The sequence below is a fragment of the Aplidium turbinatum genome, chromosome 2 (assembly GCF_918807975.1).
Source record: "Aplidium turbinatum chromosome 2, kaAplTurb1.1, whole genome shotgun sequence".
NCBI lineage: Eukaryota > Metazoa > Chordata > Ascidiacea > Aplousobranchia > Polyclinidae > Aplidium > Aplidium turbinatum.
The window spans coordinates 33,464,311-33,536,399 of record NC_137473.1 but is presented as its reverse complement, the minus strand read 5'-3'; the positions used below and the strand labels follow the sequence as shown (position 1 = coordinate 33,536,399).

The 72,089-nt window shown below is 37.4% G+C and overlaps 2 protein-coding genes across 4 annotated transcripts; one reads left to right on the top strand and one right to left on the bottom strand.

Moving 5' to 3' along the window:
* The first annotated feature begins 9,711 nt into the window (after positions 1 to 9,711).
* On the top strand, positions 9,712 to 31,533 carry LOC145788517 (gamma-aminobutyric acid receptor subunit rho-2-like). Its single transcript, XM_082600279.1, has 12 exons — positions 9,712 to 9,820; positions 10,115 to 10,179; positions 12,325 to 12,448; positions 13,267 to 13,369; positions 14,280 to 14,362; positions 14,740 to 14,904; positions 17,247 to 17,399; positions 24,307 to 24,368; positions 25,080 to 25,196; positions 25,657 to 25,712; positions 27,085 to 27,229; positions 31,141 to 31,533. Exons 1-12 carry the CDS (start codon positions 9,712 to 9,714, stop codon positions 31,531 to 31,533), a joined length of 1,575 nt encoding a protein of 524 aa, XP_082456405.1.
* Positions 31,534 to 40,207: 8,674 nt separating this feature from the next.
* Positions 40,208 to 65,844, bottom strand: LOC145764922 (uncharacterized). Of its 3 annotated transcripts, none has more exons than XM_082576623.1 (14): positions 65,669 to 65,844; positions 55,171 to 55,289; positions 51,845 to 52,078; positions 51,224 to 51,424; positions 50,107 to 50,537; positions 49,269 to 49,533; positions 48,688 to 49,177; positions 45,639 to 45,757; positions 45,288 to 45,370; positions 44,475 to 44,714; positions 43,993 to 44,146; positions 43,276 to 43,473; positions 41,931 to 42,039; positions 40,208 to 41,706 (listed from the first exon to the last, which is right to left on the bottom strand). In XM_082576623.1, the coding sequence occupies exons 1-14, from the start codon at positions 65,744 to 65,746 to the stop codon at positions 41,560 to 41,562; spliced, it is 2,868 nt and encodes a 955-aa protein (XP_082432749.1). In that variant the 5' UTR covers positions 65,747 to 65,844; the 3' UTR covers positions 40,208 to 41,559. The 3 variants fall into 3 exon arrangements, with proteins under 3 accessions (XP_082432749.1, XP_082432750.1, XP_082432751.1); XM_082576624.1 differs by having other exon boundaries at positions 49,269 to 49,530; XM_082576625.1 differs by lacking the exons at positions 55,171 to 55,289; positions 65,669 to 65,844 and adding an exon at positions 52,568 to 52,685.
* Positions 65,845 to 72,089: the final 6,245 nt, after the last annotated feature.

Sequence of the window (72,089 nt, the reverse complement as noted above, 5' to 3'; positions counted from 1 at the left end):
TGATCAAGCATAATGTTGTATTTTAGACAAAATAGCACAAAAAAATGCTTTATAGAACACTTAGTCACATGTGATGTGGCAATAGAAACTGCTGCAAATGTTTTGCTTTCTATCAGTGGCGTAGCCAAGGGGGGGGTTTTGGGGGTTACAACCCCCCCTTTGGCACGCGTGTGACGTCACGATATTGAGAATGATGCTTTCAGTCTAAAAAAAAATTGCCTAATTTTAAACAAAATTGCATCAAAAGAGCGAGTTTTGCCAATACCAAACATTCAAACATTTCAGCCAGGAATTAGCAACAAGAAAACATAGAGACTTAGCTTTATTTCCGAAAAATGCCGAAGAAAACATGATCTTATCCTTTTGCTATGCCACCTGACAGCACCATTTTACAGGAATATTCATACCCACATTTTTGTTGAAAATGCTTTCAGAATGCACCAAATTCAATGTAATTTTTCAAAATTTTCTGGGGGAGGCCCCCCAGGCCCCCCGCCGCTAGGTCGTCAAACCCCCCCCCCCCCCCTTTACAAAATTCCTGGCTACGCTACTGCTTTCTATGTTGGTCTAAGCTTCAAAACTTCAAGCCAAGTAAAATTTTACATTCGTTTTTGTTTTTTTTTGACTGACTTTTTTGCAGTTAAGGCTAAAAACTGTTTTGTTTTTTTTAACTTTATTTTTCACTTTTTCGCACCAGTTAATTTTTTTTTTCAGCTAAATCGTGTAAGTTGAAGGAAATCGTGCCGCGGTTGTTCAACGCTAATAAATGGATGTTTTTAATCTTTTGTAAGGATATGCAGGATAATGCAAAAATGTGACCAGTCTTGCCCTCACTACAATACTTTAGCTCATTTCTATCCCAAAAAATAAACATGTTCCACTAAGAATAGAAAAATTTTGAGTGAAATTCATGGGCTCCGTTAGAGGGGGGGCCGCGGGGGTGATTACCCCCCCACCAATCGGAGTGGGGGGGTAACTAATGCAAAATTACCTCCCCGCTAATGTAGAGATAAAAATTTAATTTTTAATGTATTTTTTACTTTTGTGTTTTATTTTCATGTTTTTATTTTGTTGCACAAGTTTTGAGGTTTTTGCTTGGATACTCCGATTCGTAAGACAACGCCAAGTCATTTATGACCAATTTATCACAATGCGCTATGTGTGACGTCATAGTTTCTCACCGCTACAAACTGTTTAATTTCGCTTTTACCACTCACGAACGAAACCCACTACAGTTGCAGTGTTTTAATGTCTTTATATTTTCGGTTGTTGTAAAAGTTAACGCATATTAGCCTTTATTTTGTTTTTATCTGAATTGAATGTATAGGCCTATAGACCCTAGATGCTGAAACTTTTCCTTTCACTGCGGATGTTATAGCACAGGTTATCGTGTTGTATTCATGCAATTGTAAATTAAGTTATAGAAAGCTTTGACCTTAACGCTTTTGATCTTTTAAATGTAACCATTTAGCGTCTGAAGTGCAAAATTTGGAGGACTTGAGCCAAGGAAGAATACAGAGAGGGACTTTTGCGTACGTCCCCTCTTCTAGTCAAATTGTCTAAAAACCTCAAAAAATGTGGCAAATGTTAAAGAGCTTTTGCTCGTGATTTCAGATTCGTTGAAATAATTTTTCGATTTTACATCATGCTAAAAGGCAAAAATTTTGCGCCTTCGGCGCGAAACATGCCGCCTAGACGCTGTATAAGAAACCGAAGCTTTCAGTAATGCGAAGGAGGGTCGGGGTGGCGACCTCCCAGAAGTATATGTGATGCGATATAATCCAATAAGCCCCCTGTCGATGTCAAAATATCGTTCCCGCCCTGCTTAAATTACCCCCCCACTCTCAGGAAGTGTCCGGAGCCCCTGGTGAAATTACAGTGAAATCAAATCACAAACACCAAATGTTGAATCACGTCTGTTAAAAAAAATCAATTTCTCTTCAGCGTCTTCGTTTGGTTTTGTTACAACTACATTGTCGAACTATCAGTTCATCTGCGATTGCAATTTGCTTGCAGTGCTATAAAATATAAATAACCACCTACGAAAAAGCAATCATAGTAATGCAAGTGCAATAACGAGGTGTAAGATTTAGGTAATGGATATCGAGAGAGCAATACATCCGCTTGTATAATAATCTCTTGTTCCATTACTGTAATTTATGTAATGCTGTTTTGCCTTCTGTCCGGTTTAGTACACCACTGGCTTTTCTTTCAGTTCAGGAATCTTTAACAGCCTGTATTATATCAATGTCATCGCGCCGCACGCAGCTCGCTTTTTGCAAGAAAAAACAGGAGTTCTCTTTTCTAACAGCAAAGCATAGGCTACATTTGCATTTCTTTTGGCAGAGGTTTGGAGTGGTGTTCACCCAGGCGGTAGCATCTTGGTGTACTCTAAACTGAAGATTAGTGCTAACCCTGAGACCGGGATCAATGTCAAATAGATTTAAAATTACATAAAAGTCATTAAGAATTTTGCTAGTCATAACAAAGACGTTGGTCACAATAGAAAATATAGTAGTAGGTTAGATTTTTCTGCAAGTTGTTACAAATTTTGAATTATCTTGAAAGGAAACACGATTGTTTATGACAAAAATCTTCAAAACATTTTTAATTATGATGACTGATGAGGTAACGGCGACGTAACAACGTGAAGTAGCGTGGGTGAAAAAGCAGGCTGCCGTGCAGAGTAGCCCAGCAACATCAACCACCCCAGCGGTCCCCCTACCTTTTTTCTCTGGTGGACCGGTTTTAAAGGAAAATAGCCTCGCGGATTGGCGATAGGAAAAACGAAATATGACTATTAAGCTATTTTCGGTCTATTTTTCATGCCGGTTTTAAGCATAGCCTGTAAAATAAAATAGACAATGTAAAGTCAAGGTCGGAAAAAGAAACTAGTTTAGCAGGGGGTCTCGGAGGATTGCTCTCCTAAAAATTTGGCAAAAAATATAACATTGTTTTGATCACTTTTTGTGCACTATTACGCCTCATAATGATTTTTTAATCGACGCACACCTTGTATTTGATTAATATCATCAAATAAAAACCAGATTTCTTCAGCTGCTTTGATTAAGAAGTTTTGATTTAAAATTAAAGTTACTTTTAAAGATATTTTATTTCACGACTACAAACCGATTTCAATAATTCATTTATTGAAGGTTTTTAGGTTTGCATAGTATTGTGTGAGCTTAGAGTACAATTTCGAGAATCCATATGAGGTTCCCCCACCTTTCGTTTATAGCTCATACAAAGCACATTTCACCTCATACTTGAAGTAGGTCACTTTAATTGTTAGGTAGTTGATGAGCAAGGTGTTTACTTTGGAATATTTTATTAGTAGGCCTATCTTGGTTTTGAGGGGCCTTTAAAAATAAAACTTGAAAACTTAAACTCAATGCTGAAACCATGCGTTCGCAATGCTAACCGATAGATTAATATCAAGAGATTGAGCGAGAGAAACTAGCGAGGAAATTGTGCAAAATGTAGACACTTTTAACTGTTTTTGTTTCGATTTCGGAGGGAGCTACGTAACCAAGTGCCCTCTCCGTGGATACGCTACTGCTAGATAAGTTATACAACAGGCTGTAGATAATATTCTTTTGTACATATTTAGTGCAATTGTTTTCACTGCAATCAATTTATTTATGGCTAAGGATATAGCCTACTTTCAATCACTTTGCACGCTTGACGGCCACTTTGGATGTGTACCTTTGCGACACCGCAGCAACCTTTTTGCGACCAGGTGCCGGGTTGCGACCCAGTGGTTAGGAACCCCTGAACTACACCGCTACAAAACTGTTTTCAAACTTTAGTTTAGGTTTTGAATAATTTATTCAATCCACCAGAGCGTACACTTCTATAAAACCACGCGGTCGTCTTATTTTTCAGTGTGCCACAAAGAAAGACATCACCTTCAAGCCATGAAATTGCAACTGGCGTGTGTACAAGCTGGCGGATTACCAATAGCATGTCAGAATACTGGATTGGACGGGATGACTTCTGTTAAGATTCGCTATAAATTTTTATGCTGAGCTTGCAATCGAATGTTCACAGAAAGCTATAGCTTGTAATAAAATCTGAAAAAGCGTTACTTAAATTATTCAGCTTTCTCTTTGTGACGCTTTTGAAATTGTTAATATTTGTTACAAATGACCGTCGGGAAAGGCAAGCTACTTTCTAGTCGGCATTTGCTTTTCAACCTTTTAAAAGAATATCAAAAAATTATTTCTTTGCCAAGTCTATTGAAGATCGACATATACATCAAACGCGACCCAGTTAGCATATCTTTCGATTTCTAGTATTTTCTGGAATGCAGCTAGACGTTAAAACGATGTAAAAACGGCATTTTTATTTTGCTGAGGAGTGACCTCTTTGCAACCTCTGCAACCCAAAAATAAAGCGCAGTCGATAAACTGTGCGACAAATGTATATTCTGATGTCTATTCGGCATGAAAGCTGATCAGTAACTTTTATCAAAGCAAAATCTAGTTTTACTGTTATTACAAAACGCCAACATCGTTGCTTTATCGGATAAAAGTTAAACAAGAATATCGATTTGAAAAATGCACAAGCAATAAAATATTAACAACCCAAGCAAGGTCTTTGCTGCATTGACGTGGGTGACTCATACCGGTGTCTGAGCTTGCCTAATGTATACGCATCAAATGGGGAAAAAATTCAAATTGTATTTATTTTTCTGTCAGTCTCTTCTGCTGCAGCAAGTGCGCAGCAAATTGCTCAATCCGATTTAGCATTGGATGGAATAAAATTATTCAAAAAACTATACAATAAACTAACAAAACAACATAACATAATAGATTCGAATTTTTTCTGCAAAACTCTCAGCCCTCGTCAAAAAATAATCTAATATATCTAAATAAAAACAACTAACTGTGAATAATATTGACTGAGAAATAATTACATAATGTAACGAGCTAAGTAGCCTACTGTAATTGTAAGCATATTGTAATTATTATGCAGCCATTTTTATTCACAGTTATTTGTTTATATTCACTGCGGTAACCAGGAAACTTGAGAGGCGAATTTGGGCCCTGTACCAATGACTTTCCCGAGCCCCAAAAACAACACTCCTTTAAAAAGGCATTATGGCAAACGTTAATACAACGTTTTCTTTCACTACCTGGGCCTTTTTGAAAGACTTCGGATCCTCAAAATTATCCCGAGCCAGAGTCCAAAAGTACCCTTGGACCCCCAGTCAACACTATTGTATGTAACTATGTACGCTTGAAATTAATGTCCATGACCACTTTTGCCAAAAAAGTAAGTTTAATTTGCTTTAAATTTTAAAAAAGCGTCACAATAAAATTCATGTGGTGCTAGTCTTGCATAGTCAGGATGCGATAATTTCTGTGGTAACTCTAAAGAGCTCAGCATAACCGCTCAAGACTCATAAAATACTTCGATGTCAGAAATAAAAACCGCGCTGTGATGGCGATTTCCTTGGTACAAACATGTAGTTGAGTCATTGGAGAGAGGCACAAAACCTCACCAGATGGCTTTCTGTATGACAGCACATTTAGCCCAGTCTATCCGTCTTCAGCCAACCACGTTCGTCACGTCTTTATTGATGCTTTTCTGCCTGAAACTTTACAATAAACAGACATAACTCAGCAACAACACTACATTTAACATTATAAAAACAAAAAACAAAAAGCGAACGTTTTCGGCTAGTCATATAGCCCTTTTCAAGCCTATAAGAAAATACATTATTAAAAGAAATGCTAAAGAATCATATAGTATCACAGCAAAAATATGGTCAAAGCTAAACATTTGAGAAACTGCCTCGCTCACACAAAATGATAACTGAAAATTACACAGCACAACGGGTCAAGTATTGTGTAATTTTCAGTTATCATTTTGTGTGAGCGAGGCAGTTTCTCAAATGTTTAGCTTTGACCATATTTTTGCTGTGATACTATATGATTCTTTAGCATTTCTTTTAATAATGTATTTTCTTATAGGCTTGAAAAGGGCTATATGACTAGCCGAAAACGTTCGCTTTTTGTTTTTTGTTTTTATAATGTTAAATGTAGTGTTGTTGCTGAGTTATGTCTGTTTATGGTTTAAAAGAGTTACCTCTCTACCCAAATTGAACTTTACAATATTCCACAAAATACGCGGCCCTGAAAGATTATAGGGCTGTATACTATAAACCTAACGCCTTATTTGCATATCAGTAAGATTATACTAGTGCGAATTGTAGGCTACGTGTAGAATTACCATAGTATTTCGTTTTTACGCATGTTTTATAGAGATGTAATTATCAGTTTTTTTTTATAATTGGTATTTCATTTACCACCATTTAATACCAGTTTTATTTAACCTTTGAAAAAATGTCTTTTCCAATAAAGTAAGTAAAAAGATTGATTTGTGTAATAACATATTTTGTTGTTAACTTATGTTTGGAAAATTGCCTTTCCACCATTTCAGCAAGAATTCAAAATTTAGGCGCTTGAACAATGCGACGTTGTCCTGGTCACAATCAGGCTGTGTGCTTGAGCAAACGTGCATTTTATAACAACGTGTTAGACTGCTAGTGTGAAGCACAGTTTAGCCTACAAGTAACAGTTCTTCAACTATAAGGACAATTTAACTCGACATCCCCCAGGAGCAAACTCCCCTTGGCAAAGTGAAAAACGCTGAATCGACTCCGAACTGGTGTTGCCGTACTAAATCTGCAATAGTAAAGTGGGGCTACAACACGGCAGAAAAAGAAAAATTCGACATCTTAATTAGAACCATTTGGTTATCGTGGGTCTTTATCGAAGTTCATTACCTTATCGCATATACCATACGTTTTTAATTGGTTTTCCCCCTGGTATAGAAAGACAAGGGCATTTTCTATGCGTTTTGATTGATATTGATCTGGCCATTCTTCCGACCTTCAGTATTTTTATAAACTAGTTCATTTTCAAATGTTGCAATTTCTTGTTGGACGCGATTCTATTCAACGTTACAAGAACCTAAAAAAGAAATCACATTGCTCTATCTAAATGCAAACTTGCATTCACTCACAGAATTTTTAATGAACATCTAAATCTCTGAAGTGTTCTTAGAGAAAACTTAAATTGGTTTTGATTTTAGATTGATCTTCCCTGTCGTGCTGTTTGTTGTGGTGCTTGCGTCATCCACACCTGTGCGACACAATCGAAATATGACGTCACGCCAACTCGTGAAACGAAACCAGAAAAGCGAAAAATCAAACAAAATTTTCCAAATTCCAGGTTAATAATGCCTGAATTGTTGATCAAAGATGCAAATATTTTTTTAATAATTTCAAGTAGCCTATAACATAATATCAAGCATTGTCTGAAAAGACTTTTAACAGCATTTTTGGCAGTTATTGGGATCTTCAAACAGTTCTTCCTTCCAAAATAGAAAACAAAAGACAGGCTGTCAGCTTTGTTATGACAATGGTGATTTTATTTGCTTGAATTTCTTTCTGCTTGGCTGTATGCTTGGTAGTAAACAATATTTTCATCTTTCTGACAATATTTGTTTCATACATAACATTAACACTAATGGGCTGCTACTGAAATGCCTTGCTTATACTGTATGTGTAGTAAACAGTGTTAAAAATTAAAAAAAAAACTTGTCGTTGATTAAGTTGCTTTAAACCAGTGGTTCCCAACCTTTTTGTTGCCACGGACCCCTTTAGACATTTGTTTAATTCTGCGGACCCCTACTTAAATTTTGCCTGAAACACAATTAACATACTATTGACTATTGTAATTGGTCACAGCGGTAAACCATAATCTCTTCGTGGGAAAATTTTAACATAAAGTTCCCGAATCCGTTCGTCTGTATATAATGACCGAAGAAACACACACTTGAACTTCTTTTCAAACAGTGTATTTCTGTAAAATTAGCCCGCGGCTATCGAAATGGGGTGCAACGCGATACACCTCTAAAACTGTCACTACGATACAGATTACTTGGATAAAAGACGGAGAATTTGTCCAGCTAGCAAGCACCAAATAAACCAGTTAAATGTGCGACCGACTTCCAACAAACAACTTCGAGAATGAATCAGAAAAATTTGTGATAACTCAAAGGCACGAGAGCAGTAGCGCGACGCAACATTTCATGTTTAAACCGGTTTCAACAGGTTTGACACAGGTCTTACGGACGATGGTGCAATTTTGGTTCATGTTTTAGGAATTTCCATGACGTAATATTCAGTAGACCCGAACGGTTTCTACATGACGTTTGACCAGGCGAACAACCGTCTGGAACAGTAATAATTATGCTACTCAACGGCTGTACTGTGTCATATTGCATTGCCGCTATGAATCCTACGGCAAATATCAGGTTAAACATTTGCTCAAATAAGAAAAATAGTGAATTGTTCAAGAAATGTCAGCAGTATTTGAGTATTAAGGTGGCCCAAAGTGCCATGCTGAAACTTTTTCAACGTAAGCAAATTTAATGAGAGGGCTGTTGTTGCCTTTCCTGAACTAAACGACTGAACTGTGGTTGAGTTTTTGACAATGCAACACGCATGTCATCTTCAACGTCCAGGCGATTTCGATGTTTAGTTTTTATTATAACAAGAGATGAGAATCCTGCCTCGCTAAGGTAGCCTAAGTGGTTATGACGGAATGGCCCGTTTCGGCTAGTCCGATTCGGTTAGTTCCTTATTCGGGTACAGTCTTTCTGGGCTAGTTCCTTATTCGGCAAATTTTTGAAAATCCAACCTTAATCCTTCTGTAATCCAACAAAATTCTTCCGTAAACACTGAAGCCGAATCGGACTAGCCGAATCGGACCAGCCGAGTCGGACTAGCCGAATAGTAGCAGACCCTGGTTATGAAACCAAGATAACTTTTTTTTCTTACGCAAGTGTGCACAAAATTTTTCTCTCATAGTGATCAAAAGAATAAGTTACATTCTCTTTGAGTTTCATCCATCAAGATAAGATCTTCTAACATTGGAAAGTTAGCGTAATTACCAGCTTCCAATCTGCGTTTTCAAACCGGCAACTTGGCTAAAAACGCTTTCAGTTTTTCAGCTGCATCAATTATTTTCACACCTGGTCCATGAGTGCCACGATTAACATTGTTAAAATGACCGAAAATATCGGCTAAGTAGGCCATGCCGTATAGAAAACTTTTACTCTCAAGCAATTTTGAATGAGGACTTCCTTTTGCTTTCAAAAGAGTTGATACCTCATTTTTTAGCTGCTGCAATCGTTTTAAAACTTCTCCTCTGGATATCCAACGTACCTCAAAATGATACATACAAAAGTACTTCGTAATCTGACCCTACTTCGACAGAACGATTTAAAAGTACGGTGTACTTGACACATTTGCATTTAAACAGAGAAATGAAAGTAAAAAGATCGCTTTTCGTTTTTTTTTTTCCAAAATTCATCAAGGTAATCACGGACCCCCAAATGCTTCCTCACTGACCCCCAAGGGGTCCGCGAACCCCAGGTTGGGAACCACTGCAGTTTAAACAATAGTAGGCTATACTTGAAGTACCAAAACCCCTCTTTTTAGTTTCGTTTCTTGTTGAAATTTGAACAATTTCTCATTTGTTGAGAGATCAAACCGTAATAATATTTCAGAGTGTAAAAGCCACAGTAAATTAGCCACAGAGTTTTACTTTTATTTGGGCTTACTTTCGAACAAATATTTCAAAACGTAACGATGTCGGTAAATTTCTTGATTCTGGTTCAGATCCCCTGGTTGAAATGAATTGGGCAGGCAGAGTAAAGGTTCAAACAAACTCTGTCACAAGACAACTGGAAAGAATACTTCAAGAACATCCGTTTGATTTAAGCATAAGACCAAGTGGCACAGGTATACTGAAAAAAAAGTGACGACAAAATACGTCATAGGTTTGTGGAGGTTTGGTTGAAACGTTCCGTACAATGAAGAACACTTTTTATAAATAATTGTTATAAAGCAATTTATATTATGATCATTTTATTTTTATCGTTGCTTTAATTAGTTGATAAATCGCTTTTTAGATTGTCGCCTCTATGAATATAAAATGCCACTATACGACAATTTATTACTAAATCAACAGCTAATTTATTTTAATACCGATATTTTTGATCGAATTACCAGCAACACGACTGTTGAATATTTCAGAGCCGACTAAAGTTGGAATGTTTCTTCTAATTGAAAGCATCACTGATATCTCTGAAAAAAATATGGTAAATTCATGGAATAGTGTGCGCAATCTATGCAAAAATATACACTTTAATATTTTACATATGAGTGCAACGTTTGCTAAGTAACTTCATGCAAAGAAACAGACTTCAAAGTTTGCACGATCATAGCACATTTACTACCGGTATTTTCATTCAAATTACCAAGAGTAATAAAACTGATTGCTTAGTCTACATTTACAGTATAGGTCTACCATAACTATTACCTCACCTCTGCATTGCGCTTTACCACTTCTTTAAAAGAAATATTTAAAGCATAGATTTTGCGTGTGTGTTTTTTTCAGGATTAAGTTTATTTCTTGCCCTCACGGTAAAGGTCGAGTTCAAGAACACTGTTAATTAACATTCTGCTGACCGGAAAACAGATATCTTTTGGTCTCAAGACACATAAATACCAATCACAATTTCATAAGTAAAGGATAGAATGGTCTAATCAGTTCTTTGATGCTGTTACCGGCAAGATTGAGAAAGTTGTCATCCTTTGTTTGTGCGTGGTTGAGTAGGAAAATTCGATTCCAGTGCTGGTACAATTGGGGGAAAACCCGCACTGTTATTTGAGTCAGAGGATCAACAACAGAGATGAAGAAACAGAAAGTGGTGGCATTAAGTTATTGCTTTGTGATTTTTCAATCATCATCCATTCACATAGCTACCTTGGAGTCAAACGGTATGAGTGTCTTAACTTTAACCAACAAAGAAGCATATCGGAGGAGCAAAGCAAATTATTTTACCTTAGACCAGATCAGTGAGATATTTGGCACGTTCCATGGAAGCTGCAACTTCAATACGATAATAGGTTTTATTCCAAAGACTGCGTCATCGTTTTCTTGTACATGATCTTGATGTTAAAATTTCATGGAAGTGATTTTTCAGAGATGTGTGTGATTTCAAACATACCTTAATTTAAAGTCTCAGAAATTGTGCTGCGATGTTGCAAATACAAGGTGTAGATAAACATAAGCATGTAGAATCATAACTGGCACACTCCGTCCAACACCAATCTCCGACCTCTATAACTTAGCAACTATAGCTCCACCTCATATCCGAAGAGAAGCCGCTACAAAAAAGCAAAAAGTATAACAAATATTCGACCAACGCCACCCTCTCTATACGAACACAAACGTATTCCAACAAGACTCAAGTCACGCAAGAGCTTCATCAAAGTCGGCCCATTGGAACACACAAGTGCGGCAGCTGCACGATTAAAAATGTGGACCTCTGAGCTCGATAAGACACAAAATCCTGCCATCCCAAGTCCTTCCGAAAGTCTTCAACAAACTCCCACCCTTGAGAGAAGAGAGTGGTGCTGCCTAAATAGAGCCCGCTGCGGAGTCGGGAGAAATAAAAGCAACCTTTTCCGATGGAAGATGACTCCTTACCCAACGTGTGATTGCTACCTAGACAATCAGATGATGAAGCACATCCTCACCAACTGCCCCCTTAACCCTTCATGTGATGACAACGACCTCAAAAACATCACAAACAATGCTCTTACCTGGCTCCGACACTGGCGTGACAAGTTGTGAATGAATGAAGCTATAGAGAATTGACGCAAATAGTCTTAAAGATATAAAATATTTCTGTGAATAGTTTAGTTTCTTTTGAAGTTGTCCTTTAAACCAAAAAAACTTCTTTTGGTTTACACCAAAACGTTTTATGAACTTGGACCTTGAAACAAGTTTTCGATAAACTTCGAGGTTTCTCATTTCTCGTCTATAACCGAACTGCAATCTAGCCTGTATCACTAACAAAACCTCTTAATCAGCAATTTTGCTTCATTTTGTGTAGCATAGGCCAAAATTTCCGGTCGGGAGAGTTAACTTCATACACAATAAAAGATCAATGCAAGTAAAATTTACATCTAGAAAAACTAAAAAAAGACACTAGACTAGAGCTAATTCAGAAAAAAATATGTGCATTTTTGGATACAGGCTGACAACTCAGATTAACTGTTAAAAAGATTCCAATGTTGAATATTTTAGAACCTAATTGAAAATAAGTTTTCTTAAAGTGCTTTCCACTTATTAGGCTGACGTATTGCTTATATTGCAAGTCAAAGCATAATATGATAAAATCATCAAACTCTTAAGAGACAGAAGTTTAGGCTAAAGCTTATACATTATTTTTCAGGATCTGACCATCACTTTGACAATGCACCAAACATGGCAAGACTCAAGGTTGGCATTCAATCCAAAATCCAGCAATGAAAGTGTTGTTCTTCCAAGCCGGCTCATTTCTAAACTTTGGGTGCCAGGTTACAACTATCGTGAAAATTCAATTTTTTTAACTCACTGAATTTGCCATGTGTGAAACGCAAGACCCAGACTCGAATCAGTCTATATTATTCCAATCTTTGGAGGCTACCCCGCAATATGGAGAATTGCATCCCAAAAACCCATAGTGTACCAGTTGCATTCAAACTATTTCATGTGTTAGTTGGTTCTGTTTTTATGCATGCAATTGATTACTGAGGCTGGTATAAAAATAACTCTGCATTTTGTTAAACCAAGTGAATACAGTGGCCCAATGCAATGCTCTGTAATCGGTATGTCACAGGAAACTTATAGCTTGAAAAGAAAGCTTCATGGCACATCATCAAATTCGACTTTATTCAAGATGTTGTCTATAAGTTCGCTTTCTTAGTGAAATAGGTTATGCCAAAATAAGTAATGGAATATACTAAGAAAACTGTGTATCCTACATGTGAAGAGAAAGTTAATAAACTATTGGCCCATTTAGTAGCCCAATAGGCTTCTCATTGCAAAATTAAGCAATGTCAAAAGATAGGCTATCGGTAAAATTCCCGGTTGAAAAAAATGTTTACTTAAAGGTTTTACTGCTCAAGAACCGAATAAAATGGTGTCACTTCACTGTTGATGATGACTGTAACTGTATCATCCTTAAGCCACCTGGTTATTCTCTAGTAGTCTTCCAGTGCAGACCGGGAACATCGTTAGTCTAGGATGGTAAAAGGATAGACCTTCAACCCCAGACGCTCACACGACGAAGAAGACTGCTAATGAAAACTGAGTTTCAAAAATTATGATATAAGTACTTATTTCCCCTTTTCAGACATCTACATTGTTGGCTCAAAGAAATCTTTTGTTCATAGGACAACTGCTGAGAATCTGATCATGCGACTTTTCAGCAACGGAGATATTTATTACATTGCAAAGTAAGCTGAAGGAACCATACTTACTGTAGACTATTATATAACCTACAACTGGTGGGTTACTTAGTAGACTAGAAGCGATTTTAAGCTTGTTACCAACATTCAACTTCTGACATAATTTATTTAAAAGAACACCTCTCATCTCTGTCTAAGGTAATAGCCTATCGGAAATGTGGGGGAGCAGTTGCTCGAGACAAGGATTCAAAAACGCAACTGGTCACTCTACTCTTATTTGTGGTCTAGGGCCTCTAGGCTTTGTAAAAGTTTAATGAGAAGCAGTGTTCAATTTTTGAATGCAGAAATTTCTGACTCTCTAGGACGATCTGATAAGAGCCTATATGCCTAATCGTGTAAAAAATGAAAAAGTCATTACTTTTAAAAACTAAAAACAATTTTATCTAGTAGTTTGTATTAATTATTTGATGTCTACATAATGTGGAGGCCTACCCGTTTGCGGTTATTTCAGGTAACTTTAAGTTAAAAGATTACTCACCACCAGCAGAGGCACAAGCAAGATTTTGTAACAGGAAGTTCATTCGATTCACTTTGATTTTTTTTTTGATTAAGAGTAACTACTTCAAGGTAAACTACTGAAATATTTTTAAAACAATTTGAAAGATGAAGCTGTGGCCCAATCCTCCCTACGTACGCCACTTTTCACCAGCATTGGAAAAGCTAGCTTTCAAATTTTATGTGATGCCCTTATGGGAAAAAGGCATGACGACGATGGACGGCAAGCTATACTAGGCCTATAAGGCAGAATGGAGCTCAGTAGGCTAATATAGCCTACTGTTTTAGGTATGGTAGCCTACTCGTAGAAATGTTATTCTTAAGAATGCAGTTTTCTGTTGGTCAGTATTTGCATTTTTAAAAACGCCTTTGAAGCATTATCGATTTGCTTTTTGTATTTCAGATTAACTACAACAATAGCTTGCCAAATGGACCTCAAGACATTCCCTTTGGATATTGAAAATTGTTTTTTAATGTTTCAAAGCAGTGAGTAGGCTGCAGTTGTTGCAGTGACACTGTGAAAGCAATGAGAGTTAATTTTAACTTTTACTGCCTTGTCAAACAGCATTAATGTTTTCTCTGTCCATTGGCTAAAAAGAATGTGACACACTGAAAGAAAATCGATTCTTTAATGCTTGGTCATTTCACACTTTATAAGGCAAAGACTTCGTTAGTGTTGACGCCATACATTTCTCTAGCCTACAAATCTGTTGAGACAATTATGCTGTTATAGGCAATGGAGGAGTCACCTTTTAATAACACTGTTTTCGCAATGCCATTGCAGGTAGCAAATATGTGTTTAAGCGTAAGCTGCAACCCAATGCCTGAATATGTGGAAGTAACTGATGCTGTTGAATTTCCAGTGGGCTACAACAACAACGAGCTAATCCTGGAATGGGTTGGAGGAGAACACAAGAATGATCTGTTTATGAACCCTGCCATGGTAGACAACATGCCAAAATTTACTCTTCAACATTATTCCTTTCATTGCACTAATGTAACTGTTTCTGATATCCCGAGATTCAAAGGTAAAATAAGACTGGTGTTAACATTGGCATGATGCCTTTCCTACTGTTGGTTTCATGCTATCATTGCCTTGTAATGTGTCTGTCGTCAGTAGTGAACACTAGACAAATAGAAAAACATTTTGGCCTCTACATGTCATATACAGGCACGCCATGCCCATGCCCTGGGAAAGATGGAGAACTTCGTCATGTCCAGAGCTCTAGACCAAAGCATCCACAGAAGATGTTTGTGTGGCATGATGAAGTAAAGTCTCTGAAGCTAGCACAGCCACGAATTTAGTTGTAATTTATTTGGAAAAGTTGTATTTTGTTTTTAGATAGCCTACTAGAATGTCAGACATTTCTTTTGAAGGTGTTCGATGGTCGAGTGTAGCAAGAATTGATAGCTTACTCTTTGGCAGCCCAAAACATTGTTAAAACACAATAGCCAGCACCTGCCCAGCCTTTGTTTTTATGTGTAAAATTAAAGGATGTCCTTTTTCAATTTCTACTTATTTTGAATATAAAGAATAAAGTGTAAAAACTAAATAAAGTTATAAAAGAGTGTTTTCGAAAAAGAGATCAAAATTTAGCAAAGCTTTAAACACATTAACGTGATAAAATCAATTTGCTTATAAATTAGACTTTTGCATGGGAAGATATTCCGACTAGTAAACAATAGCCCAGTAGCACACCCAGAAAAAAATAAGGGGGGGCTAATTCAGAAATGTCGGCCGAGTGATTTGCGACAATAGTGACAGTGACAATAGGCCAATGCCCATCCCTTTGATTAATATTTAAAGGCACTCACAGCCCACAACCCACCGGTTGCCGATACATCAGGATTCGTTCTCTCAATCAGATTAGAAGTTGGCCTAGTGAACCCCATGCTACTAGCACCATCAGCATCCTCATTCCTACGTCCACTCTCTCGCAATCTTCTATAGATTTCGACTTTTTCGTCATGTATGACAAAATAGAATCAACTTTCCGTTTGTCAACATAAATAAGTGCGAAAACAACAACTAGCACGAAAATAGTTTGAAACAAAACACTAATTTTGTAACAAGTAAATTTGATTTGGACGTTTTTCCTACTTACAAAATATTCAAATTTAGTTCGTATTTTCAACTAAAGTCCCGACGCCTTCGCCTCTCTGCTCAAATGTCGTCTTCAGTTTTACATGTCCGTGTGATTCGGCATTGACGTAGCCTATACGTTACATCGGTACGTATCTCCACCAGACATTTACCACGAGAGTACAGGAGCATCTGAACTTTAGAGAGTTAAAGAAAAGTGCCATCAAAGACTATATCATGGAGTGCTCTTTTTGCTCTGATCGAAAATTCTCTATTCTCTACAGACTCATTTAAAATTTTACTCAAAGGCAAATCCCAATTTAACACCAAAATTTAGGAAGTACTGTTAATCCAACGTTACAACCCAAATTTAAACAAACAATTATTAGCTGGAGGGGCGTCCATTCTCTTCAACATTTACTTGATGTATCACGTTCCCTGTGGTGCAAACTTTTTTATAGTTATTTATGTAGTTGCCTTTTCCTAATGTAATTTTACCTTCAAGAAGTTGAAATTTATTGCATTTTTATAAATATTTTCAGATACCTGATGAGGGCTTATGTTAAACCGAAAGCGTTCGACTGTTAAAATTACTTCTAAGTATGTAAAATATGATGTTATTATGATCAACCCTGTTGTACTGTTGTGTCTTATTTATATCTAACCTGTAAGCAAAATGTATAAATGGGGAACATACAAAAATTTCATTTTGGTGGGGGTTTGGGGGCTTGAGCCCTCTTAGCCCCATGCTAGGTGCGCTACAGCAATAGCCGATTATTTAACCAATAACTCATTGTGATTTTAGTAGTTCTTAAACTCAGTTCTTTCACTGAACAGGAATGACAAACGTATCTGATTAAGTCTTTTTTAACTGTCACGTTACAAGGTAAGCCAAATTGTCAACCTAATAATAATCACTTGTGTGACCGAATTAATGAACCAAAAATCATTTTGAATGCTTTTAAGCCAAACATTTTTTTTTATTCCAACACCTACACGCTTTGAACAAAGCGTTTAGGCTTCAATAGAATGTCTTTGTCATGTGTTCTTTTAACAATTTTCATCGTTTACCACATAATCTGTCCTGTTGGAATAATTTTGCTGAGTGGGTAGGGTAGGCTACATCGATTTGCAGACGCTTGCATAGACGTCTGTTGAAGGCTCAACGAGGTGGTCATGTTCTGTCGTGATAAGTGAACACGTAGTGAAGATTCACATATACACCACCTAAATCTTCCGTATCAATCTTTACAAACACAAAACCGACCGTTTTGTTTTTCAACATAGGTACAAAATCGCGTTTAGAAGTCCGGATGGAGCTAAGTCGATACTTTCTTTCGTTCTTCTTCCAGTCTTACTTTCCAGCAGCGATCATCGTCATACTTGCAGGGCTTGGTACTTGGATCGATGCACAATCTGTCCCCGCCAGGGTTGCTATGGGTGAGCTCATATGGGACTAAAGCCGTAACATCTAGTTGGATGTTAAGAAGTTAATTGAAGTTGGTTGATTGTGAAAATCTTGACCTTCGGACTAAGAAAGGCTTTTTGGAGTATAAAATAACCGGTCACTGAGATTGATAAAGTAAAATTCCTCTTTTATTAAAGTGTTATTTTTTGTGTGAATTATTCAATCTACTAGACATGTGGATTGTGGAGGGCGATCAAACATTCCAATCTGTCCAAATTGCGAAAAAAGCAGGCAAACTGTTGATCATATTATTTTAGATTGTCCATGAACTGTCAAACGAAACTTCTGCTAATCCATTGGACTAGATGTCGCTAAATGAAAAAACGTTTGTAAAATGCCTTGCTCAAGCGCATACATCGAGAATGGAAGCATTGTTGCTGCTTGAGCTTGCTGTTTCATCGTATAGGCTACATTTGGTACGATCACTTAACCAGTTAAGCCATCCGGACGTTTTTGTTTTGAAACAACAAAAAAAATAATAATTTTTTTGTATTCAAAATATTTTTGTATTAAAAAAGTTTTTATTAGAATTATTATTATGTTCGCCAATTGAGCACTCTGCTAGCAGACACCGTGATGTTGCATTGCGCATAGCTCACCGCTCCGGCAGTTTGAGCACTCTGGCAAGGTAGGTGAAAGAATGCAAATGGAAAAATCACCACGCTGAATTACATAGTAATAAGGCGTTTAAGTCCAGTGCACGTTTACTGCTGTGATGAGACCTCAAAAAGATCGAAACAGTGACGTCATCAACGATAAATACTATCACTACTACATAAAGTGCTCAATGCCAAGCAAAAATGCCAAGCAGAGCAAATTACATCAAATATAGTTATTACTTTCTAAAACCTCTACAGCCTGTTTCACCCTAAAAGGAAGATCATCAGAAGGTCCTTGATCATCAGAAGGTCCTTGATCAAATAGAATTTCCAATTCAAATAGAAAGATTCTATTTGAATAAGAACCTTCTGATGATCAAGGACCTTCTGATGATCCTACTTTTAGGGTGAAACAGACTGTAGAGGTCTAAGAAAGTAATAACTATATTTAATGTATATTTTAATACAAACTTTCGATGTTATGAGGAATACGAAAACAAAGATACTTTTCGGGTAAAGTGAAAAATAGATTAGCAGTTGTTCCCAGTGTTTCACTTTATGTCGCAACAATTGCCTGTGAAGCCGGTCCGGCATGAATCAATAAACATACAAAATCCTGGAGCAAACTTGGTAACGTGGCCTACTTGGTTAAAAATTGGCCTGACTATTAAAAACAAGTTAAGTATTCTTGACAGGGTTTCTTTTTCAAGAGCAAAAAATGCACCAATCGTTATGAGAGTGCAATAGAAAATAACACATCAGTGGCTGTCATTTTTTTAAATCTTGGCCCTCTTTAAAGATTTTCCAAAACTTCCATGATTGCAGCTGTTGGTGCTCTTTACCACTTTTATGTAATCTGTCGCAACACATTCATCTTACTACGTCAATTTTTTTCAAAATATTCCGAATTAGTAACTTTTTGATCGAAACTTCTACGTTAAACTATAGCCTACTTTGAAGTCAGAGATGTAACTTTGGAGTTTGGAGGAGTTTTCTTCCACTCCGAGCTCCATTGGTGGTCCGCTCAGGTAGCCGCACTGATAGATTGGTCCAATGGTTTTCATCAGGAGTTGTACGGCACGTACAAATGGGGTCTCGATTTCAGTCGCTGGTGTTTCTCACTCACAGACTCGTAGAGACTTGGCAGTGGACACTGCGACTTGGCACTTGAGTAATTTCATGGCAGTGGACGCTGCGACTTGAAACAGGTGCACAGTATTCTGCTGGAGCGTGAAATAGCGCAATGGTGGTAATGCGCAGGGTGTCAACTCCGACTCCCCAATCCTGAGCCGACCAGACGCCTTAGCAAACATGTATGTGTTGCGATATTTTTGCATAGTGACTCCAACTGTTGATGGTAACTGAGCGATTTGTCCAGGACTACCTCTAGATATTTAGGATTTGGGCAGACCGACAAGGTTTTTCTTTAGGTTAGCCTTTGTCTTGTTGTTGCAGAAAACTATAGTTTGATGCTCACGATAACTTTGACAAGTAGCCTTCTGAACTTTATTATTATTATTATTATTTATTTGCATCAGCCACAAAGTCTATAGCCCATAGAATTCAAATTTTTAACATCACACAACATATTAGACTAACACATTGTAGGCTACATCATGACACCATGCAGGCTACATCAAACAATATACAAAATACTGTGTTTCTCGGCAGTCGAGTGTAGCAAGAAATCAGCGATGGCTAGTGTGGAGGCTTTACCGGTATTGTTAGCGAAACACAATGCTCGCTGTTGTATAGTGAGCAGTCAGGTAGTGCTGACGCCATGAAGATCGCTCCTTCTCACTATATACAAAATACTGTTCTATTGAATATAAAATGTAGAAGTGAAATAGTAATCAGAAGACATAACATATCGTAAAAGTGTATCAATAAATCTTTTGCTTTATAATTTATTCCTCGTAGTCGTACCTGTAACTCTTGCATAATTTCCTTTTGTTTACTTCAGCTATTGTGGAACGCATGACCTTGCCAAAGAAGCGTTTAATAAATAAAGAAATGAAATATGTATGGATATGGGTATTTTTTCGTTTATTTTTTAATTTTTCGAGTAGGAGAGTTAGCTTGCTTTAACAAAAACATTCATTTTTTCAAGTTTTCAAATTCTTAGACCAAAAGCATTGTCAAGCTATATATTGTTTTAATGCAATTTTGCTATTGTAAATGATGAAAGCGTGCAAGACAAGTTAAATCACAATGATAGTTTATCGATCAGTTTGGCTGAAACAGAAATCAATAGTTCATGCAAAATTAATCAGACGAAATTTCAGAAACGTTTATGTCAGATTTTGCCATGAAAAATCCTTTATAAAGCATTAAATTTCACAGCCAGTAACACAACATGTAACGATAAATTTTTACGGTTTTTGTTCTGCCTAATGTTTATTATCATACCGTACTGTAGGCTACACATGTAGAGAAAGGACAAAATACATCCCTTAAGCTTAATGTAGCGAATTTCTCGATTGCTTTTCGCGTGACATTGACATTGTCCTAATGTCCTTTGAAAGCATAGCATTTTATTTCTGTGTCTAACATAATGGATTAGTGTTGCTAAAGCCTAAACCAGAGGTTCTCAACCTGTGGTTTGTTCGCAATCCTCTAGGCTAGGGTTCGCAATCCTCTAGACTAGGGTATCATGAGAACATTTTCAGGGCTACTTGATATGGAGCACGAATTACGCACAGCACAGCCTACATATTAAAATGAGGTAATAGCCCATACAGCTGTTATAAAGTGCTGGCTATATTCATGATTTTGCTATATAAAGTCATTGGACTTTTATTTCATATGTTAATACATTTTGTGTTATCATTTTCATCTAGTTAGTTGCTAGGCCTACCGTATATCAGTGGTTTTCAACCTTTTTTCTGCACGGGGCTAAATACAAAACCTAAATTTCGTAAAGGGCTGCAGTGGAAGAAGTGTAATTTAATGTGAAAGTTGATGTTGGATTTGACTTTTAATAAGTTTTCCAAAACGGGTAGGCTAATAATGAAAGATGCAGTACTCAAAAGATAATTAAAATGAATAAATGATATGGTTCGTCAATTGGTTGTGATATTTGGATTTAATACCAAATATTTTGATGAAAAGTGCTTTACTCATGTAGCCTAAGTTTTATTGAACCACAGGTGCATTTTTCAGTGCATTGGCTATCGAGTTAGAATATTTTTTCTCTGGACTGGCACTCGACTCAAAAAGCGAAGTAGATGACCACATTCGAATAGGCCTAGGCCTACTTGTGTCAGCTTTACATCTAACTGTAATATGTAGCAGCTACAACTGAAAATCATTGGGGGTGCTGGGCTGTGTCCATAGTTGTAGCAAATATTTATTCAGAGGCAGGAAAGAATTGATACCGTTAATGCGACTTTCAAATTCATCAATCATGTCGCTAATAAGCCTAGCGTACTTTCCAATTATCTGTGTACTTGGTGCTCTGGCTTAACCACATAGCCGTACGAGCCAGGGGGGCAGGGGGGGGCAGCTGCCCCCCCTGTTGTTTTAAAACGTCGCGAATTCGGGCGAAATCTTGAAATTATTAGGGCAAAATTGCTATATAAAAAGCTACAAAATTGCATGAATTAAGAAAAACTATAAATTAGTATCTTTTACCTTTCAAACTAAGTACAGTCTCTTATTTGCACAAGAAATGTGCCGCAAATTTTTCATTTGGCACACCCGTATTGATGTAGCCTATTGTATTACATGGTGATCAAACTGTACTACGAAATGCATTTAACCAACTGCATCATGCCAATTTGGGCAGCCACCAAAATATGTCTCCTATACTTTTGTGAAACTGCCCAAATCAAAACGCAAAATTTGCTATATAGCTAATTTTATTAATTTTCACAAATGCATCGTGTTGATTTGGGCAGCTAAAAACATGAAATTATTTGATGAAACTGATTAGTCTGTTTATGCAACTGCCCAAATTAGCATGAGGCAGTTTCCCCAAAATGAACAAATTCATTAATTTTTCCCATTTACATAACTGTAGGGTAGGCCTATCGTTTAGATTTGGGCAACAAAAAATATGAAATTATCTGATCATTATAGTATATTTATAAAACTGCCCAAATTGGCATGATGCAGTTGCCTCGGCATCAAAATTTACAAAGTCTTTATTTTTTTTCATAATATCCATAAATGCATCATCTTGATTTGGGCAACTACAAAATATGAATTTATATAAATCTGGTGAATAGCCTACTTTTATAAAACAATTCGGGTGGGGAGGTCACAGTACTTTTTCAACCATAAACGGACATAGCTAAGCAACACCACAACATTTAACAAAAACATGTTAAAACTGTTAAAAGAATGTTAAGGTGTTGCTTAGCTTTGTTTATTTACTTTTATAAAAGGTTCTGCTACTATTCAGCGAGTTCCCTATTCGGCGAAAGCCTTTTTCGGCAAGTTGCCTGTTCGGCGATTTTTTGAAAATCCAACGACGCCTTCTGCAAATCCGATGATTGAATATTATTCAATATTCAGACATTGAATCAATGTAAATACGTACTGTTAGGCTAATTGGGTTCTTTGAATACTACGTCACCGTCTGTATACAAACTTAGAATACTGTATATTAGTTATTTTTGTCATCAAATTACCTAGCCTAACTGTATTTTTAGAAGTAGTGCTGCCAGACCTTTTTATTTTTGTACTAAAATTCGTATCATCAAAACTACTTTAATTGATTGAACAAAGTTTATTAGAACAGAAGTAGTATGTCTGTGTTTTATTACATTTAATTATAATTTCTCTATTATGTACTTTTTTCTGAATCCGCATGGTCACCCTGAGCCGGTTTTCTAAAATGTATATTTTTCTGAGTCTTTTATGACATATATAACAACTGAATATTTAAGTGGTGTTGTTTATTATTTGTGGTGTGTAAAACAATATTTGTTACTCTTACTTACCATGCCAAAGTGCAGAAGCATCGAGCAATGCACAAGCAAGGTATCTTCAAAGATGAATTCAGTTGTTCTATCTTGATTAGCCTACTTTGGTAAGAAATTCTAGCTAGCTGGTGATCAGTGGCTTAGCCAGGGGGGGGGGGGGGTGGATATTGCAAAGAGCGAGTTTTGCCATTACCAAACATTCAAATATCTCAGCCAAGAATTAGCCACAAGAAAACATAGAGACTTGTAGCTTTATTTCCGAAAACATGATCTTATCCTTTTGCTATGCCACCGGACAGCACCATTTTACAGGAATATTCATACCCACATTTTGGTGAAAATACTCTCAGAATGCACCAAATTCAAATTAATTTTTTAAATTTTCTGGGGGAGGCCCCCCAGACCCCCCACTGCTGGGTGTCGCCGTAAGCGCAACACGCCGTCAAACCCCTCCTCTTCAAAATTACTGGCTACGCCACTGCTGGTGATCTTGTTATGTTAGTTTTTCGCTGTTATCACGCACCGCATACATTATATTTGGGCAATTTGTATAAAAGCGTGCACATTTGGGCAAATTTACGCTCTGCCCCCCCAAAATGGTTTGCTCTCGTAGGCTACGGCTATGTTAACCATAACATGGCTTGACCAAACAACTGCAGTGAACACGAGCACGTCTCTACAGTCACTGCCATAAAATGCTTAAACTTGAATGGTAAAGGGCTGCGGTTGAGAATCACTTTGTTTTTTGTAAGACTGTTAGCTTACTGGGGGTTCGGGCAGAGTGTTTAATAAGTTGAGGCATAGGCTACTCAAAAGAAAAAGGTTAAAAAACCCCTGGCATTAACTGATAGGTTAAAGATCAATGTTTAATAGTCCTTTTGACAAAGCAAAAAGTAAATCTGGTTCAATGACCAATATGAAGCCTTTTTGTTGTTCCTTTTTTTTTATCTTGTTTCAAGTAGGTGAAGGTAGTCTTGTATTGTGTAGTGTACCTTTTACCTATCTGCACAAGACTGAACACTCAACATAGGCTACCAATGACAACTTGAAGGAAAGCCACATGATAGCCACCAAGACATTTTTATGGCTGGCTGCAAGGACTGATTGCTTTCTTTCTACAAACAGAAAAAAATTCAACAGCAAAAGGTTTGGTTGAAAACCATATGGTCAGAAAAAGCGATCAGCCGCGTAGGCTAGCCTACTCATCAATCCCAAAGCATAGTTACACCAGTTTTTCACCCTCATTTTCGTATGGTTCTGTCAACATGTAGGCTAATGGCTTACCCTTTCTTTATTGACTTTTCTTGACTTTATTATTCTTTTCTTGACTTGTATTTTATTTTGTTATTTAGGGGTCACATGCGTGCTAACAATCTCAACGATTATCACTGGGCTCAAAGCTTCTCTTCCAAAAGTATGTTTAGATTTATCATTGACAACTCATGCTTTTTAGTTTTATCATCATTCATCATCATCATTAGGCTACGTTCTTTTCTTGTATAAAGGGTCGGATATAATTGTTCTCGATCATGAACTGTTCCTAATGCACTTTTATGGTTTAATTTTGTCCATTTAGAGATGTTTGTTGTCCGAATCATTCTTGGTCTACTATCTTCCCTTCCATTAATGATCTTTGTAACAAGTTTTGCCTTATTGTGTGTACAAAATACTTCAATTTTCTTCTTTTGATTATTTGTAAGAGAATTTTGTTTGAATTGAAATTGGATAATTCAAGCGAAAGTCTCTTACCAAAATATCATCATTACCCAGAGCAAAATTCCGCCCCGAAAACTCAATTGGTTAACGCGTAACTTCTGGAACGAAGAAGCTTCAAGATCAAGCGGCGCTGGTTCGACTCTCGGGGTGTGTGCTTGAGCATCGCACGTAAAATACTAGTTTGTGTAATGTTGTTAAAATTTATTAGATTTTCTGAATAGATAAACAGCAGTTTAGTACGTAGGCTACAACTAAAAATATATCGCATAGCCTATCTTCACTCTTCAGGCATAAATTACTTGGAAACCTGAGTATTTTTGTTTAGGATCAAGCAGGTGCTAATATATGACCGACAAAAATTAATAAAATAACGCGCTTTAGGCTACCTGTTTATGTTGTTTCTCACTAGGTTTCGTATCTCACGGCTATGGACATCTATCTGTGGACTTGTTTCTTGTTTGTCTTTTCAACAATAGTAGAATACTGCATTCTTAACTACAGGATCAGAGTAACGAAAAGTAAAGAAGTGAGTAAAATACGATTGTTTTGGCTATTTCCCTGGAGTCCAAAAAGCTCTCTCATTGCACTTCCGGACTCCGTCTTTTCAAAAGATAATGTTGCCAGCAGTGGCCCATTGTATCCACTAAGTGTCGCTGAATAAAGTGGGAGAGACCTAAAACATCCTCTTCAGTCTTCACCCATCATGTAAGCTTTCTCAATTGCCCACTTAAAACTCATTCTTGGGCCTTCAGTAAAACTTTTTTCTGTAGGCTATAGACAAGAATGAACTTCAAACTTCCAAAAATAAACCAAAAGAGTTCAACAGAAATTTGCATAATGGGCAATGTTTTTTCAGCTGTCAAAGCGCAAACCAGCAGCATCAAGAAAACGTTTTTTTAAAGTAACATTTCAAATCTTTTCTTTTACGATTTTTGGCTACATCTATTGGTCAATATAACTTTGTTTTCACATGTTTTTACTTGCAGCAAAAAGAATCTTGTCCTGAACTGTTTGGAAAATTGAATGCCATGGCTGCAGAAAGGTAAAAATTCTGCATTGTTTCAATTTTTGTCTACAAAGTTTGAAGTAGAAATAGCCTAACACTGTTTGATTTTGCAAAGCTTTATATGGTATAGATTAATCTTCGGCGGTTATAAGCGCATAAGCTTCGACTATTGTAGGCTAGCGATAACGTTGAAAACAACCGAGCTTCTTTCCATGCAAGACGATTAGGCTTTACATATCAAATCTTTTAGCTCAAATCTCAACTAACAGTTATATATCAGAGGAATGTCTTATCCGCACGTAGCTTTCATTTAGTTGCCATTGCCATTTTGAACTTTTTTTGATTTGTTTTATCATTTTCTCAGAGATGTACGTATACGCCGCAAATTATACGCCATAGACTTGCGGCGTATACTTTTTGTTTACGCTAACGCTTGCGGCCACATTTTTTTGGATAGTTTGCGCTTGAGGCTACGCCGTAAAGTTTTCGCGGTTTTTTAGCGCATAGCGTCAACGCATACTTTTTAATGTATTTTTTTCGCTACAACATGCCAATACCTTCCAGCGCTGCAGTTGAAAGAATGTTTTCAATGGGCAAAGACATATTGGAACCAAAACACAGCGAAATGTCAGATGAACACTTTCAGATGCTTGTGTATCTTCGTGGAAATTCAAAATAAAACTTGTTTGTTTCGAGTGGTTTATACCGTGTGAATGTTTGGCACCTAGCAAACAAAATTAGTTTACGCTAGTGTATGCGCTGACGCTGACGCCGCCAACTTTTTTTACAAGTTGCTTTGACGCATACGGCGTATGGTTTTTCGAACGTTTGCGTTAACGCTGACGGCGTCAATATTTTCAGTATGCGCGTACATCACTGCATTTTCTCACATGTAATTTGTAAATAATTGTTCAGATGCTTAACAGGGACGTTTTTGTGTAGAGTAGTGTACTATAAAATGTGCGTGAAAACATTTAAAAATCTAGTTTTTTTGAGTTGTGATAAATGCTTGGATTCGTGTGCTTATGGTTCAGCAAAGCAAACTAGAGCTGCTGAAAAGCTAATTTCGGCCCTGTACCAATGAGATCTTCATATCCCAAATCAAGGTTCTCGAGTACTAAATCAAACTATAACCCAACAATACATGAAGGTTTCTTCAAACTCACAGCCCCCTTGGAAAGGTTACAAGCCCCTAAATTTATCCTCGCCCAGGTTAAAAAAGTACCTTCATTGACCTTTCCTGTCAAGGCTACTAAAGCAAACTCTACCAAAAATATAATTATTAATGTAAAACAATAATGTACAGTAGTTACTGCTTTATTCAAATATCTTTATTGTCTGTTTCACCCTTGATAAAATTACCAAGAAGATAATTTAATCAATCAATTAGTGTGTTTTTTTTTCTCAGAAAATATTCCCATGTCAAGTTATCAAATGATGAATCTATAATCTTCCTCAACACAAACTTCCAGTCTCAGTACTCTAAAAAACCTTGGAAACCAACACCTACAGATGGCTATGCGGTTAAGCGAAAAAGGCGAAAAAATAAGAAAGTTAGTTTTAAGATAAGAACGCATAAACTTCAGCGGTGTTCAATACATCAGGATCCACTTGCTGTTTTTCAGAGTTTTGCATATCTGCAGCAACTTCTTTTGTACTAACTGTGTGGTTTGTAGAAATTGACTATTTTGCATGTTTAACATTAATTAAATACTGCGCTCTATGTCACTGTGTGGCAAAGGTTTTGTCTATTTCATGTATTTTACAACATATTGATAAATTAAAGACAAGCTTTTATTTTGCCCTTACATTGATTGGATATTACACAACGCTCTGTAGCTTACTTAAACAAAGATAAGTTATAATTTATTTTAAAAAAACACAAAGGCAATTCAAAATTACTGTTATTTAGACTTTCAATACCAAATGAATACCCATGACTCTAAATCGCAATCTTGCAGCGGCATGGCGATGACCCCACCGATTTATGCATGTTCATCCTAAGAAATTACTCGGTACCATGAAGCAATGTTTGCTCAATCAGCTCTCTCTTAAATAATATGGGATGCTCTACTGGTGCAAATTAAGATAAACTATCACAAGATGTATACAGTGACAATCTTCTTTTATTCCGACGTTTCGTCAATCAGACACGACTGACTTCTTCAGGGGGGCTAGACCAGGTAGTGACTACCTGTCTAGACTGGCAAAACACAGGACATGTTGCTGAAAACAACTAAACATGCAAAACGAAAATTCAACTTCTAGACAAAAATTATTGCGCACAAAGTTTGAAATAAGTTAGAAAAAAGGAGACTTAAATGTTAACGATCAACAAGAAACTTAAATAACAAGATATGAGAAAATAAAAGCAGATTGTCACTGTATACATCTTGTGATAGTTTAGCTTAATATGACTCATGCCGTTCACTCTCCTCTCTTGTTGTTATTTAAGTTTCTTGTTGATCGTTAACATTTAAGTCTCCTTTTTTCTAACTTATTTCAAACTTTGCGCGCGATAATTTTTGTCTAGAAGTTGAATTTTCATTTTGCATGTTTAGTTGTTTTCAGCAACATGTCCTGTGTTTTGCCATGCTAGACAGGTAGTCACTACCTGGTCTAGCCCCCTGAAGAAGTCAGTCGTGTCTGATTGACGAAACGTCGAAATAAAAGCAGATTGTCACTGTATACATTTCGTGATAGTTTAGCTTAATTTGCACCAGTAGAACATCCCATATTATTTAATTTAATGCCTGGTGAAAAGCCTCATTCAATTTTCAGCTCTCTCTTAGTTGGCTTGTTCTTGGATGATGTTGCTTATACTCTTGACAAAGATTTTTAACTGGATTTTAATCACGTGACTGAGCTGGTCTATTCATTCTCTCAGCATGATTAGTTTGGTGCCATTGTGGCACTTTTTTGGTTCAACGACGCAGAGCATTTGATAAATCCAAGTTTCTTTTCCAACTCTACAGAGTCCTTTTTCTAACAACCTTCTGCATATAGTTGACATAGAAAATTGCATAGCAATGCTTTCCTTCAAACTCCTGACTAATTCTGTTAAGGTCAATCTCCTGTTAGCTAAATAAACTGGCACTAAAAGTGATTCAGCTGTCTTTGTACCCCTCCTTACTCGACAATATCTTGGTAGACATTTAGATTCTCCAATCTCCTTCCAGAAATTTAGCACTCTTTTTCTGGAGCACCAAACCTCTTTTAAAATATCTCTTGCTCGCTTAACTGCTTGGAACCCATGACAACTGCTCAGACAAAATTTCCAGCTTAGAAGGCAGGCTAATGATTTGTATTAAAAGTCTCGCTACAAGTAAAGGCCTAATAAGAAAATAACCTAAGCTGTGGTTATTTTCTTGGCATTTCTGCACCTTGCGGTAATTGTTTTGAGTTGGTTTAACTTTAAGTAGTGTGATAATTTGTGGCTCTGTGTCATTGTTATGAGACATTGGGTCGTCAATACTGCATTCAAAGTAGTGTGATGTACGAAAATTAAATATGCAGTAGTTTTGGATGAGTGGTTGTACAGGCCTATTACAGCATAGCTGTGTTCCAGCTTTGTTGAGACAAAACTAGCCAAATTGCATATTTGTAAGAACATTTTATTGTCAATGATTTTCTGAAAACTTTATCTTTCCATTTATACATAACGTCACCCAATGACATCAAAGCAGTGGTGAAGTTGTAAGAAAAGTTTCCGAAACAGCATTTTGGCAAAGTGGCTCCTGAATATGAACGTTACTGTAAGCGTATTCTTGAACACGAATGGTTTTTAACTTACTTAGTGGTGTTGAACAAGCTATTCTCTAAGCGAGTTTTCAAGAGTGTTTACAAATATCTGTTTTAAAAAAATTTGCTGCTGTTGAATTGTTTGGAAAAAAATTATTGACCCTTCTTGACACATGTGACGATATTTCTGTCCAGCAATAGACTACATTTACGTTTAGATTGAAATACTGGAACAACATAGAAAACAATATAATAGGCTAATTAGTGTCTTGCCTGTTACATCTCTATAATTGAGTTGGACCTTGATGGATAAATTAAAGGGGTGATTACTAGATGCAGTGTGATCAATACCCTGTCTTCATATAGGTTCTTAGACAGTTTACCCTGTTTTTAGGACAAAAAGAACTACTCAAATGACTTATGCACCTTCGATCCGAGAGCTATGGATAGCCGATTCAGATTGATCTACGTTTTTGTCTTCATTCTCTTCAACTTAGCCTACTGGGCTACTTACTATTACCTAACACAGCATGATAAGAACGATTTTGTAAAGTACAATTAAGAGTTTCTGTGTTGGCAAGGCTAAGCCGAGTGAGTCGAAAGTAGCCTACACACATTAATATTTTATGAACGTTGTTTTTGTTACTGTATTGTGCGATATTGCTTACTATTTGAAAATAAAGTTAGATATTATAATTAAGGGGGGGGGGGGGGGGGGGTACATTTTAATTTCAATTTTAGCCCTGATTTTACGATACAACAGGACATTCTAAAGACCTTTGGAAACATTTTTAAAATTTCCAGCCAAGTCTTGATTTCCATTCAAAGCTTAGAAGTTTGTAGCTGGCTGTAGCTGGCTAAATTGCCAAATAAAATAAATATAGGATAGGCCTAACCATATCCACTTAAAATCAACTTCGAAACTTTCACAAGCTTTTTGCTCTTTAGTGTAGGCTATGAATATTTCTGTAGGCTTATATTATTTTTGTGCGAATACGCTACATGTAAAAATCTACTCTACATCAAAGTCCCAAACGATAACATGTATACTATAATAGGCCTAACCAAAGCAGCCTTTTCTCCCATGATAGAAATAGCCTACTTTTGGGCAATAATTTTTTGTAAGCTTACAACAACGTCGGATTTTCCATAAAAATATTTATATGGATTTTTTTTTAAAGCTACAACCGTTTAGTCATGTTATATGTTGTTGGCTTATCCTAAAATTACTTTTTAAACACTGTGAAAAGCTTGATCACAAGATCCGTTGTTGGCCATAACCAACAGTAGGGGAGATGCGGGAGAGTTGAGCCAATTTTTGCTTTTGAGCCCATATTTCCGATTGTATGGTTGCTGGTCCAAATGTTGTGTGCTTATGTTGAAGTAGAACCAATTGGCTTCCAATCACTCTGATTAAATTTTAGTCAATATCAAACGTATTTTCAGAATTTAACTTTAAAAAAGTTTTGCCAAATGGCTCAACTCTCCTGCACCTATAGGAGAGTTGATCATAGGGTTAAGGAGAGTTGAACCGGATAAGGAGAGTTGATCCATGTAATGTAGAAGTTCAAAGTTAGAGTAGCAATGTTCTGCAAAAGCCTCATAAACCTTGAGAGTCATAATTTGTGCTTTCGACAAACAATCAGTGCAGTTAAGAATGACTTTTTCTGTTAAACAGTAAACTATCTGTAAGCCTAAAGTACTGTATATTTATGCACCACAGAATTTTATGAGTGCAGACTTTTTTAAAAGAAAACATCAAGCTTGTAAGCAGTATGCCATAAAATACACCCGGATTTCTACTCGTAGTAGCTCTGAAGAAGATCTCCAGCGTGCTGCTGAAGCAAATGAACGTGGCACCTGGATTCGATCAGCTGCAAACCAATTTGGGGTCAACAACAGGTCCAATTTAGAGCCATATATTAAGAAACGCAAAAAAAAACGTCATGACAATTTTGGATACAAGAAATGTAAAACAGCTAATATGATATTTACAATGGAAATGGAAACCGAGCTAGCCAATCACGTGAAAGACTTGGCCTCTACCTATTATGGCTGGTCAAAAGACAAATGTCGCATGCTTGCCTACGAATTTGCTGTGAGAACTGAGAAGTAACGTTGTTATTCCCTATAGCTGGAAAGAGAACAAGAAAGCAGGACAAAGCTTCTGGTTGGGATTCAAAGATCGCCAAAAGTTGTCGATACATAGCCTACTCCTAAAGCGACATGATTAGCAAGGGCAACAGCATTTAATAGATAGACCTACACTGTTGGTACCTTCTTCGATAAACTTGCGACTGAATGGATTGCTATCATTTCCAGCCACAAGACATATAGACTACGGTACTATATTTAGGAAAAACAAGTTTTACTCAATGTGTCCGCCATTTGCGTCGATAACAAGTCGGAGACGCCTCGAAAAGGACCTGCAAAAGTCACAAATAAATCTTTGAGGTATTTAGGTCCATTCTTTTTTCAGATTAGCCTTCAGCGCTTGCAAACTTTGATGGTTGTGTTTAGTCGAAACCTTGTTTTCCAGGTAAGACCAGATGCCAAAGTCCAGGAGGTTCAGGTCTGGGGATGAAGGAGGCCATTCTTCCTTGGAAATGAAGAACGGCACATTATAGCTGAAAGCCAGTTTTGCGTTCTCTTTGCTGCATGTGAAGGGACAGAATCTTGTTGGAATGACCAGTTAAGTTTTTTTGAAGTGTTTCTTTTCCCAAGGCAACAATGAACCCTCAAGAATATCATTTCAGTAGTTTTCTTGGTTCAATTTCACTCCTTGGTCCACAAAAATCAATGGACTCCTTCCTGCTGATTCGTTGGCTGCGGCCCACACCATCACTGCTTTTGCCGCCCCTTGTCTCCGAGTGACTACCTGGGGTTCCATGTAACCATTTCTTGACCAAACACGATCATTTTGACTGTTAAAATGATGCTAGACATCAAATTTCTTCTCATCGCTAAACACAAGGTTTGGCAGCGTGCCTCCTTCAATGCGTGAGAGCAGAATTCTGGCTCTGGAGAGACGTTTCTCAATAGTATTGACATTTAGCAACTGTTTCTTCATGTATTTAAATGGGCTCATCTTCAAATCCTTCTTGAGAACTGTGAACATGGTTCCATAGGCCACGTTCGCCTTCTTTGCCAGTTTTTGAATTGAATCTCTTGTAACGTTAATTATTGATGACCATTGTAATAGATAAGCCGTTAGGTTAGCTATTCAATCACAGTATAACAAATAATTCAGCAAAGATAGCTTGGGCTCTTTTGTAGAACTCACCACAATGATATGCTACGATATGCTACACAACTTGTGGATAAGAACTTCAGCTGCATGGAAACATGGACCCAAGAATGGAACGAGCTGCCACATATCCCTCCCCAGTTTTCAGTTATGCCAGCACTCTCTATCCCTCCTGGAGCAGACCTCTCAAGAAAGGCATGGGTCACATTGAACAGGATCAGATGTGACGTTGGCTGTACTGGAGCTAATTTGTTTAGGTGGGGGTTGCATAATTCGCCGATATGTGTCTGCGGAGCGGTAGAACAAACAATGCAACACATACTCCACCAATGTCCCATCTTACGACCCCCAAGTGGAATCACTGGTATTCGACAACTGGACCCAACTACCGTATCTTGGCTGCACGAGGAGGCATTGCCAATCTAAGCTACTACAAGTTAAACGAGAGAAGAAGAAGAAGAAGAAGAGAAGAAGACCACAATGCCTGAAACATTTGCATGATTGGCTAGACTGTTTTAACAAATAGGTTGAAGCAAAAGTCCAGTTGCTTTGATATTTTTGCTTCAATAATTAACTGTTGCAAGCAAGTAGGCCTATAGACCTATCGTTTTTAAGCATAAAACAACAATTTAAATGCTAGAATTGTAGATTTGAGAAAAAAAAATTTCATTAAATAAAAGGGAGAGTTGAGCCATGTGGTTCAACTCTCCTTGACGTGGTGGTTCAACTCTCCTAATCGTAGCCATTTTGAATTTAGCGTGGATTTCTTCAAAACGCTCTTAAGAAGCTGCATGGTTATTGCTGCATACAATCACCTTTTCCAAAGGTACCCTGCACTATATTTGTAATTTAAATATCTTTTATAGATCTAGAGTTATTTAAGCAAATGCTGAAATTTGTCAAATCTACTTTTTGATACATTTTTTGCATTTTCAAAGATAACTTTCCGTGGCTATATCCTGAAGCCTTCTTGATAACAGTGAAGCTGTAACATTGTTTTTTCATACCACTAGTGACAGTAGAGTGCAATTATGTTAAACAGAATTTCTGCTAGAGGTGGTGGTTCAACTCTCCCTGTGCCTCAACTCTCCTGCATCTCCCCTAGGCCTAATGCATGTAAATTAGTGATGGTTGCTACTATTGCTAGAACAGACAGTGGTGACAATCGCCTACTTGTTATTATTATGAAACAAGTCTAATGTGCATCTATGGATGTATGGTCAAGTAGTCAATATCCATGGTTGGATGAGCTATAGTTATAGGTTCAAGCTAGCTGGGTTTCTACCGATGTACAGTAGGGTGGCTCATTTTCCTTGATATTCTTTAAAATTTTTGTCAGTTTGGAATAATGTTCCATTTTGTTCACTGATATTTGTAAACCAAAAATTTTTGTTGGGTTTTGACCTTTGACCCTGGTTCACCCAAGGAGAAATTCTGACTTTTTCTGAAAAATTAGTAAATTTCGAAGTGGTTTAGCAGTATCTGCAGAGAGGATTTCTCAAAATTTGATCACGTGATTTTGACGTCAGTTCCTCTGTTAACTTCCTCGTGGAACATCTTCACCCTACTCCAAGTCTGAGAGTCACTAATAGTGCATGCTTTTAGTGTCATTTTAGTTGATTTTACAGTCTTTTCGCAATCAGTGAATCTATAACATAGACCAACAAAAAAATTTTGGCACAAAACATGAGAGTCATTTTAGAGTATTTCAGGGCCCCTGATTCCGAAAATGCACTTAGTTTTTTCGAATTGGCTCTAGTTTTCGAGATATTCGACAATAAAAATATTTTTAAAATCGTTTCTCAAAAGCTTTCAATTAGCAAATTACTTATTTTCAGCCCTGTTTACCATTATGATGTCATAATTGCACTTGTCTAGTTCAATTGGTTCATATTGCACGAAAGTTCAAAACGCAAGCAAAGGTTGAAATGAACTGTGTTTAACGTAAGGGAGACATAAATACACAATGAAAACAGTTGTGAATCAGTAGGCCTACATCACAAGAAAAATATCCCGAAAGTCACGTGCTTATGAATGCAGCTTTATATTGAAAAGGTAGTCCTACTGAACTGGATACTTGTACAAATGAAGTTTTATTCTAAGCCTTTGCTAAGGCCAAGTCTTTGCTGCAAGAAGTTTTTTTCTGGTCTATAGGCTAAATAAATTGCATATAGGCTAATAAAATATGCCTTTGACAAGTAGGATGCTGTACAAACAACCCAGATATATTTTGCTGCATGAGGCAACGCAGAGGACCAACGCATTCTGCGATAGATACAGCGCTACATAAAAACAAGCATTATTATTATTACTTTGACATGAAGCTGGGTGATCAAGATAAGTCCTGGGTTCCTCCTAAAGTATGCAAACATTGCACTCAAACCCGTTTCTGGGCTCAAGGCTAAGAAGTTCAGAGTGCCATGGCATAAAGAGAGCCGTGGAATCACCATGAAAATTGATACTTCTGCACGGTGAGGATGTTCGAAGGAAATTGGAACATCATGTTTACATAGAGTGTGCAAGGCAGTCATTGCATGGACGATTGGACGTTGCTGTTTCTGTTTTTTGTTTGCCCTCTCTAGTTTCAAGTGGTGATTTTCTTGAAACAATAGGAAAACGGGCATGACTGAGAGTAACCTCAATACCTTTAGTAATGTTTTGGAGCAAGGTCAAGTTTTTTTCTCAAAACCATTACTACCACCTACTGTAGTAGTTAAAGATTTAGTTATCAAAAGTGGTAGCAGCAATCTTGGCTCCTCATCTCGATCAACATGGCATTCTTGACTCCAAGGCCAAGATTACGTTCTTCCGCAGCAAGGATAAAATTCTAAGCAGCTACTTTACTGAAGAACATAACTTTGTATTCTGTAATTATATAAATGGCCTTCGTACCTTGATGGGTGTTGCTCAGTAGGCCAAGAGTTGCGTTTGTTCATCGATAGCTTTGTTTTGCTTATTTGTCTAGTTTGTTACGGTAAGCAAAACAATGCATGCATTTTGTTTGTACTTAGTAGCTTACTTAGTAAGTCTGAGACTGTTGAAGTCAACAAATATATTAATGCAAAACACAAGTTATATATTCTACATCTTGTATCCTCAGGCTTACTTCACATCATATTTTGATTGTTACTAGGCCAGTAAACGTTAAATAGCTGTTTGTTTGGGTTGTAATCAACGTGATTGGTTCCAAATGGCGTTTATACAACTCAGAAATGTGCCTGGGATTACTTCCAGTTTTGTCTATGTAGTAAACGACACGACGTTAAATCGAGAGGGGCTCAAAATTGCGAAAAAAATATTTTTGCTGTAACTCAAAAACTAAAGCCAATTCGAGAAAAATTAGTGCATTTTCAGAATTAGGGGCCTCGAAATATCTTAAAATGACTCTCACATGTCCTGCTTTTATATAAAAAAAAGTTTTGTTCGCCTAGGAAAATCGATAAACATCGTCAAATGATTCAAGAAACTGAAAGCAGTAGATATTTACTACGTGAAGGGTGCACAAAGAAAATCATGTCTGAAATGTGGTAGAATTCGACATTTTGAGAGTAATACACGTGTCAGTGTTCATGAAGTTACTAATTAAACCACTTTGCTTGCTACAAGTTTGTGTTACTGCCTCTTATTGTGTCCATTAAGATGCTAGAGTGCATTAGAAGATAGCGAGTGGGCAGTTTCAGGGATAAGCGAAAACTCGATATTTTGAAAAAATTCAAACCAGGTGAACCAGGGTCAAACGTTAATATTTTTTTGTGAAATTTGGTGTAGGAGATACATTTACCAAAAGGAACAATATTCCAAACTGACGAAAAATTTAAAAGAAAAAAAATTTTTTTTCGAGATTTTGCGCCAGCCTAATGTACAGGTTAACCAAAAACCGTGGTGCTACAGTTCCATATTTGGCTTGTGTGTCAAAAAACAATCGGGGAACACAATATGTTTCAAGAAAAAACAGCTCATTCAATCATTCATTAATGTTGCTTTTTCTTGCCTGGAGTGCAATGCCGTGCATTGTAAGGGAATTTAAGGAAAGACCTTCTGAAAGTTCACTTTAGGATTAGCGCATTGTTTGGTGCCCTTTTGATAGAGCTTTCTCGACAACCACCTTGCGTCGACAACCATGCATTACAACAACTTGCTGTTGAGAAGCATCTTGAGCAGCAGTTGTCAGCTTGAGGTTTTCAATTAATTGTTGCAGCAGAAGCATACCAAAGGCAAGTTAATCTACGTGTTAAACTTAAACCAGCAGTTAAAATAGAGAAGTAGATGAAAAGGGAATGAGGGCTTGAATCAAACATGTGGAGTAAATGTTTGCATGCAGAAGCCAAAACCATTTATCAGTTAAACCAGTTATCATAACAAAACAAGCTAATAGCGACTTTGTTTTTTGAAAAGTAGTTTTTGGTGATAAGTTTTGGTCAATTTACGGTCGCTTAAATACAACCAGCTTTATATAAACTGTTTGCATTATATTTTTTCACTTTCTGCGCATGCGCACAAAGTGAAATGACCACTTCCCCGTGTTTTACGATGAAACCAAAACCAGAAAATTGTTCACAGCAGTCTTGCAACGTCATATTTAATGTGTTTTAGTAGGCCTACAGTAACAAATAATATTTAAACTTTAAATGGCGTAAACAACAAGTGACGTCCATACAATATTAGGCAATTAAACACAAAAAGTAATTTTCAGGGTAAGGGGAGTGTTTGGACGGAAATTTAAATTTTAAAGATCTTAAAATGTCCTGTTGCAGGCCATTCTAAAACCAGAACTAAAGTTGGATTTGAAAAAAAATCCGATTAACCTCCCCCCCATTAGCCTAACAATTATACAAAGTAGGCTATAGGCTATTCCACTATAGAGGCAGGATCTTCTGTTACAACCAAATTTAAATGTGCATCCCCACTTGTAGCAGAGTTAAAGGGGAGAGGCACTTGGTCACGTGCACTTCCCCCCAAAGTCTGAGAAAAACATGAGAACTTCTACGTTTTTGCAGAAGTTGTTTCCAGTCTCTCCATTCTATACTCGTTGAGACTAAATAATCTGCATCTAAACTTTCACTCAGTAGGCTATATTATCTCTTACTCCTCCAGTCACAACATCCACAACGAGAGCAATATAAAGGATCAAAGTAAGTTACTTTTTTGGGGGGCGGTAAAATTTTGCCAGTTCATGAAGGGGGCGTTGGGCCAAAAAAGGTTGAGAAACACTGATTTACATGATGAAAAAAAGCGATGTGACATGCCCAATTCCCCAAATTAAAAAAAATCGCGTAGGCCTACTTAATTTGTTAATGCAGTTATTATCGCTTTTTATTTTGGTATGGCATAGTGGTTAACAAAGCAAGATCTCAGAAGAAGCAACATTGCTGAAACAGATTCGCCAATCTTGCTTTGACGCAGAAGATGCTGACGAGGACTTCAAGTACAAAATGCAAAAAGTATTTACCGTTTTGAACCAAAATGAATTCAACGGAGATTTGGGAATTCAACTTCGAGAAGGATCTGATGTTAACAATTGTGGTGACGTAGAAACCCTTGCTCAAACATTGGGGCTTGAACATGAAGAAATAAAGCGATACGCGATTCTACTTCAGGCTCAAACAAACCAAAGCATTAGTTTGTCTAAATTTTAGATGAAAGCTTTTCAAAAAGACTCTCAAGAAAGTCATTTGAGCAGATTATGATAAAGGTTAGCAACAAAACGGTTGCAATTTAAAGAAAAATAAAGATGAACCAAATTTTTCGCTTTGATGATAGCCTTATTTTAGAAGTGCATTCTTGCCTTAAAGAGCAACTCAAGAACCGCAAATTGATCTAACTTAGTTCTACAAAAATTATTAGTGGAAAATTCATGCAGATGACTTGCTGCAAGTACTTAAAGAATTCACTTAAAACGTAAAAATAAAAACAAAGTGTCTTCATTATTTTCTGGTTGGTTGGTTTTGAATCTTTATCCTCGGACTGACAAAGCCCTGATAGGTTATTCCTGGTAGTTTTGCATAACTTACTTGTAGATGCTCTTGACGCAGGGCTGGTACCAAGGTTGACAGAGTGAAGTTTCTGATTGTTGAAGTGTTGTTGCCAGGGAATCATTCCATCCGTTAAGTGCCTTTGCATGGAGAGCAGTTGCTCAAGCGCACACCCCGAGAGTCGAACCAGCGCCGCTTGATCTTGGAGCTTCTTCGTTCACGAAGTCACGCGTTAACCAACTGAGCTATCGGGGCGACCGAAATATTCTGCCAAGACAAGTTGGATAATGTCGATATGTTCGGAACCGGGCAAATGCTGACTGATCTTGTGAAAGCTGCCAACAAGTTGAGTTTTTGACAAATCAAAAAATAGGTCATAATTTTTGTGAAAATGCTCTAGCCTATATTTAATTCTTTTTTTTGTAAAGCTAACTGAGGGAAAAAACCACGCGTATACTGAACACTCCACCAACGTGCAAAAGTCGGACTAATTAAAGTGAACGATTGCACGTTGCAGTGAGCGCAAGATTGTAGCTTCGACAGAATCAGACATTATTCGCGCTGATGTGCTTCCATCAGCCATGGCCAGCTAGAGTTGCGGCCTGATTTGTCACAAATTGCAGATTTTGATTACCGCTACTGCTAGTGTTTGACTGAAATATTGTAAGATTTTTTACTTATTGCTGACCGGTAATGACATAGCCTATTGTAAAAGCTTTTTGTTGCCTTGGAGAAGCAGCAAACATGAAAAAAAGTAAGTTGAAAAGAATAGAATTCGTATATCTTGGCCACAAACTATCCTGGACCAACGATGGAGAAACTGCAGCACAACACCGAATCGGTTTAAACTGGGCAGCATTTGAAAAACATAAAAAAAATTAACCCCCAACAGACAACAGATTTGACCTCCTTAACTTCACTCCCAATCAAACTAAAATCAAAAATTTTCAACACTTACGTTTTACCAGTCGCGATATACAGTTTAGAATACGTAAATTGGACGTTCAAAACAATGAAAAAATATCACTTTTCAAAATCACATCATGAATGAGTGAAGGCAATCGCTGCAAGAAAAGAATTGGACAGTGGACACCCCTATTAGCGGGGACAAAACCGAATTTGGATGATGATGATGATGAAGCATGACCAACAAAAAGCTACTTGACCACATCAGAAAAGAAAACCTATTGACTTCAACGAAGCAAAAACTAATATCAGCAATAAAATCTAAACTCGCTTCAAATAAAGCTTAGCCTGCTGTTGGCTATCTACAACGAGTTATGATGATTAGTTAAAAAAAAAAGAAGATAACACAACGTAAATCCGATTAAAACAATATCTGATTCGAAAAGGAAGAGAGTAAAAGAATCCCCATCAAAATAGCAGTCTACGGAGTGTCATAAAATTCCTCAATTAATTTTGTGATATAGAAAGCGATGATGTTGGAACTAGCAGCCAACAAGACGCCTCTGACAACAACCAGTTGAAATGAACGGCCAGTAACAATATTCGACAAACCAGAAACGTGGCATCAACTCATTTGATGATGGATTGGTCTGATTCAATGCAAGTGTCAGAAACGTTTTTGTTTATTCGAACCGAATATAAATCTGCGATAAAATGTGCAACTTCTGCACCAATAAATACTTCCCATCAACTTGCAACAAAAGCAACTTTGTGCGAAAGAAAAATAACTTGACTCGCAAAAACTGATCAACGTGAGAGGCAACACAGACCTTCATTCACACGGCATCACTGACGGTGACGGGACAATTTTTCAAATTTCAAAATCTTTATAAGAAACCAACCTTGATTTTCAATCGCCAATTCTGAAGAGTCGATAACTTCACACATAATTCAGGCATCATCAGTACACGTAGAACATGCAGTGCATATTATGATCAATTGAATATGAAATCTGAACTTCGTTTTAGACGTAAGTAATGGATTGACAAAAAAAATTAAATTAAAAGCAAAAAATTACAACAATGCAAGCTGCCCCTTGTCAGTATGAAGTTGCTTCGCAAAAGCTCCATCAAAGAACCAAGATTAAAAAATAAAGATTTTCTATATCATAACTTTCTGATAACCATTGAAACGTAATTACAAAACTTAACTTCATTCTTTCTTTTTTGTTTACAAGTTTCAGATCCTGCATGATCATTTTCAAACTGGTGGTCTGTTGGTTCAACGTTCATTGCATGCACAAGTAACATCAGCACACCAATTAAAAAAGTTGTAATTTTGAAACCCAGCTAGCATCTTGCGTCTTTTTACAACGATCCAACGTCTGCAGACGTTACATCAATGTAAAAATACCAGACTTCTGAAGAGATATTTGAGCCATCGTATGGATTATTGTGCAGAACGACGGTATTTGATAGTTTAATTATAAACAAATTAAACATAGGTAAGACTGATAGACCTCCGAAGCAGCCCATGAGAAGCTGAAGGTACATGTTGATGATGAATAAACACAAGTTGGACTGCTTCCCTCTCACCCAACGTAATATTAAGGCTTAGCTATTTGCAATATGAAACGGTCGGCGAATCGCGATATTATTGTTAATGAACGTTTGCAGTAACACCAATAATAATTAGAGCGTCGGCGAATGGAAAACAGGGTGGTATCCACACACAGTTAACTAGCTATATATTGCGTAGCACTATCACATTATTTCGCTTTGAAGAACATAAATGGTCACAGTGCTTCTCAAAGAAGTCTCTCTTTCTTAACGAGAAAACGTTAGACACAGTATTGTTATGTGGAGCTAATAATGTAGCTGCTTCCACAAATCGCTGAATAAGCCGCTCAGTTTCGAACCATATTTGCGATATCGTTTCAACGACGACCTATGTGTAGCCACCCTCGGAAGGCAGCAACAGTCCATTGAAGAGAAACTCCGCTTTGTTTGTGAGAAGCTTACGGGGATCGTTGTTGTGAATTGTGTTTTTCAATCAGAGCTTCCAGGAGCCGAAGTTTGGCTTTCAAATCCCGATAATCGGAATATTCGGTTGCCATGACTACCCTGTCGGCTTGATTGATCGATCGGCCGTGTTGCTGTTCAATCTAGTAAAGAGGTGATAATTATTATACTGTTATACTTATACGTGTCGATGTTACTTTTCGTCATTTCAAAATCCGCTAAATTTCCATTACATACAAGTCTGCACAAATCCAACAAAGTTTTGCTGATACCGACAAGCGGCGTGCTTGCCACAACTCCAAAAATTAACGTGTAAAACAACATCGGCGACTACAAAAGATAAAGAAATTAGTTAGAAGCAGCTCACCTCTTTTTCAAAATCTTTCAGTTTCCTTCTCAAACGTTTCCTCTGTCCTTTTGCCTCCCTTTCCTGCTTCCTCAGTTCAAAAATGTCAAGATCAGCAGAAACATGATCGCTGTAACGATGTAAGTGACTAAGTCAGCAAAGTTTGAACCAAGCCAGACAACAGACTGATTGATAAGAATTTTTAATATTGCAGTATTTGGACAACACTGCACTCTTGTGCTCAGAGATTTCTTCTAGTTCTGACGTTGTGAATATAGATGAGCAGTTCTAACTGGGTGCTTTCTGAAGGTGCTGAGGGTGCTACCATTGCGGAAAAACGCTCTAACCTCATCAATGGGTAAAAATTGAATGAGACTGTTCACCAGGCTTTTAGTGAAATAACAGGATGTGTGTTCTTCTGATACAAACTAAGCTAAATTATCACAAGATGTATAGGTGATAGTCCACTTTTATTCCGACGCTTTGTCAATCAGACACGACTGACTTTTTCAGGGGGCTAGGTCAGGTAGTGACTACCAGTCTAGCATGGCAAAACACAGGACCATGCTACTGTAAACCAACCAAACATGTAAAATTAAATTCAACTTCCAAACAAAAGTTATCGCGCGCAAATTTTGAAACTAGAATAAAGAGTGTAAATGTGATCAATCAACAAGAAAGTTAAACAACGGCAGAGCGGGGAGAGAGTGAACCGTACGGGTCATAAAAATTCAAATTGTATGACACTGCCCCGTTAGCTCAATGGCTACGCGCCCGGCTCAAGCTCACGCGGGGCAATTTCGACTCTCGGAGTGTGCGCTTGAGCAACGCATTTCAGGACTGCTCTCCATTCAGCGGCATCTAGTGGATGGAATAATTCCCCCGCAACAAGACTTCAACAATCGGAAAACTTCACTGCCAATCTCGGTAACCGGCCCTGCGTTAAAAGCCTCTAGTCTCTACAATTACGCGAAACCACCAAGAATAACCATCAAGGTTTTGTCAGTCCGAGAATAAAGATTCAAAATCAACCAACATTGTACAGTTTTCAATCAGCATGAAACTAATTTAAAAAATCACACAAGCACTTACAATAGTTTTTTTATAAATAGCAGGAAAAGAGATGCCATCATCACGATTCATTACATGAGGCTTTTGATTGATAAACCAACTTTCAGAAAACATTCGTTTTTGATAATCACTTTCAAGTTTAAATTTTAGAATTGCTCCATGTTATTTTATGATCTGAAGTTATGACAAAGTTGGTTAAGACTAAAAGATTATTTGAAGGAGCGGTGGGAAGCAAAACGAAAGTCAAATTGCAGCCAAACAATTTTGTATCAAAATTTTTGTTTCAATCACTCACCTCGGTCCGAAACGAAAATGACTTCCGTGGTGATTGTTCTTGTCAGGTGGTGCTAGGGAGAGAAGTTGAGTGACGACAAATTCGTCATTTGGCTGAGTAATATTGACGTCATAATTTTGTTCAACGTCATCAAAGTGTCGGTTATGAGCAGAGTTGAAAGGAGGAGACATGGCGTCCGCTAGAAGACGTTTCACCATCCTGAGCACATTAACAAACGTGACTTGAACAATTCAGAAAACAATCGAAATACACTGTTTGCAACCCAAGTTACTTTTAATTTTCTTAATTTAATTTTTAATTAAATTTAATATTTTAATTTTTTTTTAGTTGTAATTTTCTGTTACAGAAAAACTTTATGTCATAAACGTGTCCGATAGAAAACGAAAGCACCAGCTACCGCTGCAACAAGCCACGCACCATCCACGCCAAGAAAGAAGAAAAGGTTGCAAGACCCTGAAGGTGCATGGACAGTTGTTTGAGGAGCAAGATACGCGCCTGTAGCCAGCACCGTCATTTAATCCACAACTCAACCGCCATTTTATAAAGAAAAATTGTTGGTTGCTATCTCGTCGTTATTGGTGTCTCAAAGAAATTATTGACACTCTCGCTGTGTATTTAATTTGTCATATAAAACACTCATATTTTCAACCCTAAATCATAAAAAACACTGATGAGTCATAACATCTAGTTTGATTAATAGCACGAAGCCCTTCCTACCTGTAACGTTCGTATATGTTTCGCATGATTTCTTTCTCTTGTTTATTGCTCGGTCTTCCGTGACGGCTTTCATGCTTGAGTAATTCTCGTTGCATAGCAACCTTCTCACTTCGAATTTGCTCCCTGGTCATCAAAGTGAGATCTTCAGGACGACCTGAAGAAAAAGTAATCAATTCAGCCAAAATCACAAACAACTCGATTTAAAAGGTCTATGTTGACAGCGGATTGAACCGTCACCTCCGAAATAACATGTTATCTCGGAGGTGACGATTGAACACCTATAGGCGACGTTTTCAACTTGTTGTTTTTGTCTGACTTGCTCAAGCTAAAGATTTACAATTGATCAAATACTGTGTTTAATTGAAAATTATCAACTAAATCAGATAAGAATATTCCTGAAACGAATGTGTGTAAAGGGGCGAAAACCCGGATGAGGACATGCACAAAGATGAAAAGGGAACGTTAAATACCATTAAACTAACCGTTTTCTCTCCTGTTTATATCCAGAGCATCGGTGATTAGCCGCAGGCTTGCGAATAACTCATTTAATTCATTTTCGGCAACGTCCTTCAAAGTGTAGTTGTTGATTGTTGGCCGTGAGAGATGATTTTCGTGATGGTGATGATGTTTGTGATGATGGTGGTGTGTGTGGAGCCTGGGGAAGTGGTTTTCAGGAGACGAAGGAGCTACCTCTATGTTGTCTTCTTTAAGAGCAGCAGGAACTGCAAAATAAAAATACATTTATATATATATTTCTGCAGAAGAAAATTAAAGTTTTACACCCTGGCCTACAAGAAGCAAATATTAATGACGTCATAAAATATTGCTTTCATCGCATGGCACTCAATTTTCACTTTTTCTGAATAAACATTTTAAAATTTGAATTCAACTGCATATATATATTAATATTATAAATAGGCTAGATAAAGATGTATACAAAAATGCCAACATTGATAAGAAAAGAATGGAGCAGCATGAACGTTTTGCGTTTCAGCGCTTGCGATTCAAACAGTTTCACAGCAGCGGCAAAGTCGCAGGTATTGCCTGACATCGATAAACTCGATGCTGAGCGGCAACAGTATCAATTATCATTTGAAAGGTTTTTTATTCTACCGGGTAGGCAGGGTATCGAACCTACATCTACGGACTCCAGAGACATGCTTATGCTTCTATCTAGTGTGCTAGGCAGGCAGTATGAAATTGTTAAATTATAAAAGAATTTAAAACTTAAACAATGCAAACTGAGAGAATGATCATAATTAACATGAATCATAGTTTCGACATCTCTTACTTACATTTGACGTCATGCCTCATGACATCTTCCATTGCAGCCAGCATTGGGACTGTTTCGTCATCTGTTGACCACGCGTCGCGCCACCTAGCGGTTGCAAAAATAAAGCTTATAAACAGAAACAACTAGCGGGCTGTAATGAAACTTCATGACAGCCAGTTAAACATTAAAACAGCGATGGAATTGCTTATTACTTGTAATATTGGTAAGTAGCTCTAAAACTACAAAAAGCAATTAAACCTCACGTCGTAGTATAATCCATATAGTTCGACAATGATTTTTTAAAATGCAACAAGATCAACAAGAAATTGTTAATTTTTTGTTACAAAAAGATAAAAGAAATTTATCTCCTTACTTGGAACTCCCATCTTGCTTTGATCGCTCTGATGATGAATCATCTCCTTCTGGACTTCCTACACCAACAGGAACAGGAATCTCCATCGGTTCAGATCGGGGTTTAGGAGAGGAGGAACTCTGTAAAGAATTGATGTTTACTAATTACAGAGACCCCAAACTGGCTATCAGACATAAACGTCATCACAGAATCAGTAAACATAGGTTCGACACTCGGTCACATCAAGTTAAAACTACGTGAAAAGTGCAAGTGCTCAATGTTTCCGTTTTGTAATGCTACTCATAATAATTGCAGACGTGAGTGTAGAGTAATAATATGCTCAGCAAAAGTTATCCGTGGTGACATTGTATATCTTCTTTAAACCTAGAACACACTTTGTTTTAGTTACAATCTACAACAGTATCTACGATTTCCGTAAAAAATTGCTTTGAAACTATGAACAATATCAACCAGTTTGCATGTAAAAAAATCAATGGGGTTTAACTCAGCATTTATTTCAAAATTATTCGCACAAATTTGAGATTGCCGACAAATTAAGAGATTAACATAACTGATCCTCAGTTATGCCAAGATCGGTAGGACAGCTACATCAATTGGTAATTAAAGGTATGGTGAAGGAAAAGAGGTGCAGGGGAAGAAAGTGGCAAACTTGGAGAGATGATGTAAAACAGTAGGCTGACTTGTCAAGCATCAGAGAAAAAAAAGAGTAGCGGAAGAACGTGAAGTGTGGAAGCAATTGACAGCAAATTGTCGTCTAGGAGACAGCGCATGATGATTCATGATGATAATGAAATTATAAGATTGAAGACTATTATAATTAAATCCAAGAAAATGGTTTGTTAAACTGGAACTCATCTAAACTTAGCATTACTCAACCTGTACTCAAACTTAGCACTGAACCATGCAACCATGATTAAAAGCTAAATAAGAAAAGTGATGATGATGTCATTGCTGACGTAGGCTTTTAACACTGGCATCAGTTAACAGTGTACTTGATATTTTGCCAAGCTGTGTTTAATATCTTTACGACGTTGTTAATGTTGCTCAGTATTAGGAAAATTACACAAAAACCATGTCCGCACTAAATTATTAGCCAGATTCTCGATTCAAAAGCTTGGTCAACGATGTATTCGATTTGATGAAGTGTGAATAATGAATGAATGAATGAATGTGTGAGTGATGAATGTGTATGTATTAGTTTGTTTTTGTGACGTTGTTAGGTTCAGGCATGTTCTCATTGCTTCAACAATTGGCGCTCCAGTTGTTTCAGGAACGAGGAGGCGACTGATTCTTAACTAATTCATTTACTTGTTTAAAGTATCAGGTTTGGTGGCCGTGCTTAACTACATTTATCGATGCATATACCGTAGCATTAGATCTTTTCATACACATCTAAAACCATTTGGGCTTTGCCACCTTTTCCTTTTGTTGGTTTTATTACTATATTTCTTTTTCACAATATCATTTCTTCTGCATTCTGACAAACAAAAATAAATTGAATTGAATTCGATTTTTTTTTCTACAGCTCTTGGCTGCAACGGCGTACACCATCAAAAACTAAAATAAGAATGCCAAGATTCAAACTGGAATAACTTCCTTCAGCGAATCTTATCATTAAAATATTAACAAAAACTCTTGGCATAAATGACGTACCTTGCATACAAGTGCTTGCATGCTGCAATCCTTTGACAAAAGAATATTTCAACCAATAACTCGCAAAAGAATGACTCAAAAAGACCTAAACGATAAAAAATCTTAAATGTGTTTCCTGGCTGCAGCCTAAGACAACAAACCACTCTTCCTGTTTGCGTGTCACTGTGAGTGCGGACCCAAGCCTAAGTTCTCATGCACGTTTGCTTCAGTTGATTGCACGGTTTGAGCATTTTAAACGAATTCGCAGTGGTGAGAAGAAAATATGTCACGTAAGACCTAAGACATTGTTTTCCTCGGAAAAATTTTTCTCAAACCATTCAACAACATCTTTCAAAGATACTACTCATATGATATAACCTGGGTTGAGCTTGGGTACTGATGAAAAACATCTAAGTTTTCAAAAAGTTTGCTGATCTAGTTTGTATGCTTTCGGCTTTGATCTTTCTATACGCATGAAACAATCTAACCTTTGTTCGCACATGCCTGCAAATAACCCCTTAAAGAGCTGAATAAGCCATCTGCATCCGACCTATGTTCCTTGTTGTCCATATAAACAACTTTCTAATATTTGAACTAAAACTGACAAGACATTTGACACCATCCCCTTTTGTGCTATTCAAGTACTGACAAGAGACACGGCTACAACGCTTGTACAACTTGACTCAATGGAAGTGCTGTGCGACGTGAGAGACCAATAATGTTTGCTCTTCCCGTTGTCGTGTTTGTTGTTTCACATGTTCATCAGTCTGTTTTCTTTGTGCTGCATTGCGTACACTAGACAGAGCGTTTAATGTCACATCGTAACGAAGACAAATTAGTTTTCCGTTGTCACCGATGCAGTGAAATGCTGACGAGGCTTACGAACTACATTTACTCCAATGAAGTTATCCATTAAGTTAGATAGGCTGGGCGAAAGGTACAAAACTTATAATTCGCTTGGTAGGAATATCTACATGTGCAATACAAACTTTCTTAAGTCACTTTAAATGTTTTATGTTAGAATTAATACTTTATTATGCTAAGTAGTTCCGTTTACTTACAGTTTTGTGCAACTAAATACAAAACAGTGTGTGTAAAATCTTCAACGTTTGCCATGTGAGCTTTTAGGCCTCCAAGAAGCGTCATCACGGGATAGCTTACGTTTTTTTTCTCGACAGCAAGAAATGTAACACAAAAAGACAATGAATACCACCACGACTTTTTGATGCGAGGCGTCTGGTAAGTCACAGGTAAAAATAAATGAGTCTAACGTCTTGATGCTAAACGTGTTACGTATCTTTTATGGTGACACAACTTTTGTGAAGAATTTTTTCTAACTTTGGTTTGAAAATGTATGAAAATATAGCCTAATCAAACGCCAAAAAATCAAGAAAAAAAATACAAAATTGTTTCTTACGCGGTTGGATTTTCCTTTTTTCTTTCGCTTTTTTAGTTTCGTTGGAGTTGTTTTTTCCGTCCGTAGCAACGGTTTCGGTTGAGTAAACACATCAAACTGAGTGACTTCTGACAGGTCAAGAGGGGGCACAACTTCATTGACATTACTTTCACCACTTTTCGAGTTAACGTGTAGATTAAGGTTGGGAACAGAAACAGTCTTAGGTTGTTCTTTATCTTCTGGTCTATTTTGAAGAGCTTCTTTTTCCTTCGGAACGCATCCCGAGTCACTCGGGAGTATCTCTGAGTCTTCCATAGTGACAGGAGAATGAGGCTCTCCTTTTGCCATGATAGATTCGGTTTTCTCTGGCTCAAGAATAGCAAGTGGAGGAGTTGGAGACGCCATGGTGGAAACAGTTTGAATCTTCTTTCTCGGAAGAGGAACAGGAGGAATGACTTCATCACTGGAATCAATATTCGCTTCTTGGGCAAAAGCTTCATCATCAAGTCTCCTGAAAAAGTGTTGTTGAAAATAGTACCAAATTTTTCAAATTGCAATATCTCCAAACAAACATAACGAAAACATATATTCGAAAACCATACCTTCTTTTCCTCGTTGGCTTCCGACGATTTTTCGGTCCTCCAATTCTTCCGGCCGTCAGTGACGGAAGTAATGACGTCACGCTCGCTTCATCACCGCTATCTACGCAGGAGTTATCAACAACTGTCATGTCTTCCACACCAGCAGAGGCGTCCAGTGATTCGGATGTAAAAAGATGCTTTCGCACAACATCGCGGATCGTCTCTTCCACAATGAAATTGTTAGACGTTGAGTTTGCTTCGGCGGTTTCAGAAGCATCTTCTTCTGCTAACAAGAAAATCAACAAAGAATTCAACGTTTTTCAGCTATTGTGTTAAGTTTACATTTGCATAGGTTCAAGAAGCGGTAAGGATAGTTCCAGAAGAAAACATTTTAAATAGAAAAGCTTTGAATGGTTTGATGGTGAATTTTATACTAAAAGGCTTGAAAAAAAAAACACATAAAAATTTGAAGTTTACGGAAGCCGGAAGTGCTAATAACAATATTTTATTTTTGTACATTGCTGTGTCCATCGCAAATATGTTGCTCTCGGCACTTTACAAAGTAAACAGTGGCAGTGTAGCCGCATAGAGCAAGGAGCAGCTGAGTACACTTTGACGTAAGATTCGGAAAGATTCACGTTAACAAAATAAAAAAAACTTTGCTTAATCTTGATTTCAATTTAACAAATTAATGCAGACATGAATTTGGCCGGGTTTAAATTTTTACCGTTCGGCAGTTGAAAGAAGATTTTAAGGATGAGAACAAACATGCGATAACAGCTCCATCACTTTCTCTTCGAAAAACCTGAATTTGTTTTTAATGACCAATTAGGCGACAAAAACATTTTGTTTGACTCACCGGAAGAGAAGTTGTAAGAACTAAGATTTTCCACTTCGTTATCATGAGTCCCTGGCACATGTCGATCTGGCAAATGAGACCGTGGTGGTGGCGCAGGCAATAACGTAACAGTTTTGATAGTGAGGTCATCACTGACGTAAACGGGAACAGGAGGAGACGGTGCAGGTCGGTATTGTTTTGGTGTTGGGGGTGCCAAATTTCGGTCTAGTGAACTGGAGCGCTGAGGTATCGCTGGTGATGATGTCACAGTGTCATTGACGAGGTCATCAGTGGCGCGAGTGGGGACGGGTGGAGACGGTAAAGGGCGAGCTTGCTTTGGCACTGGGGGTGCCATACGAGAAGGTTTTACAGACACTGAGGTAGGTGATGTCATGTTCAAGTAACCCTGGTCGTCGACGACGTCACACATGATGTCAGCAGTTAGCAGTAATCTATAAAAACATAAGAATAATTTACCTTAATCATATTATCACAGTGCTTTTAAGAAATTACTTGCTTGAAATCTAACACATCTTTAAACATATTTACATCTAAACCAAGTAATAACGTGAAATTAAACACCAAGTTATATTCGAAAAAAAGATTACGATACAGCAGCCCACGTGAAAATAAAGAACCGGATGTTTTCAAGCCTACAACCTTGTTTTTACTCCTGCAATGTATAGCTAGATTCGACCACAAACAACTATATTTGTCAACTTTACATTGTCAGGCGACGTTGAAGCGACGTAAGAAAAATAACTTGTGTTGGTTAGGATAGTACATTAAGTAAAATATTCTGTTTTGTACATTTAAACTCACAATGAAGTTAAGACTTGGGAGTCAGTGCTGATATAAACCACGTCCAAATCAACAAAGCCCCTGGTTTGACTACGTTATCATTAAAAGATGGAAAACTAACGTCAAAATAATGAAGAACCAAAAATGGGTAAGCAGAAGAAAACGTCGTAGTTGTTTGTAATGTTATCGAGTTTCTGAAACCTATTCGGCTAAGTCAGAAAAACAAGCCGACATAAACAAAAAACAACGCCATCAGCACCCTAATTCCACAGCAAACCTTTTATAAAAACGTAACAAAATGTTTTTATAACGTAAAAGTTGTTCAGCAAGTACCTACCTTTCAAAAGTCTGATTAGCTAGTCCTTGAATTTCTATTCCTTCGTGACCATCTAAGATCTTGAACACATTAGGTCCAAACACAATGGCAAGACCAGTGACCGTCATTCGGTTTTCAACATTGCGCATGACCACTTGAAGAAACGGGAGAAGATATTGCAAGGTGCAACGGTGGGCGATCGGCCATGACGCCATGGATGATCTGAATGTTGAAAATAGCTAAAATCTAAAATAAACACCTGAATAAAACTAACCACAGCACAAACCGAAGTCAGGAGTTTTATTTCTTAGTTTAAAATATTTTTTTATTGCATAACAAACATGGCAGCCCAACGTCATACCAAAAAGCAAATTTTCCTTTCTCATAATACGTTGCATTTTATTTTACATTACAAGAATATTATTCGATGATCAAAATTGCAGCAAACCAGTAGCGTCGGAAATGAAATGAGTAATATTCGTCATTACGCAACAGATGCGAGAAGTATTTCAAAGCTTCAGCTATTATGTTAAAAAGATATTTACGCACGTCAGCTTCAGCTACATGCAACACAAAAGTTGTGTCCAATACACTCTCTGCATTTGACTATTTCCTTACTCGCCTTTAAATTACGATACTTACTTTACAGTATGGGCAAAACTTTCGTCTGAGACACATTTTGCCTCTCTTGATAACTTCAAGACATCATCGGGTATCAAAGGTTGGGGCAACTGTCTGAAAAACTGCTTTAGAACATTAGCCGCCACGTGACCATCCAAACCAGAGTTCAAGCAGACAGACGAGTCGTGTTTGTCGCCGGCGTGCTGTTCAAAAGCATCCCGAAGTTTGGCAGTGTGGGAAGCCGATGATGACAATCTGACCAAAAAAAGTAACGTGAGCTGGTTGTTTGACTTGTTGCAGCGAAGTTAAAATTAAGCGACAATTTTTTTTGTTTTGTTACATATTGCAAATATTCAGGAAAATCATTTTTTTTTAAACAAACGTAGCATGGAATCAAGTGTTCACTATGGGTACGGCGCTACATAATTTCAAGCACTATTTAGTTGAGTCCTAAAAGTCACAAACGTTTTTGGACAGTATGTTATGTAAACGTTATATTCCAACACACAATGACAAAAAATTAGTACAATATAATAAAAAAACTATCTGATGTCATTACTATGCGGAAATCGCATCTTACAAATGTTTTCTGGCAACACAATAGCAATAAAAACTGCTAAGGACTGTTGTGGACCCATATTAGCTACTAACTGCTAGCACTAGAAGGGACAGTGATGCATGCAAATCGGCACTTCTAAAAGTTTAACATAACAAAAAACACTAAGTCACTTATAAAGCTCTTACAGAAATATAGTGAAAGTCAGTTCTTTGTCAACTTCAGCTGGCATGTCTAAGTTACTAACTGACCACATTTGCAAACTAAGCAGCAGTTGCAAAAGTTCGTCGAAAACACCACACAAATCACGACGAATGTAAATGAGAATGAAATTTGGTCCGCAACCTGCCTTTATAAACCAGCAAGCAAGCACGTCCACAATAACAACCGAGCGGAAGGCACAGAGCAGGCAAACACATCATTTATCGTGTATTCAACATCAATACACGTTGAATCAGTACAAATATCACGGACCATCAGCACAAAAGATAAACAGCAAACACGCTTTTTTCCCAGCTGTTGCTCCGACAATTTGATCACTTATGAACTGATAACTTAATTAGGTCGTTTGAGAAGCTCAGTGAGTGTTCATCAGCAGAACTATTTTCTGACTTGTCAAAAACAACAAAGATCTCAATTTCATTCTTTGAATAACGTTTTACGCAAGATGTATAAACGATGCTTACATAAAAACAGTAACCCTGGATTTGCATCACATGTGCAACTTGTACATCACCTCCAGCTACGTTGAAACGACATAAATGCGACAACGTTTGCTGGCTGGGAATAGACCATAAGTACTCCGCTTTTTTAATTTGAATAATCGCCAAAAATGTTCTAGCAACCTTTTTAAAAAATATTTTTGAGTGAACATACAGAAGTGGAAATACAAATTTGCAAGCATCTCTGGAAAATTTATTTGACTGTTTCGGTTCCTGAAAACGACTTAGAAAAGACTGAGCTGGCTTTTGCTTTGACGCGACGACGAACCTTTTCGTCTGTTGCAGGCTAAAGTTTCATGCCACAAGAAATATGACAACTGAAAGCTAATTATTGAAATAATTCAAAGGTAGAAAAGAAAATCTAAATTGTCAAACTTACGACATGTTGTGAGTTGTAACATAGCGTATTTTCATATGAAATGATGACGTCCAAGCACATTCTCGCAATGTTTTATGACTTCATAATTGCGTCAATCAACCGCTTAATCAAAATTTTTACCTTTTTTTTTCAGAGACGTTCTGTAAGCACATGTTTCAATAAAGTTACTTAGAAAAGTTTTGACGTATTTCATTCAAATGCGCAATTCTTCATTGTCACAATAGTGCTTGTTTTAAAACTATGCAGTAGGTCTACAATTTATACTCTAGACCTCACACATGTAACATAGTGAAACTAAACCGTTCTATGGCGCTTAGAAAAAGGTCACGCACACTAACTTTTTAGCTACCCAACGAGACTGCATTTTATTCCCTCACATCTCTTCGACTTAGTAGCAACAATGCAACATGTTATAATCTTACCCAAACAGCAAATCAGTCGTTTTTTATATTGATTCAACGTCCACAGACGATAATAATCACATAAACGCTAAAATAAAGAACATGAGTAATTTTGGTTTGAACAAGAAAATGAACAATTGCAATAAATAATTTAAAAGCAAAAAACTTAGCAGCAAAACTGGCCCCTACCGGGTAGCCTACAATTCCGAAGTACAGCTATAAATTTCAGCTCTGTTTCTTGGTGGCGTATTGTGGAAATTAAACTATCTGAACATTTAATTAATGAGAGTTCACATATAACGCTAATTGATAGCATGGCTTATTTTCTAAATAAATAAAATATTTGCACAACAAAAATATAAAACAAGTAAACAAAGCTTTAAAAATTTGCAGCTTTTCTCTTACAAAACCCCAAAAAATGAACACCTGAAAGGGAACGGGAGCAAATAAGAAGATTAAAAAAATCTAAAAACAGGCAGCTCTCTTTGCGCTCAAAATCCAGCAGCCAATTTGCATCACCAATGCGGCCCCTTATAACGGCTTTTACTCTTCTGGCACGAGCTGTTAGTTACGTCGCTGCACAGAAATAGTTAACTCCCCTTGTAAAGCTTTTCGAAAAAACGTCAATACATCATTTCATATCTTGGCCTAACCCTAAACGGTCACGTGACCGAGTGTTTATTTACTATCAAAGCGCTTGGAACTACAGTAGAAAGCAGGTAGGAAACGCGCGACTGCGTTTACTTGTTTTCGCTCGGCCACTGCACAGCGCATTGAATGCAATAATATGTTATTTAACGTTGATTCGTCGTATCGGTTCGACTTGTTTCGTTAAGACTCTCAACTCACAAAACCAGACCAATAACTCATGAAAAGACAATGTGGTTAATATGTTTTGAAGGAGTGAATCAGAAAAATTGGGTTAATAATTTCTGCGCACGAAACAACATCTTGTGTGCGAGTGTTCAAAGCACAGTTAGTCTCCTGAAGCCCATCTCAGGTTTCTAATGAGATCAGAACAAGTAAGCCATGGATCAGAAGCATCAATAACAAAACCTGTGTGAAAGCAAGCTCTCAACAAGACTTCGTACATTTAAACACGTCAATAATTTATGGCAAGCGAAACAGCATCCCAGTGACAACCAAATCATTATGTTTAAGTAAGGTACATTTTAACTCTGTTGCGACATCTATATTTATGTGACACTCAGTTATCCTTTTAAAACTCATACTTTTCAAAAAGCTATATTTTCAGCACAATAGCAAAATCAATAAATGTTTTTTTTTACCGAAAAATACCCTCGCAGTTCAAATGTTCCTTTTCGATATATGTGCAAATGTCTTTCACTATGAATGGTACAGTGTCTGATTCTCGGTCGCAAATGTCACACAGTGATGCACCGAATACCTGCAGAGAATAAAGATAAGAATTTACTTAATGTTATTAATCAGACAAACTTAATAAACTATTGAAAGGTTTCTTTTGAACATTAACGCAACAGACTCGTACTAAATCAACAACTAAGAGAAGAGGAAATGAGCTTCCGTACTCTCAGCATTGGGGTTCATTGCTTGGCAGCAGGTATGCCAACTGAGCGTGACCCCATGCAAAGCTATAATCACCGATATTTGTAAGATCACAACTTCTGTCGGACGTCCAGATTTAATCAAATGTCTATAATGTTTGTTCATTCATTGCTCAACTGATAATTAATTTGACCGGCTGGCAACATCACATCTGCAAGCTTACTACTTAGGTAAAAATACAAAACGTGATTCGTGGCACACAATATAACAATCCTGCTAGTCAAACTTTTATCAACGTTCAACAGATGATGACTAACGTTTTCCTAGCGTGAGCAACATCAAAAGCTACATCAACGAATTGAAGCACGATCGTGGACATGACCTTGACAGTTGATTAATAAAATACATGCTTAGAGGTTACTGAAGGACGACGACCAAAGCAATATGCAGTGAGAAAATAAACATCAGGGACATTAACATGATCTTGTAAAGTTTCTGTCAAAAAATATATAAAAACAGGATAAAAATGAAGTTTGAGGACAAATTGAAAAAAAAGGTACAACGTCGCAATGCATTGAAAGAAATATTAACCCGCTTTGTAAGTGGAAACCAACGTGAGAAATGATTGGGCTAAGAATAGCGCCAGATTGAACAATACTGCAACAAAATAGTCGTTAATAATACAATTCTTCCCGGGCAATTCGACACATAACTTTAAACTTTGTTGCTCTTGTGGTGACTGTAAGCCACTAGCCTGCTATAAGAAAGCGATAACCATCTATTTCCGTCGCTTTATCGATCAGCATAACCGACATCGTCAAGTAGATAGATTGCTAAAACAAAGGCACAGGTCATCTCGACTACATGAATAAACAGGCCGTGAACAGTACGTATATCAACAGCATAGCTGGGTAAAACGTGCTCTTTAACATGTGGATTTTTATAAACAAAACGAATTCATAAAGAAACATTGGCAAATGTTTGAAATGCAATAGCACAAAACAAGAACGTTTTTAATTTTTATAAAATTTGTAAAGCAGAAGATTTTTTATTTCTTCAAGATGCTGCTGTGTTGAGCATTTTATGCCAGACAGATAGGTAACACCTAGATAACCTGTTCTTGGCTCCTAATAAAATCGGTTATTTAAGCTGTTAAAGCGTTGGAAATAAAACAAGTTGTCAATTTCACCGAAAACGAGTCAAACAACAAATTAGTCACTTCAGATGGACACTCAACGTCTGTAGACTGATATATTGGCAAGGGCTGGGTGATCTTTGCCATTGTGGGTTGCTTCTTTTTGTCAAAAATGGGAAGAGATGTACTTTGATCAAAATGCTATAGCATAGAAAATATTGTAATGGTAATAGGACCAATCGGATCGAGAAAATCGTTTAGTTTAGTACGCAAAAGTCACGCAAGATATCTTGAATCTCGCCGCATTCACGTGTGAAGCATAAGTCTGGGCTGAGTTCACTATGCAAATTTACAGTAAAACAGCTAGAAATAACTATTGCAAAAGGTCTGTAGTTACTCCATGCCACACGGTCCAAATAATCCAACGCTAAGGTCAAAACAAAATACGACAAAATGCGACGTTTGTGCCAAAAATCGTGTTTCTACATGTGGAATATGGCCTTGTGACTGAACAAAATGTATCACTGCTGCAATGAGCAACACAAGCGCCGCTGCTAAATATCCGCTCAATCGAGATATCTTCCTGTTTGCATGGAAGCTATCACTCCAGCAAACTACCATTCTCTTTGCCTGGCAGCGGCTGTTCAAAAATATTGCAAAATCGTGCTTTAGTTGCACAAGACCATCCCTAACTGCACATTTTAACTTTTAAACCAGTTGATGGGAGTGTGTTTAGTATGCAAATAAAATACCGAACTTGCATGTCTACAAAAAAGATCAAAATTTTATATTCATTTATAGTTTGAAATTGAAAGGATAAATTTGAAAAAATAAATTTTATGTCATGAAAAGATTTTCAACTCCACAGTTATATTTTAACTGCTGTCAAATGATTAAAACAAATGAAGCTGCACGTGTTTAGCACATTTTCATGAATCAGCTACTTCGTGTTCAAAACATGTTCCTAATTAGAAAACACTTTGGTTCCAACTCATTAATCTATTTTGGAATCGTGTAAGTCCTTGTTCAATGTCGAAGAAAGGCTCGCACAGCCAGAATCACTTCACCAATAACCTACTGGCTCGCGTCCTTACCTCTGCTTCTGGAAGCCTCGATTCGATTCCAGGTGGGGTCATACTAAAGACATTGGATACGTACCCATTGTGATCTTTCCTGGGTGAATCAGTGACAAGTTGGGTTAAACATCGTAAATACCCTACAAAAACGTAAAAAGGTACAGCGGCATCAAACAAATCACGAAATTAGTTTCAGTGGGTCGACGCCACCTTGAGCAGCTTAGCAATCAATGTGTCTTGCTCGCAGGCATAACCAACGGAGAGGAATAAGAAACTGAATACTGATCAGACTCTAACGAGCTCCTGGTGCATATTGCACAGTGCTCACATCCATTCCCACGCAGTAAAAATGCGAAAAATTGGTACTTTTGTATCGTGCAAGAGCGTTTCCGCTTTTCAAAGCTGCAATTTTATGCATTCCTACAGTACAATGTTTGCAAAATTTTAGCTTAAAAATCAAAAACGTGTTTTTTCAGCCAAAATTCATCTTTGGGCACTTTTTCATATGTCTGCTGACGTTGAATCATTGTTAGAAGGACTGACTTTGCCAGATAGATTAAAAGTACAATCGCCACCAAGTATGTCAGGTTATTATGACCTTGCTTTGAAAGTTAACATGCAAACAATCTACAGCACTTGCCTTAAAACTTAGTTTTAAGCCTGGAGACTGACACTTATTTACTTTTCATTTACGTCAGCAATAGCGGACAAACGGAAGAAATAGGTTTGTTTGTGAGGTAAAGGTCACATGTAGGGCGTTTGCTTTTATTGTATTTAAAGCACAGGTCACTGAGTAAAGGTTTTCTTTTCTCGGTACAGTATTCAATATGTTAGGTTTAACAATATAGAGTAAGCAATTAACAATATCTACAACAACAGATTTCTCATAGGTTTCGTTAAATAAGACGTTACAAATTTCTTAATAATACTGGACGTTTTTTCAGTGCTTATTCATGTATATATATTTGAAAATATTTTAGCATAGAGTGTAGTTTTGTTCTCTTTCACTGAATACCAAATGGCATCAATTTAATTGTTAAGTTGCATTTACATACATTACAACAGTGGGTAATATTGTGAACACAGCGACAAGTTTACCAGTAGTTGCAACATTTATGCCAAAGTACAAAGTACGGTATATATAGATTTCAATCGTTTAAATACTGTACCCCAAAAAAGTTATCCTCACTTTAAAAGACAGATGTTAGGTTACAAATTAATTTTGGGTGGACAATTTCAGTGATGTCTAGTAGTACTGTACTATGCAAAACATAGTCATTTCATGTTATGCATAGTCACTACTCACTACAGTTACAGAAGAAAAACAATATACAAGTCAACTACTGTTACTTTCCTCTGCATTGGAGAGTCGGCATCATCACTATTCGCCATTGGGTCACCTACTGCCTAAACTAAACTTTTGGTTCATGGGTGGTATATGCATACAAGAAAGAACCAATGCACTTTATAAGATAAACAATCTGCACCAAGACGCATTGAAATATAAGCTTTTCCTCGCCTACTAGATTGGTTGGTTGGTTTTGAACCTTTATCCTTGGACTGAAAAAGCCTTGACAGGTTATTCTTGGTAATTCCGCATACTTGCAGAGGGTTTAAACGCAGGGCCGTTTAGCGAGATTGATAGAGTGAAGTTTCCGATTGTTGCTTGGGAATTATTTCATCCACTAGGTGCCGCTGAATGGAGATCAGTCCTGAAATGCGTTGCTCAAGGGCACACCCCGAGAGACAACCAGCACCGCGTGATCTTGAGTCAGGCGCTTTACCACTGAGTTAACGGCGACCCACACTTGTTTTAAACTTGCAGATAAATCAAGCAGAGAAGCAATGCATCTCACTCAAAAATGGCAGCAAGAATCTTGAAGTTAATGGAGGATTAACCTACTATGCATTGGAAACTTGTATAGTATCATCCACCATGTTGTATAGTATCCACCACGTTTTCCACAAAAACTCAAAAAAAAATTGCAAGAAAAGTTTTCATAAAAAAAATGGGCAAAACGATAATAGATTAAAGCTATAATGGAAGTAAATCAGTATTTAGCCTGCACTACAATATATCAATATTCACACATTTTCTTATTCATGCTTGGCTGACGGCCAATCAATAAAAGACTACTCAAAATCAGCATTTACAGAATTTGTAGTTTTTATATTTAAATACACTTCTGATTGAAAATGTTTTTTTATTGCAATCACAAAACAATTCTTATTTTAAATATAATTCATAATCATTGAACATAGGCGCCGACTCCGGGGGGGGCGGAGGGGCGGCGCCCCCCCGTGAATTTAGCTCGGGGTGGCCGCCGCCCCGCAAATTATTTTAAAAAAAATCCTAAAGCAAATGTTTGTAAGTTCATATTTGCGTTAGTTTGACCTTCATTGCGGATCGATCTCAATTAAAAGATCTACTTGTTACAACAAGAGCGCTGCTCCTAAGATAACAAAAGAAACAGAAGTACGGTAGCTGATAAACGCCAGCATGATGCCATTGAAGCATAGTTAACAATGATTGAAAAACGTTTTTCTTGATTTCTTCCGCTTTGTTTTTTCTTAGGAGTGTCAATAACGAGGTGCAGTTTGCTCAGTTTAGTATCTACGCGCAGTGTTTTTTTTAAGGCGTTTTGGAGGACCGAAACGGTCCCCCAAATTTCTCCAGCGGTTTCCCAAAGTTTGGGCTTGCAACTACAGTAGAAAAATAATGGTTGTTTCTCGCTATGTCTTGTCGATAATACAAATATAGCCTACGATCAATAGTTCACGTCCGGAAAAAAGAATAAGTGGAGGTACAGCTAACAGCTGAATCAAAGAGTTATTCATAAAAGAAGTGCACCTTCGATACTCGTCAATGTTTATTTCTGATTTATGGCGCATAATGATCAGTTTTTACGTGTGGAAACATAAAAAGCAGAGGCCAACAAGCACACTTTGTTTGATTGTTTTGTTGCATGAGACATGGACTTCTAAATAGTAGCACCTGGACTGGACACGCAGTGGCCAACATGTGGCCAAACAGTTGGTACAACAGTTGGCCAACAGTGGGCCAACAGGGTTAGTTACTTGGCTGTTGGCCCACTGTTGGTCAACCGTTGTACCAACTGTTTGGCCTCATGTTGGTCACTGCGTGTCCAGTCCAGGTGCTACTATTTAGAAGTCCATGCATGAGATAGAACCTGAAAAATTTGTTCTGTGATTGTGCACTGCCAGTAGCCTAATAAATAATTCGTTTAAGCAAATATGGCTATTTTTTGGTATTTAAATGAAACACTTGCGGTCTCTTAAAACTACTTAGCGGTCACCCAAACCAAACCTTAAAAAAAAACCTGTCTACGCGTATTAAGAGCTAAAGTTCAAAGTGACCAGGATATAATCTGAAGTAGCCTGCAGGCCTCGAAATTCGTTTTTGTTGACGGCGGACAAACGTGTCCGGTCTGAGCAGCTATCTCGGCGGACCAGTGCCGGTCTTTGGGGTGTGCAAACCGTGCGATCGCACAGGGCCCGCAAATTTGGGGGCCCGCAATTTACCCAGAAAATGCAGTAATTTTGTCATTTCCAATGGAAAAATTCAACAAGCGAATTGAACAAAGGAATTAGCAACAAGAAAACATAGCCTACAGACTCAACAGGTGCAACCTATTTCGTACCCTGAAAAAGATCGAGAAAAAAAACAACAGAGCCGAAGGAGCTGATCGGAGTTGCCGCAAACCTTTCAAAATTTCTCTCGATCTTTTCAGGGGACAAAATTTGATTTTGTTACTCCGATTTCAGGGCACGAATTTTTCAGGGAACGAAATAGGTTGCATCCAGACTCAACATAGAGACATAGCTTTATTTCCGAAAAATGCCAATGCCAAAGTAAGCATGATCCTTTTTCTATGCCAACGGACAGCACCATTTTACAGCAATATTCATACCTAAATTTTTGTTGAACATGCTCTCAGAATGCCCAAATCCAAAGTAATTCAAAATTTTCTGGGGTAGACCCCCAGCCGCTGGGTGTCGCCTTCGGCGATCACGCCGTCAGGCTTCGCCCGCCGACCGTCAAACCAACCCCCTCCCCTTTCAAAATGCCTACCTACACTACTGAATTGGATCATTGTCATTGGGGCCCGCAAAGCATATTCCGCACAGGGCCCGAAATACCCCAAGACCGGCACTGGGCGGACACACCATTTTTAGCCGTCATTCGTCATGCTTAATCACTTTATATTGATAATAATTCTTCGCCATTTCAAAACTATAACTACGGTTTTAGAAGGCTTTTTAAAAATTCAGTAAAGTCACTCTGAATGGCTTTCATCAGACCAACGACTTGCGCTTGAAGAGTCAAAGCGCCGTGTAGCTTGGTCAATACGTCACAGAACTGATTAACTTCCACCGAACGAGGTCGTGTGGCTTGTTGCGTCACAATACTCTGGGCAGGAGTCGGAAAATTTCTACACCAACGCTACTATTTTCTGCTGTGCAAAGTTTCACAGGCTTTTTTCTTTAAGTTTATTTTTGCGTGTCATGTGAGCAAAAGTGAATTTTCCTTGGGCCTTTTCTTTCTTACTGTAATACCAAAACTTAACAAATTTTGTTGCATCTTGCTGTAATAGCCTACTCGTATAATCTAATTTAGTAACCAACCTTGCCGTATCATTATTACTCGGAGATCATAGCCAGACATTGTGACGTAAAACTTGAACTAAATTGCGCGTGATTAGTGTAGAAGTACCTGTACTCCTATCGATTCTTAGCGAATAATTCACCTTCGTTACGCTGATTCAATGTCATCAATCGTTGAAGCAACGTAAAAATCGAAAGCTTTCCTCCTTGAATGGAAGCTAAGGGATACAGCATTCACATTTTCTAGATGCGCGCTAGAATGCGCTGGAAAATATATTATTGCAACAATTGTTCGTGCTATGCAATGACGATTTGTATCGCTAGTTCCTGTGTTATTTCTCGGCGGACAAATATGACCGATTTAGATGGTACTTCCCGCGGACATCACATGCTGTGACGGCGGACATGTCCGCCGTGAATTTCGAGGCTTGAGCCTACATTATAAAGCTTAGCGATATACAATGGCAGATAGACGCAAACAAACATCAATGCTCACAAACAAACATCAGCATTTTGAATGTAAGCAATCAGTCGGTTAGAAAGTTTGCCCCCCCGGCAATTTTTAAAACCCGGCGCCTATGTCATTGAACTCGAATCACACTCAGTTTCAAAGAGAATATCACACAGCACATTAATGACTCAGAACTGGCTAAACGAATTTTTTTTAGGACTTATAATATAATCAGATACCGTACAAGAAACAACAACATGAATTGTTGAGTTGCATTTCACGTAGCCTAATGAAAGTGTACATGATTGCAGTAGCATGCATATTGCATCGTGGGTAAACACAAAGCATAGTTGTTGATTACAGATTAGGTTGTGCATTTGAGGTTAGGTCTTTTTATACAGATTAACCAAGTTTTTTTTTATTCTTTTTGATATGAATAACCCACTCATAATATAAAAATAAAAAGCTTTCAGAATAAAAAGATATGCAAGAATTGCCATCCAAATTAACACACCTGCATATTATTTTCTATCTGTTTGAACAAATATTATAAAATTATTCAAAAAATATAATATTTTGAAAAAGAAAACCTTCTTACATATATTATTACTATTTGTATCAGACAAGAATGTCCATATTCAAACCACAAAAAAAAGAAAAATCCAAAAAGGCATAGACTACAGTAGTACACAAACAGCTGGAGCACAAATGTATAGATATTTGAAATAATATTACGAGCTCATTTGGTTTATACAACCAACCAGTAAGATTTAGCGTTAGTAAATAATGATTGTTGATATCTTTGTGCAATGGCATTGGCAGCCATCATGGTTAAGAAACAGCATGCACAGTCTTATTGTAACGAAGACAGTAGTTCGACTTTACGATAGCAGTCACATCTTTCATTTTTACAACACATGCCAGTTACAATTTTTATGCGAAATAAATGCTTACCGAACCAGTACGGTACGTAAAAAAAGTAAACATTTACACAGAATTTGTCTCATTTACCAGGTACCAGTAACTTTACTTTTATACTATACTAGCAGATCTGTTAATGATTGTGAATCATGTAAAATGAGCAGCTTGAGCTATGTTTAATGCTACCATAGCATAAAGACTTGGTAGTAAAACAAACATTTCAGATTTAGACCACACTTTTTTAGATTTTTACTTTCAAAATGTTTAGAAAAAATAAACAAAAAGTTACAAGAGCTTTTAACATTATAAGCAATTGTCACTGTTCAGCGAACTTAGCCTTAATGAACAAAAAACTTAGCCTAATAAATGGAATAGTTTATTGGTAAAGTAAGGATGATTCCTGTAGTACAACCCAACAAAGAGTTGTAACTTAAAGAAAGTTTTTAGACATGTGGAAAATGGGCAGATGACTTAGTGACCTCAATAGGTGTTCACTCCCTTCCTCTCTAGTTCTAACATTTATTGATAGGAAAAATCTTTATCTTTGAACTGAGAAAGCTTCTTCGTCAAAAGCTTAATCTTGGAACTTTTACATATTGGTAGAAGCTTTGAACTAGTGACACAGACCCAGTTACCAAGATTGACAGAATGAAGTTTGTAATTTTTGAAGTATTTATCTTCTAGGTCAGTGTTTTTCAACTTTTTTGAGTCACGAAACACTTTATGCATTAAGATAATTTTGCAAAACACCAAACGAAATTACATAATGAATGATGCAATAAAATAAACAATAATTGTTTATTAAACAGGACGCAATTTAAACGTTTGCTTATTAAACATCACAACAACAATTCATTCACTTTCAGTTTTTCTCAGTATATACAATATTTGGGCCTGTTTTGATGAGCACAAAGTTGACATTCGGGCAGGAATTGCAGAAAGACAGGGAGCTCTTGTGATTTTGATTTTCGACTAGTGTTCCATAAAACACCAGTTAAAAAACTAATAAATTTCTTCTGGAATACCTGACCATCTTTCACAGAGCACTAGTGTTCCGTGAAACACTCACTGAACTAGGTGATGCTGAATGGAGAACTAGTCTTGATGTGCATTGCTTAAGTGCAGAACTCGAGAGTAGAACCAGTGTTTCTTGACCTTACCGTTTCTTTGTATCATACAGTTCATGTTATGTGATGCTGATAGCACAAAACTGTACAATCACAACAAACACAAATGAAATGTAGTTTACACAAAAAGAATGCCATCAAATTCAAAACATTACCAATGCCAGGGTCATGTAAGCAAAAGTGAGATGCTTAGATGACTGTACTAAATCGGGGCAGACATAACTTAAATGTCAAATTCCAGTACAGTATTGTGACATTTTAATAAAAATAGACTAGAGATTGATTGATTGTGTGACATCAAAATAATGAAATCATTGGTAGACTAAATGATTCACTGATTACCATTTTGCACACATGTCAAAGAGGGGTTGAAGTGCACAAATTTCTCTGGCTACACCAACAGGTGGTTAAATTTTGAAAATTCAGAGTATGACCAAGTAACTTTTGAACTAGTAATTCATTACAACACAAAGAGTTGAGCTCTAACTTCCAAACAAGCTTTCCTAGTAGCCTAGGATATGTACAGTAATAACAAAAGGTAAGTCACTAAATTTCGTCCCAATATGAAGCAAGCTCGGTAAGAATCAATCAATGTTTTATTTGTCAGTAACAGGAACATAGGTACATGTTTGAAAAATGCAAGTACAGTAATTTACACAATGCAAAAGTTACACAAGTTCCCATACCGACAGGGAGACACTTTGTGTTGTAATTAATTACTAGTTCAAAAGTTACCTGGTCATACTCTGAATTGTCAAAATTTAACCACCTGTTAGTGTAGCCAGAGAAATTGCAAAATTGCATTAACCTAGGCTATTTTTAAAAAAACCTCTAAAAACAACATAGCTAAGGCTAAGTTAGAAAAAACGCCATGACAACGAATCATATGCTATGTGAGTTAATTGCTTTATACAGCTCACTTACTTTTGAAGTCGGTTTGTTTTTGTCTGTTTGCACAGTCGTATTTCCTTTTCTTGTAGCACCGTGCCATATTTTCTTCATATTCAGACCTAAAAACTTAGAAACTACATTTTATGAAATAGCGTCCATTGTAACTATGGAAAAATCAAACAATCAATACAAAGCTTCGGTTCGTGCCAGTAACATTACACCCTTTCAAAGCTAGCGGGAGAACTTACACCAAACAACGGCAAAGCGCTGTTTGTTTATTAAACACGCGTGATCTCACGCAACAAAACCGCCAACACTTGTCCATAAACCAGACAAGCCGTTTCAACATTCAATCATTCAACATTTATTTTTTTTTTGTCAGAATGCAGAAAAAATGATAGTGTGAAAAAGAAATACAAGCAACAAAACCAGCAAAAGGAAAAGGTGGAAAAACCTTAATGGTTTAATACGTGCATGAATATTCAGATAGTAATAACTATATTTGATTTAATTCTTTTCTACGGTATGTGCATCGATAAATACAGTTAATCACGGCCACCAAACTGGAGAACTTTAACCAAGTAGATGAATTAGTTAAGAATCAGTCGTCTCCTCGTTCCTGAAACAATTGGAGCGCCAATTGTTGAAGCAATGAGAACATGACTGAACCTAACAACAACATCACAACATAGGCGTAGCCAGGGGGGGGGGGGCGAAAGGGGCCATGGCCCCCCCAAATTTTCAAAGTTTGGATTCGGAAGTTGAGCCTTTGTTGAAAATATAACAAAATTTGTAGAAATTTATATCGTTTTCTAAGACATGTGGCTATTAACGCCCCCCAGGGCTTGTTTTAGACACACAGAAAGACACCAATAAATTTTGCAAATCGTAAATCGCGCAAAGTTTACGCGATTTACGCTTCTTTTAACTAATCTGTGGAAGCAATTTCCGAATCGCTTACTCTGTTGGGTTTTTGTGTACCGGTAGCTGAGTTTTTGGTGTTCTTTAATTTTAGTCACAGTTTTTGCCCGTTTGTGTGCAAGAGTTACCTTTAATAAGTTAATAAATTTCATACAAATATAACCCTAAAAGTGTTTCCAGAAAGCGCTATAATCCATTATTTTAGTGTAATTTTGCAAAAATTTTCCGGGGGAGCATGCCCCCGGACCCCCCTGGAATACGCGTGCCTTCGGCACGCTCTAACCCTCCTCCACCAATTTTATTGCTTCCATTGCTCAACCCCCAGGATACGCCACTGCACATCAGGTGGCGATATCTTTAAACAAATACTTTGTCGTTCTCTTTGATCCATCAAATATTTGGCCCCCCCCAAAAAAAATTTCTGGCTACGCCACTGCATCACAACTTCACAAGAACAAACTAATACACACACACACACAGTGGCGTAACTACCCATTGGATCTTGTGGATAAATCCAGGGGCGGCACGTCGCTGGAGGGCGGCAAAATGTGATAACGTTTTAAACGAACAAAGACAGTCACATTGGTTTATTCTCAAACAACTGACAAAGAAATCCAAAATCTTATGAATAAGGAAAAAAATAGATGGAGAGAAATCTTGCAGAGCGTAATCGCAGTCATGAAGTGTCTTAGTAAACAAAATCTTCCTTTTTGTGGTCATCTGGAAGATTATACAATTTGGGTAGAGAGGTAACTCTTTTAAACCATAAACAGACATAACATGACATAACATGTTATGTCTGTTTATGGTTTAAAAGAGTTACCTCTCTACCCAAATTGTATTATAAAGTTAGCAACAGAGAAGGAATACCGATTAAGGATTTTCGAAAATTGGAAACGGTTGGAAAGAAACTTGTAAAATTAAAGCTTGACAATAGATATTTTGAAACATGTATTGATTTGAACATTTGCCCAGAATTTTTAAAATTTAAGACGCCAAATCTTAGCGTATGGAAGAACGCAGATACAATATTTCAAATTCTGCTAAAAAGGAAGTTAACAGAAACGCGAAGAGAGTTGCGTATCGCAGAGCGAAAATATGAAGAACTAAAAAGACAGATTTTGGCTAAACTTACTTTCTGTGAAAAGACCTGTTTAATTTGTTTACTTACCCAAGAGTTTAAGAAGTTAGCAACCAATACCATCAAAACTCACCAGTCAAAACTTACAAACCTTTGGAGAAGACAGAGAATAAGAAGTCCTAGTTGTATCACTAACCTTAGTTCAATAAAGCTCAGTTTGCTAGAAGAAGAAGTCTTACGATCTGGAAGATTCTAATTCAAGGAACCAGGGAAATTTTCTTGAAATTTTAAAACTCCTTGCAAATTACAGTACAGTCATTTACGAGCACATTTTAGTACCAAACTCGCCAAAAAGAGCATGACAACATACCTTTCACCACCTATCTAAAATGAATTAATTGAGCTTTTTGGTAAAAAGGTAAAAGATCTCATGCTGGAGGAGATAGACAGCAAAGTATTTCTCAATTTTACTTGGCAGTAGGCCTATTCCTGACGACTCTCATATCGATGAAATGGCTTTTATTGTTAGATAGCTTACCTCAAAATCGACAGCAATCTCAATGAGCTTCAACAAATGGCTTAGACTTAGACATAATGATGTGTAGAGGCCAAGCATACGACAATGCTTCCACCATGGCAGGACTCCGTACTAGAGTAGGCTACAATGCAGAAGAGAAAAAATATTAGTTTTGAGGCCTTGTTTATCCCATGTGGAAACCACTCACTTAACCTTGCAGGAGTTCACGCAGTGGGATCGTCGGAAGTTTCTGAACCATTTTTTGCTGTTGTGAAAAGGATTTATTTCTTCTTTTTCTGCTCTACTTACAGTCACAGATGAGAGATGTTGCTTAAGTATGTGCCAAATGTGGTGAAACGAGTGACGGACACACGATGAAGTGCGCACTATGAAGCTGCGAAAGCGCTTCAGCAATATTTCATTGATGTGGGGGGTGCATTAAATAAACTTTGTGATCAAAATGAAAATATTGATACACGACGACAAGCGGGTGAAATCTTTGATGCGAAACACCGTTTACGTGAATTTAGCAAACATCGTTTACGCAAACATCGTTTACGTGAATTCAACACCGTATTTACTTAGGAGTCACAAGCTTTGCCTCTGTTGCCGTTTTTATCGCAAGCTGTGAAGGTAGTTTTTTAAAAACTTAAGTTGATAAAATCTTACTTGAGATCCACTATGGGAGAAAGCAGGCGGTCTGCGCTAGCAATAGCCTACTGTTCATTGAAAGTGATTTATTTTATACATTATCTTTTGATGATTTAATATTAATTGCTGAATTTTCTTCAATGAAAGCTGGACGCATTGAATTTCCAACTTTCAATAAAAACTAAACAAACACTGCTTTAATTCTGTTGTGTGGAATTTTAATCAGCTTTTACGACGGTGTTAAGGTGCGTCTACACGAGAAAGTGTTCTTGCTTAGAAATTCTTGCTTAAGCTAGTGATTAAGCTCGTTTCGTCTACACTGGCAACCTCGACGAAGATTTTGCTCGCTTGAATCGCGGTCACGTGAGTATCTAATCCCCAATGACGTCACGTTTTAAAAAGTTCCCGCCAAAGCATAGCAGTTCGCGCTAAAGTACAGCAGAGTAGACCAAGCAACTGACTGTTTAACCATTTGAAGTTGTTCAAGTTGTTGCAGTCTTTCAGTCATGGCTTTCCAGAAGTTGTGTAAAAAATGCTGCAAAAAGCGAAGGATGCAAACCCGCAATTTACTGTTTATTGAAGCATTCAGACACCTCAGTGAGGTTGAAATGTTGGAAACATAATTTCGTGTCAGCGTGGGTGACTGGTAACAACCAGCAAGATCATTCCTCCGCTATTTTTATTACCCAGTGTACAATGGCAATGGTTTTCTGCTGAGATCCTGTTTTGGATTTGAAATTGGAAAATATTGTGCTTTCTATGGGCTATTTCGAGTACGGTCACCGCCAGTTCAGCCTGCAACATTAATAAGAACGGGTTGGGATCAAAACTTAACGAAATCCTTTAACGATACCGCGCTGCCCTGTCTGGATACTGAGCTGAGAGGAGACCTGAGATTTTGGCGGGAAAAAACATTTCTAAGCAAGAGAACTCACTTAAGCGCCCAGTTTTTCGCTCTGGAGCGTATTTTTTCTCGACGGCTCGCTTACTCGCCCATTTTCTTAAAAGTAAGCGGCACAAACTGCGATTAACTTAAAGAAACAAGAAGTTTGGCTAGCTTAAGCAAGAAAACAGTCGTCGTGTAGACGCACCTTTAAGGGGGGCGGCATTTCGTGCAAAAATCCAAAGGCGGCATGTTGCGTTGCTACGCCACTGCACACACATAGTGAAATTAGGTAACGGACTATTTACATGTTTCATACAGAAATACGGTAAAGGGTTCTCAGCAACGGTATTAAGTAGCCTATAAGTTGCAGAATAAATACACAATATGGCAGGTCATAACCAAGATAAAATAGTTAATAAAGCTTTGTTTTTAAACTAATTTTCTGCTGCAATTTCTTCCGTCGTCAGTGAGACATTGCATAAGAGTAAAGTAATTAGTTGTAAAGTAGTGATACCCAGCAAAGCCGGCTGTAATTTAAAACAGCCTGGCAGGCAGCACTCAAGTCGATTTAACCATTTCAAAATAATTCTATTCTAGTTTAAACTCTACTCTAGTTTGCGAAAACTTAGCTTGCTCTAATTTTAAGTACAGTATAGTATAATTTGTATTAACTAGAATAGCTGTAATTATAATTCAAATCTAATTTCAAAAAATTAAAACAATTCTAGTTGTCCAAGTCTGCTAGAGAGCAGCCAGTGTTTTGTTTCGTCATCTCAGACACACAGACTTGCGGCACGAAACAGCGTGGTAGGCCAGCGTAAATAGAGCAAAATCCCGGAAGCGGATTAAGCTGTTTCGTGCCACAGACCATAGACTCTACTCTATCAGGTGGCTTGAAGATGGTACAATCGTTGATAATGTGATCTGCGGTCTGTTCCTTAGCACCAAGATAAAACCCTTGAACTTGTACATCGCTTGATGCTATCTGACGTCGTTTGTCCTTTTTACACGTAATTGCATGCTCACAGCCATAGCCTAGACCAGGGGCGTCCAACCCGTGGCCCGCGGGCCACATGTGGCCCGCGAGAAGGTTCTGAGTGGCCCGCGTGATATTTTTCGAAATGACATATATTATATAATCAACTCAATCGCCAACATAATTTATGGCGAACTTACATTCCGATGAATTGGCATTATTGTTTGCTTTCTTTCTCTATTACTCTATCTATAATCCCTAGTGCATGGGGTGCGCAACTGTTCAAGTTAATTTTATTGTATCACAATGCACATTGTTACGCATCACATTTTCCACATTCTTACGTCCATTCTTTTCCACACAATAGTACTGGTGCTTCAAGAGTCAGTCAATCAGCAATATTTCTTGCTTTTAGCGAGAGAAGTTCAAAACTTTCTATTGCTAGAATTTTACAAAAAAAATTGTTTCATGAAAAAGATCAGAGGATTTATAGATTGGCATTTTTCGTGACATCATTATTCGGCAGCACTTACTTGTGCGAGCAAGTTTTTCGTGAATGAACCTAGAGACAGCCGGACAATACATTACGGGACGCGCAACTCCGCTGTTCAGGCAACATCAGAAGGGTCAATTGCCAATTTGACATTTTTTACGCTTTGCTGCTGGCTTGCTTTCAACTAAAAACCTTAAACCACTTTAAAACCAACTTCACTCTTCCTATATAACCCATAAAATGTACAAACACATTTCTAAGATTAGAATTTGGGTGTGAGGGTTTTAATTAGAAATTATCAGACAGTCATTTTTAAGATTACAAAATAGCAGTAAATACTCAAGTGGCCCGCGCAACCATTCGTAAACTACATGTGGCCCTTTGGCCTAAAAGGTTGGACACCCCTGGCCTAGACGATCTTGAAGATCATAAGTGTGCGAGAACAAAGCACTGGGTGAGAATGATCATTGCGAGAAGTTTGCAACACAAACCTTACAGTATCTTTGCCCTTTGGGTAGGCTACCCCACTGCAAAGAGTAGGCTAGGCCTAACACCAGAAATTTATTAAAAGTTAAAATCACGGCTCAAGAAAAAGAAAATATTAAATAGCCTACCGGAAAGCAAAATGTATTGAAATTAAAATACAAAAAAGTCTCAATGATTGGCAGATTTTTAAATTTTTTTCGAGTTCAAACTAAACCGAAATAATTGTTTTCCAAACTAAACAAAGCCAAACAAAAAATGCGTAGGCAAAAAAACACTTTCAAGCAGCCGAGTAGACAATTCTTTTCAAACAGTCCCAATTTGAGTTGAAACAAATTAATCTCCAAATATTTCAAACAGGCCTCGATTAATTAAGTTATGACCTGATCCCATAGAAATAACTTGAAAAGTATATTTGTTTTCCCACGTTGCCACTTGAGGTAACC

Coding starts and splice junctions, on each gene's coding strand:
- LOC145788517 (XM_082600279.1), top strand. CDS start 9,712: ATGAATTGGGCAGGCAGAGTAAAGGTTCAAACAAACTCTGTCACAAGA. Junction 10,180..12,324: donor ATATCTCTGAAAAAAATATG/GTAAATTCATGG, acceptor ATTATTTTTCAG/GATCTGACCATCACTTTGAC. Junction 12,449..13,266: donor TTCTAAACTTTGGGTGCCAG/GTTACAACTATC, acceptor TCCCCTTTTCAG/ACATCTACATTGTTGGCTCA.
- LOC145764922 (XM_082576623.1), bottom strand. CDS start 65,746: ATGAAGAAAATATGGCACGGTGCTACAAGAAAAGGAAATACGACTGTG. Junction 55,290..65,668: donor AAAACAAACCGACTTCAAAA/GTAAGTGAGCTG, acceptor TATTCTCTGCAG/GTATTCGGTGCATCACTGTG. Junction 52,079..55,170: donor AACTGCGAGGGTATTTTTCG/GTAAAAAAAAAC, acceptor TTTTTTGGTCAG/ATTGTCATCATCGGCTTCCC.